Source organism: Ambystoma mexicanum, chromosome 2q (assembly GCF_040938575.1).
Source record: "Ambystoma mexicanum isolate Mex_15411 chromosome 2q, UKY_AmexF1_1, whole genome shotgun sequence".
NCBI classification, from domain to species: domain Eukaryota; kingdom Metazoa; phylum Chordata; class Amphibia; order Caudata; family Ambystomatidae; genus Ambystoma; species Ambystoma mexicanum.
Window position 1 is genome coordinate 914,595,252 of NC_090924.1, and position 72,089 is coordinate 914,667,340.

At 43.2% G+C, this 72,089-nt stretch overlaps 1 long non-coding RNA gene across 1 annotated transcript; it reads right to left on the reverse strand.

Moving 5' to 3' along the window:
• Nucleotides 1–8,023: 8,023 nt before the first annotated feature.
• On the reverse strand, nt 8,024–37,737 carry LOC138569834 (uncharacterized). The gene is made up of 3 exons (XR_011303342.1): nt 37,595–37,737; nt 32,570–32,644; nt 8,024–8,771 (listed from the first exon to the last, which is right to left on the reverse strand). It is a non-coding gene; the product is annotated as an uncharacterized lncRNA (long non-coding RNA).
• Nucleotides 37,738–72,089: the final 34,352 nt, after the last annotated feature.

A 72,089-nucleotide genomic window follows, 5' to 3' on the forward strand; every position in this document is an offset into this window, starting at 1 on the left:
TCTGTCCTTTAGCCATTTTGTCCCTTTGCCTTTCCCAGGTCGAGCAGACCTGGGAAATTCATTATTTGGTCATACAGACTCCCGCACAATCCAAAGCTTTCGCAGGCTTCAGCATGCCCTGTGTGTGTGCGCCCAGGATGTGGACTGGAGCTGTCCAGTTCCAATACACATCCTGGGTGCCAGGATGTCTGGTGTGCTGGGAATGACTGGGACCACCATGGTCTGTGATTGGTCCACATCTGGGATGGCTGAATGTGAGCAGATCTCTCATTGTTATCTCTTTGGTTTGGCACAAAGGAGATTCTGGATAAGACCAGGCACTCTACACCCATTCTAGGTCGATCTTCTGAATGGACACCAACCTTTTTGAAGGAGCCAAGTATCCTGAACTGAAGAAGCAGATCTGTGGAACCACTGGTGACCCACTGGAAGATTTGGCACTCTGACCCCGCTGGTGTCATGTCAGAGCCCCTGTTTCTCACCGATCAAAGAAGGCCTGCAAGGGCGCTTCAACCCATTGGAATAGTGGGACTAACTACTCTCGGCACCTCCTGCCTAACGTGCAAACATGCCTGTTCGGAAGTGTTCCCAGACCACCCAGTGAACTGACCAGCTCGCACGGGACCTTTTCCTGTGAACCACTGCTGTCTCGAGTTCCCACCTGAGACTTGGGAACCTGTAAGCTCTGGGTAGAAAGGGGATGTAGGGGGGCCAAAAGGGAACCCTCTTTTTTGTTGAAGGGGGGCCTGACTCTGAAGGGTAGGTAGATTAGCACAAGGGAGGGAAAGAGAGTCAAAGACGTCCCCTACAGCGATGCATTAAAGCTCGGTACGGAATGCAGCATGAGCTAGGTTTAACAAATACTAGCCAAAGAAAAGGTCCCAAAAGAGGGATGGTGAATCCGTGGAGAAAAGACTTTAATTAATACTAGACAGACATCTAAAAAATGGAGGCCTATAACTCAACATGAGGCCTTAAAAACATAAATATAAACCAAGAAGAAAAGGTACAATTACACAATTAGCTACACATTTTTGTTAGGGTTAGTAGCAGGATTGTTTGTGCATGTTCATGTACTGCTCAGCAGTAGTTGTACGTAATTGTTGTTGACACAATAAACAATGGGTGTTTCTGGTTCGGAACAAGAGTGGCCGACAGATGTTGCTGGATGAAAGGCAGTTGTCTGAAGGGACCGAACTGTCATCAGGACAGGGTTGATGAAAAACAGGTATTGTGATGTACCTATGGAAGAGGGGTGACATGATGTGTGTCAGAGGAGGGTGACCAGGAAATAGACTCAGAGTTAGAGAGAGAAGATACTGCATGTCCAGGACCTACTTTGGTGGTGTTGTCTCATGAAATAGATTGAGTGGAGAAACACAGTCCGTGGTACTGGTAAAATTGATAGGTGATCCTGCTGTAGCTAGGATCTAGAAAGAAGGTGTACATGGTTACCTAGTGATTGATCTAGGAGGGATTGATCATGGTAGCAGTCAAGTGGGTATGGAACATACCTTAAAGGGATGGTTTGTTGGTGCTGGCTTCTGACAATGTAGTGGATTAGATCACTGAGCTATTGACCAATGCGGTGGCTGAGGAAGCATTGTCGGGGCTGCTTGGTACCTGAAAGAAATGGTGGATGTCAGCCAAAAGGGGTATTGTAACTTGATGTATAACTCACTATAGTCGGCGTGATTATTGTGCCAGTGGTAACACCGTGAGCGCTGGTGTGCAAGTCAATTGTAGCCGTAGTGAAAACGTATTTCTGATGGTAACTAGAGAAAATGCCCAATAACGCCACTGTGACCCGAGGCGGGCCACAATGAGGGTGCGTGGAAATGGAGGAGCTGGGACTAAACTGCCCGTGCCTATGCGAGAATTTGCGTAATGATGGCGGTCTCTATGCGGGTTGGGATGCAAATGTTGGCGGAAGGCTGAGACGCAAAATGTGTCAATTGAGTGGAACCTCTTTTTTAGTGATTCCTTTGAATCATCCCATCACCATTACACCATGAGACACCATCAGGCTCCTTGATCTGACTGTAACTGCTACAAGTCCAAACAAATGCTTAATAATACGTTTCCTACTAACTGTATTCAAATAGATGTCATCTTATGTCACGATAATGACTACTAGAGCTAACTTGCCCTGTGAGATGTCACTCAATGGACTTTACAAGAACAAGATAATTATTTTCGCACTTCTGCTGCACTGTACAAGTGTAATGTTACATAGCATTTTACAGTGTCACACTAAAAGCAAGTATTCACCTGTGTCCGTAACCTGTATCTATTGTTAGACGTTACTCAATGAGAAAACTGTTATGCACACCGGGTTTTTTGGACAACAATAGCGAAAATCATTATTAACTTTGGTTGCATAACCTTGCTCTTGAACTATTTCAAATACGGTCACACGACTAGGACCTGGCATTTTATACAATTTAACCTGTCCATGGATCGCCTTTTTCACCTAATACCCATTGCTGTATGTTTCAACAGTGACACAAAGCTCTAATTATCGTTATCCCATGCGTTGTGGCTTTCCTAGCTCAGACCATGACTAAGGGTCCCTTTTGCCACTATTTCTCTTCTGAACACACATAATGTAACACTGCAGCTCGCACCAGCGGCACAATAAAGCTTTTTCATTCAAATGGCCTCCTTCAATACACGAGCACTACAGTTCACTCGCGATACGCATGCGTGCAGACAGAACACTGCCCGCGACCCGACACAACTACAGCTCCAAGCCCCTCTAATCAGGTAAGCCGCAGTCGGTCTATTCTGCACAAGCATGGCCAGCCCTTTTTATCTGCACCCTGGCAGATACCCATTTGGGGTCTCAGCCTCCCGCAAGCATTTGTATCCCAACCCGCATAGAGACCACCACCATTACGTGAGTCCTTGCATAGGCATGGGCAGTTTAGTCCCAGCTCCTCCATTTCCACGCACTCTCATCGTGGCCCGCCTCGGGTCACAGCGGTGTTATTGGGCATTTTTTCTAGTTACCATCAGAAATACGTTTTCACTACGTCTACAATTTATATGCACACCAGCGCTCACAGTGATACCACTGGTACAATAATCACGCCGATTATAGTGAGTTATACATAAAGTTACATCACCCCTTTGGCTGACATCCACCATTTCTTTCAGGTACCAATCAGCACCGACAATGATGCCTCAGCCACCCGCATTGGTCAATAGCGCAGTGTTCTAATCCACTACATTGTCAGAAGCCAGCACTAACCTAGCCTGGTTTTACGAACCATCCCTTTAAGGTATGTTCCATACCCATTTGACCACTACCATGATCAATCCCTCCGAGATCAATCACTAGGTAACCATGTACACTTCTTTCTAGATCCTAGCTACAGCAGGATCACCTATCAAGTTTACCACTACCACGGGCTGTGTTTCTCCACTCAATCTATTTCATGAGACTACACCACCAAGTTAGGTCCCGGACCTGCAGCATTCTCTCTCTCTAACTCTGAGTCTATTTCCTGGTCACCCTCCCCTGACACATATCATGTCATCCCTCTTCCATAGGTACATCACAATACCTGTTTTTCATCAACCCTGTCCTGATGACAGTTCGGTTCCTTCAGACAACTGGCTTTCATCCAGCAACATCTGTCGGCCACTCTTCTTTTGAACCAGAAACACCCATTGTTTATTGTGTCGACAAATATTGCGTACAACTACTGCTGAGTAGTACATGAAAGTGCACAAACAATCCTGCTACTAACCCTCAAAAAATGTGTAGCTAATTGTGTAATTGTACCTTTTCTTCTTGGTTTATGTTAATGTTTTTAAGGCCTCATGTTGAGTTATAGGCCTCCATTTTTAGAAGTCTGTCTAGTATTAATTAAAGTCTTTTCTCCACGGATTCACCATGCCTCTTTTGTGACCTTTTCTTTGGCTAGTATTTGTTAAACCTAGCTCATGCTGCATTCCGTACCTAGCTTCAGTGTGTCTCTGAATAGGGGTAGTCTTTGACTCTCTTTTGATGCCCTTGAGCTCTGGGTAGAAGGCACTCTCCCGCCATGTTTAGTACACCTAGCAGTCATAGGTCTGGAATTAGGAGAGACTGCCCGAACCTGAGCATATGCGGTACCCGTGACACCCCGCTGTGATGATGAGCTTCGTGGGTGCCCTGATGCTGTGATCCCCTGTGCCCTAACACAATCTGCAAAGGAACTGGCCCAATCCCTTCACCAGAAGCGCCGAAATCACCACTGTCCTGCCATGGACTGAGGTCCCAGAATGCAGCCCCTGAAACCTGGAGAGACGTGCAACTGCTAGACACGAACCCGCAAGCAAACAGGACTTTACTGGCGAGGGTCAGTGAGTACTTGCATCATTTACTAATACCCCCTGCCACATCCATAGACTTTTATGCCCCAGTGTCCCCTGAGGGCCACTCTCCCTTTGTTCAGGTAGCCCATGCTACCATCCTATTCCCGATTCCTGGAACCTCTCAGTCCATTTGTAGAGACCCTCCTTGAATAGTGGGAACTTATTCTTCATCACCTCACCCACCTTCCTGAGCCACTACAGCCCCTTGAAGAAAACCCATTTTGGACATAACCACACCATCGAGTGTTCCGGCACTGAAAGTTCTTTTGAGCGCAAGGCTTCACACTTCTTAAGGAATGGACTGCCTATTAGTTAAGATTTGAGTTGTTGTAGGACTGCCTAAAGTATATTCGCTCTGTATGACCTCTTTCTATTGCAGGTTGTGTAACATTGTTGAATGTTACTTTAGGCCAATGGTTACTATATATACGTTTCATAGTTAGTGCTGTATTAGTTGTGTTAATATTGCTGTGGTTTCACATTGTGTTTGACTTAAAAGGCCTTTAATAAATGTTTATGCATTTTTGATATATACACCTTACTGGGAGTAATTTGTGGTTTTGTTTACTGTGTGTGCTCTTTGAGGCTTTCGATCACTCTCACCCCTCCTGAGACCTAGTCTTGACAGTCACCAATGCTACCTTGATTGTTCTAGCTTGTCCAGAAGGTTACCCTTTTCCAAGAAACTTGGCTGGCCTTTTGAACTTCTGCCCACCAGGTCAGAGTTCAGAAATCCATTTTAACAATAGTTTAGAAATGTAATAAGAGAGGTAAGGGAGAGAGTGGCTCAGAGGTCCCATACTTCAGAAAGATAGACATTTGCAAAATCTGTTCTCAGGGTGTGGGCTTTCACGGACACCCACATCATCCCACCAATTAGATCTTCCAGTGCTGCTCTGCGGTGTGGGTCTCAGCAGATCCAAACAGCAGTGCTACGGTGGTCACATCTAGTGTTTAAGGTGTGATCCTAGTGACTCTCCATTTAATTGAAATTTGTGCTACAAGTATATGGGGGCATGCTGGAGACCAGGTGTTGCTAAAGGGCCAACGGTGTAGCTTCGTATACTTCTGCCACAGTGGTGTTCCAGAGAAAAGAACCATGTTTATCAAGTCAGCACTGTCCTACTTGGCCTATTGAAGAGCCTCAAAGGTGTCCTGGAAGAAAAAGTTGAAGTGGTATGGAGGTGATTCGTTAACACAGCTGCATGAATGCCAAAGAGGTTCTCCTCAGAAATTAGCATTGATAGTATTCTAGACTCCGCGTGGGTACCCTGTTCAGAGTGTGACTTTGCCTGCAGGCTTAAACTGTACCAATGTTAGAGGGCCTCTGAGAGGTTTTAGGGTAATCCACTACCTAGGGGCAGGCCAGTTAGGAGAAGGCAGCAGTCAGGCTAACCCTATTTTGGGGCTCTTGCCCATGATACATCTCCACTAATAAATCAAAGACATATTTTGTCAGACAAAAGAAACAACTGTATCAATGTATATATTTTACTGTTCGCAATAATATGTTCCTTGTTTTCACATCCATTGTACTAATAAATGAGCACATTGGTGAAGTGGTGTTCTGCACTGAGTGTGTTACATGTGTAGGAATAATAATGTATCCAGTGACGTTAGGAACCATTCAAATACATACTTGCAAGCAGGAGATGTGTTTTAGATATAATACACCAAGCAAATCATAATTTCACAGCACAGTTGTGTCACCATGCTATATCATTTGATTTAATCAAGTATACCCTCGGGTGTTGTGTGCTCCTTTTTGGTTTGCCATGAAGGTTAGCAGCCAGAAGCACCTCATTCACAGAACATCGTATTTTTAGCACAGTACATACCACAGTAAAAAGGGGTTGAGATTATCCTCAAAATACACCTTTAATATCTGCACATAGATACACCCTGCATCATAGGTCAGTTGTCTCCGAGAAACGTTTAATCAGATATTTTTTCTATTGCCCTTGGTGGATTTGGTACATGCAACCAAAATAACTGGCTCCCACCTAATAGCATAAATTAACAATATTGAAAATAAATAAACCTTGCATAACGATAAAAGTACCCGAATTATTTTATTTTGGTGTTAGTGCATTAAAAAAACACATATTAAAATTACAAAACACACAATATGTACAATACAACAACAAAAACCAATAATCTGATACAAACAAATACCGTGACTTGTCTATCACATTATATTATTGTTTCAGGAAATAAAATACAAAATGGGCAGGCATTTCACACATGTTTGATCTAATATCATTTTAAAAATGTAGGTAAAGCAAGTAAAAATGCAACCTGGTTATAACAAAACAGTCGTAAATATTGGGAGACCAGGTTGGATAAGTCAGTTTCACAAATTCTACAGTCTTCCTGATCTCATGGGAATGAGTTAATTGAATAGATCTACACCTTTTGACTAATGTGTTAACAACACACATTGTCATCGACTGCCAACATAGATTAACCAGGGACTTAAAATTGTATCTCTGTGCTTTTTGGAACTTTGGAATCAGCAACGCCGATGCCTGTTTTAGCAAAATGTGCTGGAAGGCTAAAACCTCAAGTAGGGTGTGATGAAATATGCCTATGAGAGACTGGGAAAGAGATCTTCTGAACATGTGGCTTAGTTGGTTAGTGCAGGGAAGCTCGCATTGCAAGTATAGCGTCATGTGCCATGTGCATTTGAAGAGAGCTCTGGAGATGAGCAGTTGGATTTACTGATAGTTCCATGCCACTCCCATCCATCTTTCAAGCTCTATGTGCAGTTAGGCAACATGTTGTTTTTGAGAGTTTATTTGGTCATACTAGCAAGCGATTTAGATTTCTGACAGCACTGCTGTAGCAGGTTATAGAGTGGCTGCTCCATGATGCAGAAAAAGTGCATCAGTCTTATTCAGAAGTCAAATCATCAGTTTTTGTGATTTGCAGTGCGGAGGCATGATATTCAGTTGGCGGCAATTGCTCCCACTTGGTCTATAGTGGGCCCCAATGGTGTTAGGAATGCCTTGGCACCAATGCCAGCTTTGCTGCATCTGGAGGGTTTTCAGTGCTTTCCTTATCTGGAGGATTGATTGGTGTGAGCTCCCTAGATGGCTCTGTTACCAGTAGAGGTACATTATGCATGCTCTCAACAGACGTGTCTGGGTGTCTTGGCCTTTTGGGGAAATTCCATCTTGTGGCATTGCATGATCTGACATTCATTGGGGCACAGTTTTGGATGGATGTAGGTTGGGCCATGCGCCCCTTGGATTGAGCTGTTCATTTCCATGGATCGTTGCTGGATGTAGTTGGCATCAGCCAGGATGTTCAGGTCACAGGGGAATGTGGTAACTCCTGGGTTTGTGGTACCATAGAAAAGGTTTCATCTGAGCCCATGGTGGCTCATCTTTACCATTATTGGTGCCCAGCTTTGCAGGAGTTCAAAGGTCTGCTGCCAGTGACTCAGGACCTGAAGAACAGTTTTCAATGGTCAACCGCTACCTGATCCTAAACCTGGGGGTGGTATCAGGGGGAGGATCACATTGGAGGAGACGGCTATCAGGGAGAAGTGGGGACACTGCTGGGAGAGATGGGGTATTCATCTTCTTCTGAGGATGACGGTCATATCATTCCCAGATACCTAATCACATGTATCAATGTACAAGTAACTCCCATATAACTACTTAAATGTATTTATTTAAATACTTATAGTGCGCCAAAAGCCTGCAGGCATCAGGGCGCGTCAACAAACAAACATAAATACAGTCCATAGACCATCACAATGATATCACATTACACTTTACATAAAACAAAAAAGGCCATTGGCAGGTGTATATCAACAAATAGGGAGAGCAGCCATAAGAGCAGCAAAGTTAGGATGCAAAGGCCGAGGGGAGGATCATTTAAAGCCTGAAAAAGAAAAAGAGGGCGTATGGAGAGACGTTCCTTTAAGTGAAGTGTGTCAGAGTATCACATTACAATTAGATGACCCTCTGGGAAAGTACTTGCACAGTCTTAGAAAAGCAGGTAGGAAGGTGGCCCAACAGCCCACTAGGACACAGTCACTTTTGGGTTGTGATCACCAGTCTTTTAAGTCCAATCTGCGAAGAATTCTCAAATCGGACAGTCGTACCACGCCCGGCCTGGTTCTCTGTCTAAGCCAGGCTAGGACTTTATGACGCAGGGCTTCTCTGGGCTCCGGACCTTCAACCTTGCGAATATTGGTGATGACAAAATTTTGATGGTAGATAATAAAATCTTCTGTACTTGTATCCTCCATTTTGGGCATTTGCAGCTTTCTACAATGCAATTTCTGCGAGGGTTCCTTCTTAGAATTGGCCTTTACCGCTATGTGTCGTTTCAGCCCTTTTTGACCCAATTTCGGGAAAGTGCTGAAGAAGAAGTAAATGGCTCTTGTGCAGTGTCTGTGGAAAGAATAGGTTATGGAAAATCATTAGGTAAAATAATGTGTGTGCCTTAGGAGTTGGTTGTATATTATAAATGCAAATAAAAACATTTTAAAATAAATGAAAACCTTGAATTGTACTAATTCGGTATTAAGTAGAAGTTCTTGTGCTAATGTTAAGTCACAAACTCATTTCACAACCTCCCCTCACTCTAAGAACTCCCAGTATGTAAAACAGTCAAAACTAACTATGTATAAAAGACCAATAACATTATGGACTTCATTACCCATAATGCTTATGATACTGGCATGAGGAAAACGGCTCAGAGGCAGTGAAGATTCAGAATGCTGTTTACCAAAAGGTGCCATCTAGTTGTTACAGACTGAAGCACCTGAGCAGGATATTTAAATCCCCAAATGAGGCACAGCAGGAAGAAGGAGATGTGGAAGAAGAATGGGAAGGCATTGCGGAAGGCATTGCTGAAGCTTATGTTTTACGAGGTGAAAGAACTGCTCCAGAAATAAGAACACCAGCTGATGCCATTGCAGAGAGAGAAGGTGAGCAGCATTGAAGAGGACGCACAGCAGAAAGCAGTGTGTGGAGAAGGAGCCCAGCTGATGAGGAGACGTGCTCCCTCCAATTCAGCACATGGCATGTCGATGACAACGAAACCTGCAGAAGATCACCTGAGAAGTCAGAGCTCCAGAAGACAGATGTGCAGCTCACCGAAGGCATATGGAAGTAGGAAAGAGAGCATGAAGGATGCCGCAGATCCGTGCAACAGCTGACCATGAGAAGGAGCTGACAAACAAAGCCGGTGAGTTGGTCAGATGCAAAAGCTGACCCCGGGGTGCTCCGCATGAGAAAATTGTTACAACCTCATAATTTTTTAATACCAAAAAAGTTATGAAACAAAGCAGAAGAGGCATCATTTTGAATAGCGAATAATTAAAGAAAGAGAAGTGGTAAGAGCGTAAGTTCCCTTATAGGGGACTACAATAGGGGAAGCTTATAACCAGCACTGCCAACAACCAAGAGGCCGCGAGAAACCCACAATAAAACAGCAAAGGCATAAAACCCCATTTAGTAGATATACATTGGGGCAAGCTTATATCCTGCATTTCCAACAGCCAAGAGACTGTGAAACCATACAAAGTTGGCAAGGGTGCAACTCTCCCTTTCTGGGATACCAACTGGGGAAATCTGTAACTCAAACTGCTAACAGTCAAGAGGTTGCCGAATCACCGTTAAGAGACACTTTAAGATTAATTCTTATATGTCAAGTTCCCAGTTTGGGGAAAACTGGAACACATGTTACTAAGAGTCAAGAGATCATAAGAAAAGGTGTTTATTGGTCAGCCCTCCTTCCAAGAGACTTTGGTGTGGAGAATCTTGGAATCCATATTGCCAACAAGTTGATTGTAGTTGTAGGAGTTTTCTTCATGGCAAGCAGGTATATCAGGAAAGGGATCATAGTAGTAAGTTCTGGCAGGTGAGTATACCAGGAAATACGAAGATGGTTTGAAGAAGTATGTTTGTATCAAAAGGTGTGTTGGAAAGATCTTTGTTGAATCAAAGAATGTATTAACCTTTGTTTGTGTTTTACAAGCTGTGGCATCACCAAGAGTAGTTGCTGTGCTATCCTGGCACAAATAGTTCATTTGAAAAAGGTGTGAATATGCTGACAATTGTTGAAAAGAACAATTGCTTTGGTTTTGAACTTTTGTTACGAAAGAAAGACATTTACCTTTGCAAGAAGGATACTGTGGAAAATGCCAATTGTTTAGAATTGTGAAAAAAAACATTTGTGGAAAAGATGTTTGCTGTGTGAAGGGGATAGGGACAGTGGATGGAAGAGACGTTTTGTGTTACCTTGAACAGAACATTGTTGAATCAGAACTGTGCTCAAAGTATTCCTGAATTGATCGAGGGGAAGGGAACCCTGGTCACAAAAAGCACTTTCAAAAACCTTTAAGTTTGAACTGATAAATAGTTTTGTTGAACTAAAGATTGCCATGCATTCCCTGTGTAATGTTATTGTGTTCATTAGTATGAGGGTCAGAGACTTTTTGGACACTAGGTTATTTTTCTTTAGTCTTAGTTTGCTAGGCGGGGACCTCCTTTCTAGGATAGGGAAAGATGGCAAACCTTGAGAAAAACAGAGCCTTTGTGTCTGTCTTCCATTTCTGACCCCTCACACATCTCATCTTGATACACCAGTCACATCTCACGCACACTAGCAGTTAATTAGTTGAATTGTCAGTTTCACAACTTCAAGCTTTTTGGTGCTTGACTTGAAATGTACAATAAGTCTTCATAATCAGAGCTTGTGTATTGACTATAGCTAGGTACCATGCCACAGTGTTCCTCAATGCAGTGTTGGGCCATCCAACATGTGCCAATGTTAGACTTCTCCTGTAGTCACATACAATAGCCATGAAAGTACTAAGGACAGACTGTACAATGGCAGGGGACAGTTTAGGGATTCTATGGCATCTCCCAGAAGTGGTTCTGGCAGGACTATTTACTTAACTGCGACTACTGTAGTGGATCAGCACTCCTTCTCATGTGGGTTGCAACAAGTAAATAGTCATTCACCATCAGCACTGTTAAAGGTTTGCTCGATGTTCTCTTTACAACCCTCTGCTTAGAGGATCCCAAATTCAGTGAGGACTATAGTCTGCAGGATCTCTGTCTCCAGCCTATGACTATCAATAGTGTTCACATAAGATTGGTAAGATGGTGCACAGTACAAGAGTAATCGACTCCCTGAAAATGAAGAAGACAATGGGGGTCATTACAAGTTTGCAGGTCCGGGAACTACGGTACCGGTAAGCTTGCCAGTACCTTAGTTCCCGGACTGGCAAACTACGAGTTCTGCTCGTGGGTGCCATTATGGCCACCAGATCTGTCCTGGCAGCTGTATCGGCACCCACGAGCAGAGCATGTCCAATGCACCAGCACCATTCTCAATGATGTCGGTGTATCTGACCTCCCCATTCCCATTGAGACCTATTGGGCTCAAATGGGAATGGGGAGTAATGCATTCCGGCGCCCGTGAATGGGCAATTACTGTGTCCAGTTGGGCCATAATGACCCGTTAATTGCCCATTTGTGGGTGCCAGAAAAAAATGCAATGCAAGTTTGGCAGCAGCCTGCCGGTTTTACCGGCAAGGCTTTTGCCAAACTTGTAATGAGGCCCAATGTTCATGAAATATCTGCATCTATGGTGCTGTTGCATAGATCACAGGGATTGTATCCTTTTCGTCCTGACTGTTCTTCACACAATGTCATATACACCTGCTCCATCAGTGCATCTGAACTGTGTTTCTTTCTGTTGAGTTCTCAGAGTTTTCATACAGCTGTAAAGTAGCCAAACGGTCCTTAAGTGTATATCAAGAAAAATTGCCAGGATGTATGCATTGTTATCTTCAATTTAGGCTATGCAAGGGCAGGCAGACCAGTTGAAGTATCCCACTGAGTGGTGCACTGTTCCTGCTAACATGTTTAGTGGAATCGCCAAAACGCTGCACTAATAGAGGTATTAGACAGAAGCTGCTACTCTATTGGCAGAATGAAGGACCCACCTAAGGCTCAACTGTGACGTTTGCAATAATCTGTGATGGTATTGAATTATTCATTTAGCCAAAACAACATGTGCAAATAGGCATTACAGCAGGTGACAATTGCAGTTTTTAAGTGGTGCTGTGGTAACCTGGGGCTCACCTAAAATGTGTACAGCACATTTCTTGTCCTATTGACACTGCTGAATTTTGAGCTGATTGTCCAGCCCATGGAAATCATGTGATTTAGGGGCAGCTGATTGCTGATGTAACTTGTCACCACAAGGTGAAATCCATGTGCTGATCAAAGAAGATGCACCATCTTGCCAATTCTTACATCAGCAAAAATATTCGACTCAATGCCAGCAGTAACAAGGCTAAGCTGTATGTGTTGTAGCCATAACAACTGTGCCACCACCTCCTGCCATATATCAACTCCCATGTGACCTCAGCCTCAGAATGTGTGCATACATCCATCCATCCCTCCATCCACGTGTTCAAACAATCCACCCATCCATAGTCCGTCGTCCTGTCTTCCGCCAACCCTAACATGGCTCCCGGACCTGCCGCCCAGTCGCCCATTCCAAGATGTCACTCTGAGACGCGCACCCACTTTATGTTCGCAGCTAGTAACCTCGGCTATGTCTGCACATCAAAGGAGGACGGCTGTGCTTCTTAATGAATAGGTTGTGCTTTGTGATTCAAGGTCCTGCTATATTGCTGTGTTTCCTTCGCACTCTCTCTGCAATGGTTTTCCCTCCTTCCTTGCTGCTCATTTTCCCCCCTTCCTTTGCCCTCTCTCCTCTTGGTTACTACCAAACCTCTGGACTCATCTCTGGTTCCTTGTCAACTATGTAAAGTTGCTTCCCTTTGCTGGCCTCATCCTAATGAACCTCTCGTCTCCTTCCGACTACATCCTGGACCCATAATCCATCAGGGTCTTTCCTCTTGGGAGGCTTTCCCTGCATTTGGTCCCTGTCTTTGAGGGTCACACCGTCCATGTTGCTTTCAGAGAGCGTGACTTCCTCAGGCGGACAACCGTATTTCCACAAAGACAAGCACCTCGACACCCGGATAAGACCAGCCATTGACAATTTAGTTCTAATTTTTTGGACGGTATCCAAGAGGCTGTTGTGGCCTGGAAAAGCCACCGGCCCAACGTGAGGCCGGAGACTGACAAGGAGAATGAGACGGATATAATCCACACAGGACCCAAGCTGATGGATAAACAGGTTACATATTATGCAAAAGACAACACAGAAAGAATAGATAAGAGTCAGCTGAGGCTTGGAAAGCACGTTATGCCAAGTCACAGAGATTGCCAGAAGAAGCTCTGGTGTCTAAGTTCAGAGAAGCATCATATATAGCCCTATCATTAATACAACATCATATTGCCATGGGCCCAGGTGGCATTTAGCATAAGAGGAACAAACACTTGTCCTTACTGGTACCGAGATCATAGCAAGCCTTGCGGTTACATTGTCAGCATCGTCAGCATATGTTAGGTCGAAAACAAGGTATCACACCATTACATTCTAAAAATGGTATTGGCATAGCCTGACGAAATAGGTGCCAGTGGATGTCACGTTTGTTACTGGGCCTTGTCGGAATCTGCCAGCCCGGTCATGTGTGCCATGTACAGGGTGAAACGAAGGCATAGAATAGGCCTACTGTAATTTAGTTAATAAGGGTCAATAGGCTGCCACATCAGGCTTTGACTGTGAGATTCAGAACTGGTCTGTATACAATGAAATAGTAAAACACACTTGCAAAGGTGAACCATTCCTTTTGAAAGAAACAGGATTATTAGTGCTGAATGTGGATTTTTGGGTAAAAAGTCTTCATGTAATATGAATTTATATTAATATTTGTTATTTCAAAATGGTAAAAGGTTGTGTGCACGGTGAAATAATGTTTTCAAATGGTACTCTTAGACCAAAAGTAAAAGATGCACATTAGCGTGTTGGTTCTGCACATTGTTCATTATGCGGTTGCCCCAGATTTCTGCCGCGGATTTGTTATATCTTGTGATTTGCAGTCATGCTATGTAAGGGGGCCAAGGAAGGGATGTCAGGCATGACTAATAAAAAACTTGATAACTAATCATTTTATAAAAAATCACTACAAGCTTCATCCATTTTATGTCTTTTTAATCAAATGAACACTGTTTATCCTCTCGACAGATGGTACCATCTGGTGGAATACAGAGCATACTCTTTGTGGATTCATGACATAATTGGAATCAAATAGAGTTGAGTGATCACTTTGTGCGTTGTATGTTTTATCCATGCAGAATTCCCAGGTTTCTCTACACTTTTTATGGATTTTTGGAGTATAGAAAATATTGAAAGCAAATGGACAAAATAGCATACACTTTCCAAAGCATATACATGAGACACTTAAAATAAATAAATAAGTGAATGTAAAGGGGACTATTATCATAATTGTAAAAATGGTTATTTAAACATGCTAAATGCCTTCCTATTCTGTCTTGTTATTAATCAATGTTTCTCTATTTAAAATGACACCTACAAATAAAACATGCACAAAGTATGTGGTTGGAAATGGAGGAGCTAATCCGCTAATCTGTTGAAATGTGTGAATGCGATGTGCCATGACGTATACATTCTCATATTATTGGTAACTAGCTGGGGTACCCGGCATTGCCTGTGTCCTGATCGAGTGGTGTCACATGTGCTCTGGAGGATGTTGCTCTTGTCCTCTTGTCAGCACGTCTTGCTTCAGTTTGCTCTGGTGTCTCATGTCTACTGGAGGATGTTGCTCTTGTCCTCATGTCAGCAAGTTGTGCTTCAGTTTGCTCTGGCTTTTCATTTGCCCTGGAGAAAGTTGCTCTTGTCCTCTGGTCAGCAAGTTGTGCTGCTGTTCGTTGTTGTGTTTCAGAATCTCTTGATATAAATTTTCACTTTACATCAGAGTGAACTTTTGCAAGGGTTGTTCATTTTTTGTGTGGTATGTTTCTGTCACTTAATGGCTTCAGCACATTTGAGAAAAGGTCCAAGAAAGATTGATTGTGCTCTCCTCTTGTGAATGAACTTAAGTAAACTGTAACCTTGTCCTTTCCCATATTTGGAGTGGCAAAAAAATATTAAAAAACATGTTCTTATTCCCTTTGAAAATGCCTTAATAAACACTATCAAACTGTATACAGTAGTAATACATTTTAAAGGAATAACCAACATATCGAACATTTTGCTTTAGACACTTTTCCAAATGTTGACTCCTTCTAGTACCTACTGTAGTGAATTGGGATGAGCATCAGTAAATTATGGTGTCTATGGAATGCAACATTTGGTGGACGTGGTTTCAACAGTGTGGATTTGTAAAGCCAGACAAACATGCACACATACACACACACACACACACACACACACACACACACATACATACATTCAGCTTTATACATAAAGACTACCAGCTCCACAGTGATTTTACATATAACATTGTCTCCCACTATCTCAAAAAGGTTTACATACTCTAGCAAGATGTTGCACCACTTTATTCATTGTTCTCCTACCACCCGGCACCCACGAAAGGGCAATTACTGGGTCCGGTTGGGCCGGAATAGCCCAGTAATTGCCCATTCGCAGGTGCCGGACCCTGATGCGAGTGAGGAGGTAGCCTTGTCGGTAAAACCGGCAAGGCTACCTCCAACCTCGTAATGAGGCCCGTTGTGTGATGTTTTGTGTGTGGTTCTATGAGGGTGTTTCATGTGCATGTTGGGTGCTGTGGAGGGTTGATAGAGTGCCTGTAGGTATTTTTTGGTGAATGTGTGTGTTGGGTGGCAGGTATACAGTGTGTTAGAGACTTATTAGCAGAGCTATTCAGGGATTGTGGAGGTTGTTTTGCGTTGGTTTAACCTTTCGGCTTAGTTTGTGCCTTTTCGGTTTAGCGTCGAATATTTCTTTGGGTGGTCCAGTTTCATAGTTTCTTTTTGCATTGTAGTGGTGGGGTTTCTCTCTCTTGTGATTTCTTCAGCTTTGTGTGTTAAAGAGCCATGGTTTTAATAGTTTCCTGAATTGTAGGTGATCTTCTGCTGTTCGTATTTCCTTTGGGAGTGAGTTCCATAGCTTCACTGCTAGGCAGGAGAATTCTGATCCCCCGAATTTTTGCTTTGCGCATTGTTTTGGTTCGAGGCCGATGTCAGTACTGGATCTTAGTGTTCAAGTTGGTTTGTAGATGGTGATATTTTGCTCTATGAATTCCGCTCCATGGCTGTGAATCGTTTTGTGTGATAGGCAGAGAGGTTTGTAGAAGATTCATGTTTTGATGGTAGCCAAGGCAGTTTTCTTAGTGCTGTTGATGTTTTGTCTCCTAGTAAGTTTAAGGAGTAGTCTTGGGGCTGTGTTCCTAATTTGCTGTAGCTTCTTCATGAGGTATTCTGGCATCCTGAGGTAGATGCAGTTCTGGCATGCGGGAACAGCTATAATATTTGTACACATTCGAACACCTCATATCAAATTAAAAAAAAAAGATTTCTGCAAAAAATAAATGTAAGCAACCATTATAAATATGTGAAGTTGTTGAGGTTGCACATAATGCTATGTGGTAAGAAAAATGCATGTGGTGTCAGCAGCTCAATATGCAGAACAATCCAGCATGTAATAACCCAATTAAGAACAAATGATATTCCACAGCACGTGCAATAGTGAAATATACAGGATATCTTTTTGGGTCAAGATACAAGTATTAGAAGAGGGTACAACAGTCCTCTTTTCACCATCAAGTTGCCCATCAAAAGTATAAAGCTTCAAAGACATGTCTCAGTCTATCTGCCCACCCACAGCCTTAGACATCTGCATAGATTGTGTATCGAGCTTGGAAAAGCCAGACAATTAAAATGCACCAAAACCAATGGACAACCCCTCCTGGCTCTGCCTACATGTTGCATAACTACATCAAGAGACCACTGTATACAATAGCACTTGCAAATTGAATTGATCAGAATGCCCAACTAGAGTAAGGTACCACTATGGTTTTCAAGTCGGCACATCACTACTTCTGTCAACATCTTATCTTGATCACGTTATGTACCTTTTTCATGCCATTCCGCACTTGGATCAGTTTATTTTTTATCAAAAAGTATAATACCATCAATTACATTACATAAGCCACCTTCCCACAGCTGAAGACATCTATACACATTGTGTGTCTTGCAGGTCAAACACAGAGGAGCCAAATAGAGAAAAAACAAAAGACTGCAGAAACAGGGTGCACTCATATATACCATAACTATGCCAAGAGCAGAGGGTATACAATTCTATCCTTACTGCAGATTCAATTGGTCACACACTGCTAGCCATGCCAACAGAGTAAGCAACTATTTTTCCCATGTATTTATGTTTTGAACTTGGGTCCATGGACAATGAGTCCTTCTAATCGATACTCGTTGTAGGTTCAAAAACTTATGAACAAATACATTTCAAGCATCAAGTATGATGTATTTACAATTATGGTAATGCTCTTTCAGACCATGCAAATATGTATGAATGCTAGTACAATTGTTATATTTTATGGTCTTATTTTGAAACACTTGTGTATAGGTGCGTTATAAATGCCATATCATATCATATCATATCATATCATATCAATTGCATTATGTATTCTAAAATATAAGCCTTTTTTATATTCCAGAATTTGCTTTGTCTGTTCAATGCCATCTTTTATCTTCATTGGCAATACGCATTTTTCCAAAAGATATTATGCTGATACGACAGTGGCTACTCAATTGTGACGTTCAGCTAGATGACATCGATAGATGGAGCAATGACGTATTGGATGAAAAAAGAAGAAACTGAGTCTGCTTATGCAATCAACATTTCAGCACAGAGTTGTCAGAGGAATTTACAAAGAAGGTCCATTCTAGTATGATTACTTGCTGCTGCTATACCAACACTCTTTCAACATCAGTGTAGGCCAGAGAGTATAATATAGATCAATGTCGTAAAGTCATAAATATTGCTCCACTGCATGTGTACTTTGAATGTCTCAATTTCCCCTTTTCAACTTGGACCATTCAATTTTTCAGCCACAGGACTAGACGGAGGCAGCCAGTACTGTTCAGTGCCCTCCAACACATTGCAGTCCATGCAGGTATACCAGTCACAGTTGCTTTGTGCAGCAATGTTCCTCTAGGCTGTGCATGTGTGCACTTGCCCAGCTAGAGTCTGGGTGCCACTCTGAAGATTATTAGCATCACACACAGACAATTCTCACGTATTCTAAAAGATTTAATAAGGTACAAGCCACAACAATTATCTGACATGTGCGTGCTCTTCAGATAATATACTAATCTTGATATTCTGGTATAGCTCATTTGCATTACCCTACTATGCAAGTGTGACCTTAAAACCCCAACAACAGAATAGATGCACAACAGTTTAAAAACGAATATGAAAATGTGGCTCCATGAACATTAGAAACTAACCAAGATTTGCCTGGACATATTCACCAAATAATGTACCCTCCCCACCCATGACTCTGATACTTGACTCTACCATGCTTTGACCTTATAACACTAACTTCTTCACCAGAACACATTTAGATATCAACCTTGGCTCTTCCTCAATTGTATATATTAAAGGTTACCCAATGTGTACCTACATCCAAGTGTTTTATATTTGTTGTAATATGAATAACGTTCAAGCGCCAGCATTTCTGTTGCTTATGATGCCATACACAAAGCAACACCCACACTATGTATACCAACTATCAGACAAATAGTGTCCTCGGAGGATAGCTCAGCGGCAAAGTGCTTGCCTTGGAAGCAAGACGGCACGAAGCAACAGAGGTTCGATCCCCGGGTCCACGCTTACAAACCTCTGTGTATTAAGTGTGTTATAAATAACCTATCATATAATATCATATATTGGATACTGACTGTAAGTAAGCTATCTACCTGGATGTGTAGTCTCATCCGATAATTCCTCTTCTCTGTACATATGTCATGCAAGTGCTTTGCAGCAGTCCCCTTGCAAGTTAACACATTATGAAACTAAAATATTAATTTGCAGTCTAAGGATTTTGAGTAGACAAATGTCATGTTCAGCGTATTCTACTTTAACATTACCCTATAAGTGGAGAGCAACATTGAAATATCGCTTATTTGGCCTGCAAGGGATAATGAGTACAGACTATGCCTGCCATTACTCCTCTATAATATTAAGGTGATGGATATTCAGATAGTAGAACACTTTTCACACAATCTGCATCCCTTCCGAGTGTCTCGAGTTCCATTGGGCAGAAAGCTTAACAAATTATATGCTAACTCGCTGCTATACAAAAACGGCTTCACTGAGCACTTGTATAATATTATAGGGTTGTAGGGTTATGTTGCAAGAAATCTTCTATACACTGCAAAATAATTGTGTACAAGCAGATTCATGACATTGGGCCTCATTAAATGTTGGTCATTGGGGAATTAATGTGCAGGTATTAACGTATACCGGCACTTGTCTACACCAGACAACTACAGGTTTTCCAGTGAGGTGCCTGAATTACCTCCAGCTAAGAGAGAGCTGGAGGTAATTCTGGCACCTTCCCAGTAAAGATTCCCAGTATTTCTATTACCGTTGCCGGTAATACCTGCAACATCCCCCACGGAGTCCAATGGGACTCCATGGAGTGGGGATTTACACCTGACACAGGCACTCATTATCCACTGATAATACTTCCAAATGAGTACCGATATCGGTATTTCCATTTGTTGGTACCCTGGTGGATTTACTGCCAGGATACCGGCAAACTTGTAATGAGCCTCACTGTCTTAAAATGCACATAATATCATAATGAGACATTAAATGTGTTTTGCTTGAAAAGTATTGTTGGTATGCAAATATCCCAGTGAGTGTTTACTGCTACAATCCGTCACTTTTTACAGTGCTCCGTCTACTGGTATTGAAGGCTACCACAGGAACCGGGAGAAGTGGGGTACAGGTGGAAGGGCACAGGAGAACACTCCTTGGTGATGAACAAATCAGCAAAGTTCAAAAAACCAGGTCAAACATTTATGCAGTACAATACAGGGAAGGAATTGTTTTGTTTGTTTGCTATGGGGTAGAAAACGGTGCCTTCTGTTTCTATCTATGCTGCGCTGCTGAGGGCTTTTCTATGTAAGCATGTGTTCTTCATTAATTGACTTAATGATCCCCCTACAACTTATTGAAGTGATAACAATGAATTACAGAAGAGGGGTGCGTGGTTACTGAAGAAGGCACTCAATATGTTGTACCACCAGACATTGCTGCTATTAATTTACAAAGCATATAGATGTGATATTCTTCAACGGGGCTCCAGAAGAAACCTCAGTAAGGCTGTTGTTGAATTTCATCTAGGCTGTATTGAGGAAGGGAGGGCAAACCTAGGCTGTATTATGATCCCTGACATTTCACTTCCTATGTCAGGGTTGTAAGTAGGTTTCAGGATTGTGCCCGGCTCTGATAACCCCAGTCATTTAGGACGATCAGGGTCCCCTTTCACAGGAAGACTTTCCCTCCAAGAGCACAGCCTGCAGAAAACAATAAGTACCTGTCAGGTTAGGGGTTCAGGCGAAAAGGCAGAAGCAACTAGCACAGCTAAAGAAGGGAAAGTAAACAAACCCCACAATATAGGTAATCCTTTTCAACAACCCTGAACGAAATAAATCACGCCTCCCTCAGACAATATCCATCTCCTACCTGCTGTGGTGAAGATGGAGGTGATGCACATACTTGCAAGCACCTGCCAGGCAGTCCAGAGAGTCCAGGAATTCCAGAAAGAATAGTGCCACGGAGCGTCTCAACAAAGTCCTCTTTGCAAAAGATACCTGACCCATATGGCACAAGGGCGCAATCTAAGGAAAAGCACCTGACCCATACAGTACGAGGGAGAAATCTAGGGGGGTTTAAATCATCCAGTTCTGTAGGCAAGATGTTCACAACAAAAGTCTCTGAGCCGATGACCAAAACAATGGGAAAAAAGTACCAGAAAAACCAAGTAAATCCAAGTTCAGTTCAGACGTGCAAAAAGAAACCAAAAAGCAATCTACAGTGTGGAGACAAAAATTCAATTAAGTAACTGCCGACAGGGATTACGAGTGAGCAATCCCAGGATGGAAGCTGATTTAAGGGGGAGCCGGGAGATCAGTCAAAAGGAATCAAGCACCAGAACAGAGAAGTGTAGAGCAGAAGTTAGGGTCCAAACAAAGGCCAAGAAGGACGGAAGCCAGGAGGAATAAAAAAGAACAGGAAACACAAAATGCTGCTTTCCTGGCAACACGCAAGGGTTAAGGAGCGCTGCCTGGCAAATACCCAAAGCTTAAATACAAGAATCTTCCAGGCTGCGTCGGAGAATAGAACACATGAGGAGCCATGTGCAGAGATTCCCAGGTTTCCTGGGAAATGTAGTTCATGGCGATTGGCGTGGTATGAACTGCCCCAAACGCCACAGCAGCCACCACCGTTAGTGCTGCCTGATAGGAAGGGTGCGGGAGACCGGGAGACTACTTGGCTATTTGGATTCAAATGATTTTTCAAGGAGTAAATAAGTTATTACCTTGGCAATAGGGATATGTTATGCTTATTAAAATATGCTCTTGCCTCTTAAAATTCATCTTGAGATCGGGCAGCAATCGTATTACAGTTCTTTCCTATGCCACTGCTGAGCTGGTAACTACCTTGAAAGAATATCAGTGCAGCTTTGTCGGTAGAAGCATGTGATAGGCTCCCATGTGCTCATTGTTTCCCATATTTGTTGGGCGCATTTTCCTGTTTTCAGAGAGTACACATTGATGGTGCACTTGTCTCTTAGCTTTAAGGCTTGTTTTGAGTAAGTGTTGTTACAACTCACAGGACAACTTGATATGGATAGTAAGCAGAGGTCCAGGAATTTTGACTATCATATTCTGAGGCATAGTTATTCTGATGCAATAATCATTATTACACATTGCACATCCTTACACAAACTATTCATGTTCTCCTGGCCCTTGTATTACTTCATTAAAGTGGCACATGAACTCTTATTGGCATTTTTTCTGACACATTCCTTTTAGTTGCCAATATTCTGCCTGCAAATATTATATTCTGTGCGATTTTTTTACAGCCACATTAATTATAAGTGATATTTGTTTTTTGTACTACACATGAGTGTTTTTCCAGTGGCATAAAACACACATTTTAGTCGTCAAAATGGCTGCAAATGGCTAGGAATAGGAGCCAGACGACTGTCCGTGCAGCATCTCTCCCTAACGTGTAGCTGTGTGTCCTGCGTGAGATATGACCACAGGTTCAGAGGGGATCTCATATGGGGCCGCAAGTTGGTGGCGCTGGGTGTGGGTGAAGACAGGGCTGTCTCTGTGGCCCCTCTCAGGCAAAGGTGAGTATGGGAAAGGAAGAGGTGGGGCTAGTGAGAGAGCCATTAACAGGTATCATTGATTAGGTCAGAGGAGGGGGTGACTATAGAACCTTTTCGTCTCACACATCAAACCAAGCAAAGAACCCCTCTCGGGGAGGGTTGTGAGGACAGACACATTTCTGATCCATCTCCAAAAAGGTGCAGAGCTTGCTTGGATAGCATCAGTCATGCTAGCTTTTCCTCTAGGAACCCAGAAAAACCGGAGCCACCTCAATCCTGTCAGGCATTGTAATTGTAATTGTTTATTTGTACTGTGCTTATACACACGTGAAGTGCTTCAATGTGCTTCAAGGCAGGAAGGGAACAATTGAATACAGTGGTCATTCTTAGGCCTTGAGGTTTCCGAATGATCTAAAACAAAAGTAACAAGCGTACTAGGCCTGATGGCATTTCTCCTAGTGATATGATTTGATCATTTATTTATGTGCAAGTGCATGAAGTGTATCAGGTGTAACCAGATTAGGGAGGGGAGAGAAAGGGGGGACAAGACTGAATTTACTAGGCCTAGTGAATTCAGGTCATGCAAGTGTACATACGTAAGTGCAAGAGTAGGGGAACAAGCATGCCCAGTCCAGCAGGGCCCTGGGTTAAGTGCAGAGAGGTAACCCCTCTCAATGGACGTATGCTGAAATTGCAGTAGTGCTGAGCATAGTGCAGGGGCTGGCGGGGGAGCCTGGGACATGGAGGTGAGCCTTGCGACCAGTCAGCAAAAGCTGAACAGAGTTAGGGGAAAGATGGAGGAGGGAGGCTGGAGAAAAAGAGAGAGGGTTATCAAGGGTGAGGGATAGAGAAAGAGGAAGAGAAGAGGCTGAAACAGGCCATAGCGCTGGTGAGGGGGGGGATAAATCACAGACATGGTTTGCATTTCAGGCCAATGTGGCCTGGAACCCACCTAGAGGTAGAGGAGAGTCTTCACTGAAAAGGGGGATGGGTGAGTGGCAGAGTGGTCACAGGCAATCGTCAACTTTAAAAGGCAGGACAGCTTTAAAAGGAAGGTAGTTATAGGAAAGTAAGTGTCATACTTGGGTCAAGTTGGCCTCTGAAAGGTCTGTGGACCTGGGGCACAGTTAGACCCTTTCAAGACCCGAGACTGAGCGTGACTAGCTTGACCTCTTACCGAGTCTTACACAGCCTTTCAGATAGGAGCTTCAAAGCTCAAGGTTCCTCACACCTACCTGCCTTACAGAAAGGAGAGCTACTCTAACAAGCTAGGGGGGTTGGAAAGAGTCAGCCCCGACTCTAGGGTTGGTACAAGGAAGGTGAATCGTAATGCCAATGACCTTGCCTGTTGATTAAGTATGCAGTCAGTGTATCAGAAGAACAGTGAATAGCAGCGTCCTAGGTGTATGCCGCGTGTCCACTACGTGAACGCCTGTGTTCAACACTGGCTTGTTCAATTTAATTACCCTCGCCTGTGCTTTTCGTGATATACGGGTAAAGACATGAAAATGCAACATCCTAATGTTGTGTTGGGGCTGGAATTGGCCTCTGTAATACCGTCAGTTGATGATTAACCTCCATGATTCCTGCATAACACATTGAACATTTCAGCACCTTATGAAAACACCCTCTTGCACAAAACGTGCTTCGACTCCAACATCTTCATAGAGATTAACAACAACCTCATAGAGGGTTAAAAAATTAATATTTAACCTGTACGGTATGGGGAGACACTTTAAAATGTACCCGACCGGGCCAACCCGTAGTCATGCAAACAGATACTTGCATGAAGAAAGCAATCGAGCAGTGACCGTTTAGCTGTATGCATCCACACAAACTTAAATGCGTTACTTAACAATAAACTAGAATTGCAACACATGTCATTGCATCCCCACATAAACATACTGCATGTTACTGAAAACCACTTACATATACAGCCTTTGAAATGGCCACAATGAAAATCTAAATACCTAAACCTACTTCTATCTAAATCTAAATGTAAATGCCACAAAATAATGTCTTTCTTTGAGAAAGCTGAAATGCAGCTGATCTGTTAACCATGGCCCGGGTGGGATGGTTGCCTTGCACACGGCACATAGAAAATCGATTAACCTGCACTCCTGGCACACGAGGCAGCAGTACGTCTCCAGACTTATGTTCAATATTTATGCGGTACACATCACTAAAGGCTGAATTATCCCTTTGGTCCCTCATGGAACATTCAGTTACAGACAGGAAAGAGCTGCTCGCGCTGAGCATGTAGTGACTGGTTCATTTTCACTTACCAAGTAACAGCAAGTAAGGCCATACCCATACACACAGGTCCGCTCTGTTTCTTCTATCTCAGGATTCTCGCTCAGCTAGGCCAACGGCAACCACACCCTGGTTCACAGGGCCAATGCTGTTAATCTGCACTGTTTATTTGTACATGTTTCAAACGTTCATTCATCAGCAAATGTGGTGCAGTGGTGAACCTGGCGACCGCGGTGCGGTTCCAGTCCTGAGAATGGCATGAATTCAAAAATGACAGCTGATATTTTGCATTAAACACAAAGCCTTTAAAATACCCAGGGGGACAGCGTCCACCCCCTGAAAAAAGTGGGTGGACGCCGTCCACCCGCGTGTTCCCTCGACTTGAGCCCTGATTCAGAGACAGTAGCTCACTAACTACGCATGCTTACAAAGTGGCTTAGCTCATCAGTCAGATGCGCCCACGTAAAAATAATGAGCACACGATGGACAACCCATTCCGCATACAGAGAAAAATAATTATAAAGGGAACTTTGCTTAGACTCCTCAGTTCTTAATCCAGTTCTTAAAAGGCCCTAGTGGTCTGGGCAGGTAGGGTGCTTAGCATTTTAGAGTTCAAAAGGAGGGCAAATGTACACCTTCCAAAATGGCATATTGCATCATACAGGATGCCATTCGCATTGGCTTCCCCCAAAAATAAATCACTCTGTAACACTGGAAAGAATGTGAGGCTTTTTTGTGGTGCTAATCCACAGTGCACTAACACCACTATGCACAGATACACTGTGCATTACAGCATATGTTCATATGCACATACCTATACATGCTGTAAAATATATACTGCAACCAAATTAAATAATATAGGGCATTTAAAGGAATATAATTTATGAATTCAGGTTGCACGTCACGTTTTCTGCAGCAGAATTGCAGTAATATTTATGCAAGTTCTGAACTTGGAACTGTAAGCGATATTCAATCAACACTACAGCCAAGTCAATGCCTAGTCTGGAATGCTGAAGAAAACCCTTATTAATGTATTTTTATGTCTAGTTCAGTACCCTGGATGACCACCCTTGTATAACACCCCCCTCTTAGAATCCCCCTGACCCCACTGAGCCAAGAAGTAGGTTTGTTTTGCAAATTAAAAGGTTTATTTGAGAATTTAAACAATATATATATATCACACTTTATAATAAATTAATATCTGATAGTACACTTAGACATATGATGTTGATCAACAATGGGTAATCTGGCACTAGCACACTTCTTTACAATCAATGAGGAGTTAGTGTAGGATGGATAAAGTAGCAAAAATAGTTTTATGATTTCAAGGGAAAAGTAATGAGGAATAAAATGCAGTACAGAAATACTTGATATGATTTTAGCAAAAGATAAGATAATCACTTTTTCTCTGGCAATTCACCCCTCTCCCCTATGCAATGTAAGTAATGGAAGGAGATGAAAAGAGGAGTACACAGTTCTCAGGAATGCAATCAAATACAATACGAAATTCAGTTCCCCCCCAGCAAGCTTAGAGGAAACAGGTAGGAGTTTGAAACACAGGCCCAAAATGCTTTTTAAATGTGATGGCAATGGATGGGAAAATGTGCCAATGATTTTAATTCCCTCTAGAGATTCAGGGTGAGTGGGAGATGCGTGTTGGTATTAGTTCAGGCTCACTTTAGCAATGGTCTATGAGTTATTACCACGTTGCAAACTGATTTTAACAAAGGAAAGAATGGAGCTGCTATTTTGACAAGTGGAGAAATTGAGCCAAAATCGCAAATCGCTGTAAATTCACGAGTGCGTGAATCGTGATTGCGGCAGAAGTATAAGGAGTAGGTTCTAGGCTAGTTGGAAAGCTTAGATCCTAAGCTTTTAGAGGAAAGTTAAATCTCGTTCCTAGCCCAAACGGTTCCAGAGATACAGACGATTAAATAAAGGTCGTTTTTCGGATTTAAAGTAAAACTCAAAATGACAGGTGACAGCTTGCAGCTTCAGAATTGACAGGTGACAGTTGTGCAGCTTTACAAATGACAGATGACACGATTTCTAGGAGGCTGTTCTACTTAGGTTAAAATAGTTTGGATTAGATTATTTTAACTAAGAGATTGGTTCTGCACAGTTCGGCTAGGTACTCACAATATAAATTTGAACTAGGCCTCGTCAGAGATCTGGTCAACACGTCCGGCTGCGGTTCTGTCTGCTCGGCGGGTCAATCAGGCACCGGTTCTGCTCACAGCAATCTGGGTCAGCTCTGCTCTGCTGGTCTAGCCTCTCTGGATTCAGCAGCCTCTGGTTCTGGATACTGCTCTGCTTTCCGGTCCGGATCAAGTGGATTCTGGATGTAACACTGCTTTCTGGGTACTGGCAAGAGTTCTTGGCAAAAGAATTCAGACAGCTCGCCCGGCTGTGGAATGGTTTGCAAATGATTTGAGGCCTGCTGACAAATACTTTTGCTTGCAGTGGGCCTTCTTGGTTCAAAGTTCTGTAGTCTCTGTTTAGCTTGGAAGTCTAACTGTTGGATCTCTGGATGTGAAGTCGTCAGTCAGCATGCTCCGCAGCAAATAGAATTGAATCCCTCTACGTGTCCCAGCAGTCTCTTTTTATGTGTTTTGAAAATGGGTGTGTGCCTGGGCCTACCTAAGCCTGCCCCTCTCTACTTGTCATTGGCCCAATTCTCCCCTCTCCCATGATTGGGGGAAGGAAACGGATTGTCATCATGATGAGGTCTGTTTATGGGTCAGAGGATCCTCCCCTGGTCAGTTTGCCCACACATCTATATTTGATTCAAATACATCTTTCCCAGATATACAATTTGTTGAAATTACATGTGCACATTATATATTCCTTATGGTCCATGCTTGTCCGCCTCTGATCTTCCTGGGGGCTTGCATTCAAAAATGACAACATTTTGCGCTTTTTAACTGGTTTTGCAATATCAGACATTTACCCAAAATTACACACATGTGCGCAAGGAGTATGGACATTAATTGATGAAGTGTCAGATTTTTAACATGCAGACATTTGGAGTGAGACCCTATTTTCCGCTAGCAACCCCCCAGAATACACCACAGGGTCCTAACACCTCTCAAAATGTTCACAGAAAAATCACAAAAATAATGATATTACTTATATAATTCTGACAAGTCCGCACTATGAGTTATCTATATTTTTAAAATTATCCCCTGGTCAAAAAGGGGTGTGGCTTCCCACATCACAGGGTGGAATAACTGGTTTATCCACTTCCTCCAAGCTCAGCTGCTAGCAGAGGCACTGCCCCTCCCAGTTTCCCCTAAGAGGAAGCCACTTTACAACGCCCCCAATATAACATTTGCCTGAGTCAAGGGAGTTGCATTGTTCTGTTCCTTCCAGTTCCCAGGTGCTCCACCCCTAATCTAATCAGAGAGGTGACAACTCCTTTTGGCAAGGGGCAGCAGGATGCAGCTAGGCCTGGGAAGAGTGGCTGAACAGGTTTCTCCTGTCGGGGTAGTTGTCAGGCAGAATCCAGTTTCACTAAGCCAGGTTTCAGCTAAATGTCACTTTTTGTTCCCAGTTTTCTACATTCAAATCAAACTGACAATTTGTACATATACATTAAATAATTACTTCCTTCAAGTCATTTCAGAATATGGTTTTACATTCTTCCACCTCTTAGCAAGTCTTTCCTTGGTCTGGTTTTGTTTCATTTGTGCAGTTTTACACAAAAGTCTGGTGGTTTTAAAACGCCGGCTTTCTGATAGTGGTGAGTACTGGTAATGCAACCATTTTGGGATTAAGAAAATGAATTCCCCACAGTTCTGGGTTGCTTTTGGCAATCAGCATTGCCATTCCCAATGGTTTCAGGCTACTGTGTGTGTAGCCCAATGGTGGTTTTAGGCAGTGCCCTCCTGTGCTCACAACATAGGCTAAAATGGGTGGCAGCCTATTCTTCATGTTTTCCCTGTGCACTCTCTGGGGATTTCTGGCCATCATGATGTTTTCCATGCCAGTACTGCACAGTTTTATGGTAGGGCTTGTATGCATGGGTAAAAACATCCCACAGAACAGTACATTTTAAATGTAGGACATTGCTACTATTATTTTTTATGGCATAAAGAATATACATTTTGGGAAAAGTAGAGTACGCTTTGAGTGATTGAAAAACCAGCTTGCGTTGCTGTTCCCCTTTCAAAGCTGAGTGTCAAACCATCAACACTACCAATGTTTTAGTGCCAATTAACCTATAAGCATATATGAACTAAAAGTAGAGCAAAATATATCACTCACGCCAGAAGTCAACTTGGGGGGTGTCTTGCTCTGCCTACATTGCAGGTCATTAGAAAACCTGACATTTTGGTTAACAGCTAATCTTCCACACATCAATACTTGTGACACACCATGGAGACAGACGAGCTGTGCAGTTAGTTTCACTTAAGGCTTATCCATGAAAAAGAAAAATCTGTAACAGGTGGCTCACTGAGATGAAGGGTATTGTATTGCGGCAAAGAGCACACTGTGGGCAAGATTTACAAAAATGTTTTCAAAGGCACTTTCCCATTTTAAAACATTTATGTAAATCAGGCCCTATGTGCCACCCGTGATTACAAATGTCCTCGATGAATAGCATAACATAATATAACAGAACAAGTAATGATGCTTACACATTTTTGTTTCTTGGGAGAAGCACAAACCTCAACTGCACTTGCACGATCCGAATGTCACAAGGCCTAGTAGGTCAGTTTTTTTGTTCCTTCATCCCTGTCCCCAACCCCTGTCTTGTTGTGCCTTGAAACACATTGGGGCCGATTCATGGAATTATTTGGGTGTACAATCGGGGATTTCCATGCCATTCTGCTTGGAAGGGGGAGGAACACAGGAAATGGGGAAGAACATGCGAGAAAGTGGCCGTTCCGAAGGGACGACCCTCAGGCAATCCCTTGCATGGCCACAATGGCACCAAACGACACGTATTCATGCAATCACCCGTGCAGCCTCTTGGCATAGAAATGGCCACACATATCCCTCGATCTCTACACCACCCGAAGGCAGGCGCAAGTACACTTGCGTGTAGGAATCACAACACAGAGATGGGTTTGCATGACGGATATAGGGGTGCGTGTACACAACCGGATTTCCGATCTAATTTAGGGGTGCGCGTACGCAGTGTAGCGCAGTGCACGAATGGTTTATGGGGTTTGCACACATATTTTTTGAGTTTTTACAGAGCTACCTTTTTCATATGCATGTTGTCGGGGTTCCGGCAACAGTTACGGAAGACCTGCGCAGGGTCCCTGAGATGCAGGCCTGCTTGCGGGGGACCCCACGCCGTTTGAAGGGTGCATGTATTCACGCCCGGGAGCATGCAAAGGTAGCTGTTCTGGCTGTTTATGCTTTGCGTGCGGCGTGTATTTTTTATTCTGCACGCAGGTTCACGTAGTGTCCTTCTCGTTGTGCGGCCTTTGCACGATTGTGCGCACATTTCCATGAATCAGGCCCATTGTGTATAGGCGCATTATAAATCCCCAAAAAAACATTTATAAAATAAAGTGCTGCTCAAATACACTGGTGAGAGGTTGGGAGAAAAAGGAAGATGTTTCAAAGCACTGTAGATATTGCAGCTTAGTGCTGAAGCATCCCTAATGTCCTTGCATCTTTACAGAGGGCAACCTGTAAACACTGCCACCAAATATTCACCGGCATTCTTTTTCTGCTCTCATGAGTGCTCTCATGAGTGCTATGGCTGCCAGAGCCAGCATAATGCACGTTCCTGTCTATCTGGGAACAGGCCGTCTCTGGGAGCTGAAGTCTGAGTAATTGGAGACTCTAATCAGCTAAGTAATGCTTTCATGAGTGCTCGAGGTCTGCGGGACTGTAGCATTGCACAGACCACCTAGTAAATATGTGAACTGTCAAAGATAATACAAGCAAGGACATGAGTTAGGCCTGGGTGGGCCTTGGGGATTTCACTTTTTTCCGTGTGTTATTAGCGGGAAGTGAAACTGTTTTGCTTCTCCCGGCTGCCCTTGCTATTGGCTCTGTCAAGCTCAACATATATAAAAAATGTTTCGGCTATAAATCTTCCCTCGGCTCCATGATTCTTTTCAAAATAATCTACTGATACGCCTAAATAAACGGCAACTGAGAAATACCTCAGCTTTGCGTCGGCTGAGGTGAGAGGTGCGCGCGATTACAAATGGCGACAGCGCGGAATGAGCCCGGAGGCAGCTGTAGATCAATACACGCGAACGCGGCAGTACATCACATCGTGGTTCTTGCAAGCGACGCTCCCCTCTGTCAATAATTTAAAAATAAATCAAAAAAAGTTTTCAGACAGCGTCTTGGAAGATTGTTTAATATTTGGATATTGATGTTATCGCTCTTTTATTTTAAATTGTAATACAGCAAATCATGCCTAATGACACTGGAGGATGGGAGGAACGGGGACCGTGCAGTGCTCAAGGCGCTGCCAGTGCTTAAAGTGGGATGAAAAGTCTGGAGTCTGCTGAGGCACATTTAGAGACTATTTGGGGAATGGCCTAAAATGCACAATTAACGATCCTTTTTCAGATGTGTTGCATATGGTACCAATAGGGATGATAAACCCATGTTTTAGTTTGCTTCCTGAATACAAATATTTGGGGAATTACCCAAAATGCGCCATTAAAAACCGTTCCAGATGTGTGGCGTATGGAACTCAGGGAGAGGCCTTTCCAAAAGCATTTATTTTTTTAAAAGGAGACCCATGTGATCGTCCTTGCTATCCTAGGATCTCCCTCATTGGTGGTTCAGCAACATTGGGAGGGTGTTGCTCACTAGGATATTAGACTGGGTAAAGGAGAGGAAATCTCTTTTGCATTTCCAATATGGTTTTTGCAAAGGGGGGCTTGCGGGAGGGGGGGTGTGTGGACCGAGTACTTAATCCCACACTGATCCTCGACAAGTATGTAAACGGGTATCACTCAGGGATATACTTAGGTTTCATGGACCTGTCCGCTGTATTTTATTGCATTAACCCTGATGAACTTTGGCTTTCTCTGAATGATGCTGGAATGCAGTGGTGGCTGGAGAGCTTTTTTTTAAAGTGGTGGTGCGCTAATGTATGCTTGATGAAGGCGGTAGTCAGCGAGCGAAGCAAGCAAGCCCAACTCACGCGGTGGGGTGGGGGGGTTTGGGTGGGTTCTCCCGCCAGGAGACATTTATTTTAAATGAGGAGTGGGCATGGTTCATTTCCCAGCACAATATTCATAACAAGTTGTAGAAAAATATATAGAATACAAGCAGTTCTCAGAGAACCCACACAATTTTCTACTACCAGAGATTCCAGGTTACCGACAGTACACAGGGCCATTTTGCACAGAAAGTCATGTATGTGCCCATACCCTACAAGTGCACACATGTGCTTCCATCATTAAGGCAAGTGCTGGGAAAAATGTTCTACTGCCATCCCATAAAAATGTTCCTACTTATATAATTTTCCTGCAGGAATTATACCCGTCTCAAATATTGTGGCAGGCGATTTCATAATGCGCATGAATCTTCCTGGGTTTGGTAGTTAAACAGAGAATCAGAATGTGCTTAAATACTCAGTGAGTTGCTAATTGGATATGTAATGTGCCCAACAAACATCAATTTCGCCCCCTTGTGCCAAAGCATTACCATCCACTTATGTCTTACCTTGAGTTGATTCAATTCTGTTAAGGGCATCAAGTATGCCCAGATGTAAACAGGGATTCATTCAAGTGCAGCGCTCTGTGGAGCCAAATACAGAAGAACATTAATGTGTATATAACGGAAACAACTTCAAACAAGCAAAAAGCCTATTGGCATTCAGAGCAGTCCTATTGCTACTCCTATATAAGAATTTGCAGAGTTGATGATGTCACATACGTATAGTTGTTTGTCACTAGGAGCCAAATATAATTGTTAGTAGCAGTTCTGGTTAAGGCCAACATGCCTTTCTAGACTACAATGAAGAGCTAAGTGGCTCTGAGCAATTTAAAACCCAGATACTTGGTTCCATTGAAGTGGACATTCAGAAAGCAGGTCATTTCAATGCCTTGTGCAATAGGTTTTCTGTCAGTATGCAACTGCGTCTGTAATCAACAAATGAGCCAAGTGCAGCCGCTGTGTTTGCCTTGTAAGGACCGGAGATCTAGGGTTGCCAACTTTACAAAACGGTTTCGCAGGACACTTTAGACACAGTAGCTTATTAGGAGCGGCCTGCAGTGTATGTGTATGCTTCCATACGGTATCATTAGCGCCCCATATATATCAGCTTTTTATGGCAACATTAGGGGCAGATGGCATTTTAAAAAATGCACATAGCAAAATGAAAAAAAAAACTATTGGACCAGAGGAACCGACAAAGCACTTTGGGCCTTATTTCATGTTGGGCAGTAAACATAAAACAAGTAGCATTTATGAGTTATTTACCCCTTGTGGTTTTCTAAAAATTCCATATGCGGTAAATACTGCATACAAAAAGATACTGTGAGTTAAAATACCTAATAAAACACTTCCAATGTTTACCTCCACCCAATAGATGGAGGTCAAAAATGTAAAAACATCCCAGATCTAAGCACTGGAAGTAGACAGGACTCTTGGGGGTTAGTTTCATTTACCCCCACTAATGGAAGCTTGAACCTAGTGGCCCTTGTACTCCCCTCCCTGCTTCACACCCACAGGTTAGGATCCAGTAGCACTCACGCAGACATACTTATTGCTCCAGGGAGCACACATATCTGCTCTTCTGTAAGAAACACCTTCACATTCACACAGGAATCCTGCAAAGAAAGCAGACCTTTTGTTAGCACCTGTACCCACTCTGAAATTACAGGCAGAACCTATAGTGAATCCTATACCCAAACAGTACAGGCTGCCAATGTGTATGTCCAACAAGTTACAGAGTCTTAAATGCCCACAGAGGAGAGTCTTGCAAGTTCAGACTTCAGCGTACTGAGCCCCAGAGGCTCACAGTTCACAGCCTTGCACAAACAGTGACTGAGTTCAGAGCCTAATGTGCATTTAATGTATTATATTGCATTGTTTATTTATATAACGCCTATCCACACAATGGTGTTTCAAAGTGCTCAAGGAGGGTTGGGAGCAATGGGAAAGAAACAACATTCATTCAGAGCCCTTGAAATTCTGAGATGATAATAGTCTGCACAGGCAGAGTAAGTGCGTAGAACACATTAAACAGTTGAGACACAGCAAATAGGCCTGACAGCGATTCAGCAGTTTTACCAGTGCAAATTATGGGGAGAGGACTGGGGAGAAAAGAACAGACAGGTGATCTTCAGGCAGGTGTTTCATGAGGGGTTTTTCTCAATCCTAAAGGCCATAATAACAATAGGTGTTAAACTGTAACTCAACAATACAAAATGTAGCACTCTCTAAAAGAATGAGTGACCCTGGCGATGATTGCCATACTTGTCTACAAGTTGCACACAGATCTCTGAAGCAAGTGCTTAACCTGCTGAGCTATGAGAAACTTCTATACAAAAGGAAAGCTGATCCCCCAGTGCATGCTGCAACCAAATCTGTGGGAACAAGAACTACATGGATGAGGAATACACCACAGTGACCCGTGACTCACGGGCGACCCTACACTGCTCAAGATGCTTTTGGCTGGAGATTACTCTGTTGTGTTCCTCATCCATTTAGTTAATTTTCATGAGTAGTCAGAGGTTCACTCATCAGCAGGCCCGGCTAAACATGTGTGGAGGCCCATTTCAACATGATGGTGGTTGCCCCCTTACTTAGAGTGGAAAGCAGTCTGAGACACCCCTGGAGGGCAGACATTATAAAGGAGATAATCTATTTAATACAGAGAAGGTTAAATGGCTGCCAATTATCACAATACGGTGAGCCAGCAGGCAGCTCATGAAACACGATGTGTGTTTCATCTGCTCCCTGCACTCCCGCTTTCTTGTGATAATTGACAGCTATTTAATCTTCTCTTTGTTAACTTATGCAGCAGTGAATGAAGAATTCATAACTATTCAGTCATTGAATGGCTGCTGAATAGTTATGAATCCTTCTTTCACTGCAGCTATCTCCTCAGCACAGACACGGAACAAAGAACTTTGTTATTTGTGACATGGATGTGCAAAGCAGCCTGCACTCTGGTAGGGCTGTCTGTAAGCAGCTCCTCACTGTCTCTGCCCATGAATACTGTTCTGGGTGCATTTCAATGCAGTGCCCAGGTCAGTGAGAGAAGGGTGCATAATGCTGTATGCTTTATGAAATAATGACTTTGGACCTCATTACAACCCAGGCGTTAAGGGTTTAACGGCGCAGTCGGCGCCGTTAACCCTTAACGCCTGATTACCATTTTAACGCCTTCTTTTAGCAGCCGTTAAAATGCAAGGCGCTAACCCGCCTTGGTGCTAATTACGGCACCGTAATTTACGGTGCCGTAATTAGCGCCTTCCCCACTCCCATTATGCCCTATGGGGCAAAAATGGGAATGGGGAAGGGTAAATGGGGAATGGGGATTTACCGCCCCACTCACCTTGGAATGGGGCGGTAAATCCGCCATCCACCATGGTGTAAACGGAGTTTACACCATGGTGGTAAAGTAGGGAACTTACCGCCTGGGTTGTGATGAGGCCCTTTGGTTTTAAAACCCAAGGGGGATTTGTTAGGCTCACAATAATCTGCATGATGATATGGGGAGAATAAAACTAAAACCATACTCTTATTGTTCAACATTTGTCCATGTTGACGTATACAGTGTATAATTAGTTTACTATGAAAGGCTAGTTCATGTGCTTTGCTTCCAAGGAATTATAATAAATAAAGTATTATTTAAGCACATGAAATGCAAAGCAAAACCTTAATAAATATGTATGTCAACTAAACCTGGGAAGATGTACTTAGTTGCTTAAATTGCCCACATCCCAGTTTGACCATTTGCCCAAATGTGTGATACTGGGCAAATTATTTAATCACACTGTGTCTCATCTGCAGCTCCATAAGGGATTCACTTCATAGCTTGTGCTTGAATGCTGCATGATATATTAACATAAGCTATGAAGTGAATATTATGCTACTATAGATTATTTTTTAACGCATAATGGTGATTATAGCGTTGCGTGATATATATTATTAGTGCAATTCCGTTGTGCACCACAAAGTTATTTGCCACTTGACTTATTTCTGGCAACTTATTCTAATGTCTCTTCCATGTTGCCTCCAACCCATTCTAAGGAGCATCAACAGGTTTGCATGTATTCTGCCCCACAGAGTCTGGACACAGCTCTAATAGATACGTTTTCTGCATCTGTAAAAAAAAGAATTGTATATGTTAAATGTTGCAAGCAGTTAACTCTCTACTTTAAGTCTGAAAACACCCACTTCTTGCAGATCCTTAAGGTCCTATAAAGTGTGAAATTGGCAGATGGCGTGCAATGAAAGGCTCAATATCATAGCATAACAGGACATAGCAGAGGCCTGTACTCTGGACAGCCCAAGCAACTTGAGCGGCAGGGATGAACAGGGGCGAAAATGTAATGTTGGTTCTACCACAGTTAGTCTGGTATACTAGAATCTCTGCTGCACTGACTGGCTCGTGAGTCTGTCTGTCTGTCAAATCAAGCGATACAAGACAAGCGGATTGTCAGTGCAGCAATAATGCAATTCTATGCGTCAGTATTGAAGACACAAGCAGAGGAGCACCGGGGTACATCAATTTGTCCCTACACTTATTAAAACTGTTGTATTGTAAGGGTATAAACGTAATCACTTATAAGCACTTATAAGCACTCCAATTTTTGCAGTTGAAGTCACAGTGAGATTACATTATTTGCCCGGGATCACACACTTAAACAGCGAAGCAGGGATTTTAACCCATTCTCCAATTTGGGCACACCCACCTTCTTCCACGCTTTACTTGGAACAAATATGTAGGTTTTCGGTGTCAAGGCCTACAATAATCCTTTCCTATAGAGTTTACTTGCAAAATACACAAATTGCATAGTAAAGCATCACAACAACATATACATCCTCATAGTAGCATGTGGAGCCAAAATAATATCAGTCTACCTTTATTTTCCACATCCTGAATGGAAAACTATAAGATGCAAAAGGCAAAATATCTATTTACCCACTTTAATTTCAGCGCTTTAAGACACACAATAAAAGAAGTTGTGTAATAAACTCACTTAGGTTTGGAGATTCGTCACAAACCTCCAGCCTGGTGTTATGTATGGTTTTAAGAACATTCAACTAAGGACATCAAAGCAAACTTTACTTTTTAGCATAACTAGCTATTAGATGTTATGTGTGTAAGGGTGCATTATTGTGTTGCTCGCTTTAACTGTCACAGATTTGCAAGCTGACTGGTGGTCTTTCAGTTGGAAATTCACCATTATGCATAAGAAAGGCTATGCTGCTAATGACAAAAGAAAAGTGTTGTCGAGTTCATTACGGCAATGACTGCAGAGCCAGGGACGACGCAGCCTGGGTGTCTCAGGGGGGCTGTGACTCAGGGAAACTGGCAATTCTTTCATATCAAAATGCACAATTTAATTTGCATCGCATTTTATCAGACAACTCGCCCTTCTCTTATTAAGAGGAAACACCTCGAGGGGGTTATCATAAGTTATTTTCTCTTTTCTTTGGTCGAGTGTCACTCGACCAAAAAAAAGAAAAAATGACTTAATAAGAGCTGAGAAATGAGGGAAAAAGTAATACCTGGCTGAAGTCTGACGACTGATGCTCCTCCCTCCTGGTGCATCGCCAGGCCCAGATGGGATCCTCCAGCTCCTGCAACATCTGGCACACTGTGGACTACTGAAAGAGCCCCACCTCAAATGCTGGAACTGAAACCAAACACATCCCAGGCTCTGTTTGGTTTCGTTTCCCAAAGGGGGTCCAACAACGACCCCTTTTGGGAAACGAAACCAAACAGAGCCTGGGCTCTGTTTGGTTTCGTTTCTTTCTGTAAAGTTCCAGCATGTGGATGGGGCTCAGTGACATCAGTGGCTCGTATCCCTAAACTCCCAGACTCTTAGCATAGACCCTCCTCCTCCTTCAAGGAGGAGGAGGGTCTATGCTAAGAGACTGGATCCACTCTCCACCCCGTGTCCTATCTCTTGCCCAGACTGGGCTGGGGTCTGCATGTCTGACCCCACCCAGGTCCGTTTGAGGGACAGGACAGGGGGCTGGGTGAAGAAAAGGATGCCTTGGGGGCATTCCTTTATTAATGCCCCAGGCATCCTTTTCAGCCGTGTTTATCAGCTCTCACTGCTGAGCCGGGAGGGCCTGCTGTGCGCATATGTGGCGGGGATCGCTGATTTCAGTGCTACACGCTGCACATTCACTGCAGCCCCCACCATGCACATGGGTAACAGGATTTTGCTGTTATTCGTGGACATGGTGGTGGGTGTCATTATTGGTGGGGCTCCACCCCTCCGCTCCTATGGGCCAGCGCCACTGCTGGAATGCCCCCCTCATGTTTATCTCCTTTAACTATAATGCGCAGAGGTTTATCGGCTAAAGTTCGTTTTGGCAATCAGGGAGACCATTTGTCTTAATTTCCCTTACTCATCGGGGTGAGACAGGGCTATGTGTTGGCCCTATAATTCTTTAATAGTAATGTTAGTTCTTTATTTGCAAATTTAAGTAATCTGACGTCAGATATTGCAAGAATGCGGGGTCAAAGGGTTTGTGCCATGTTTTGCACCGATGATGTGGTCCTAATTGCTAGGACCCACAAAGCATTGCACATTTTTGGTGAATGGATATGAATTCCATCGAACTAAAGTGATTTCAAGCAGAATGTATAAAATCAAAGGTTATGTGTGGGTGTGTGTGGACACAGAAATGCCTACTGTGCCCTGAACTGGTTAATGATGGACAACTAGAGTGTGTAAACTGTTGTTGTCACCTGGGTGTAATTATAACCTCAGACCTAAATGTGTCCATGCATATTGCACCTCAGGCTACAAAAATAGCTAGGACGAATTGAGCCCTTAAGTATGGGAGGAAAATTGTTGGAATGTCTGTGAAATGTGCAATTTAAATCCACCCGGCTAAATCAGTTTTGATTGGCACGTAGGGAGCGCTCTTTGGGGTCATTATAACCGCGTTTTGTTACAGAACTGGATTTTCCATCCCTCAATGCGTTCATTGAGCAAATGCTGAAGTAAAACCGTATGAGATACAGAACCAATTCCAAAAGGGGCAAGGAGAGTGATGAGGTGCAACTTGGGAAATCAACAGTCAAATTGTATCTTTCTCATTCAAGATATTTGCAATTAAAATTTAACACGGTTAAATCAGGGGAAATTGAAGGTGCTTGCAATCGGCCCTCTGGAGCTACCAGGGACTGTCGCTTATGTGGGAAAAGTGCATTTGAAAGGGTTCGACATGTGAATGTAGCTCTATGATTGACCAACGCGTGGGTGCCATGCATTCCGCAGTGTTAACGGGTGATCCATCTGAAAACAAACTGTGGTGGGAATTTATGAGTGGTAACAACCACGCCTGCATCATTTATCTGACTCTGCTGTGCAAAGACGTGGAGAAGATTTTTTTGTTTTTTTAAATCAGAATGTGTTTGTTAATTTAGTTTGTTGCGGAACTGTATTTGGATTGCTTTTGTGAAAAGTTGAATAAACTGTATCACACAAAAAAATTAATAATTATAATAATAACTACCTGGATTGGTTGCCTAAATCAAAGTACAGGGCACTCCTTATGAAACTTAAAATGAATACCCTGCCACTAGCTGTGTCTAACTGCCGATGGGGTAAAAGTTTTGGGAGTGACAGTAAATGCCTCTTTGATGGTTACTCAATTGAATATTTGCCCCATTTCTTGTGCTATTTGGTCCATTCTACGCTGCAGTGAGCAGAAAGCACGTATTTCCTTCCTTTAGAAATATGGGGTTTAATCAGGTATAACTGACCATGGGCCTCATTACGACCCTGGAGGTAGCCATGCGCTATTTGCGGCATGGCTACCCCCATTCCGGCTACCGGTTCCGGGTTCCTGGAATGGGGAAATACTGGGCCATTCCGACCTTGGAGGGCCCGGTATTTCCCCATTCCAGGAACCCAGACCCTGTATATTCCCATTCCCATTCGAGCCCCCAAAGGGCTCAATGGGAATGGGGAGGATGCAAACAACGGGCCCGTTAATGACGGGCCCGTTGTTTGCATCCTGGTCTGCTCGCAGGACCCACTAAGGATGCCTGGTTTTACCAGCCATCCTTACCGGGTCCCGCGAGCAAACCTCATAATGAGGCGGTAGGGGTTTAACGGGGCCGGCAGCTCCACCGGCCCCGTTAAACCCCTATCGCCAGGGTCGTAATGAGGCCCCATATGTTTTATTTTTCAACCACAGGAAAAATACCCTGCCTATGTAATCGACAATTTTACTGAACATGCACTTTACAGCAGACACCAGATGCTGATCACTGCAATTTTATGAATATGTAATCTGCACTTTATGTTAGGAATAAGATGCTGATCACTTCAATTTCATGAATACGCAATTTAACTTTGATGATTTATTGGGAATTGATTTGATCGATAATATTTTTATTGTGAAGGATATTATTATTATTATTATTATTATTATTTTATTTGTATTTTTCGTTATGTACTTTTCAGGGAACTTGGTTAAATGCCCAAAATACAGTTTATACATATACAATATGTATTATAATTCCATGTTGTAGTTTGGTACATTCCTAAATAGTGCTTCCTCTTTAAGACGGTACTACAAATCAGCAAAGAAACACGTTTTGCATATCACTGGCAGAATACATTTTGTCAGGTACAGTGCAGGTAACATGCAAAATCTAAGCAGAATTCCACCACATGGAAAACAAGAACTCAGGAACTCTGAATATTCAGTGTGTCCAAGATCACAAGGCTAAAGTACAATCAACTAATCATCCACTTACAGTACTAATGCCATTAATTTCCTCCATCTGGAGCCTGAAGCACAACAGTTTATGCACTATCTTCAGCCCAGGATCACATTACTGGAATGCAAAGCATCTCTCCAGCCTCTGTGCTCCATCCCAAGTGACCACTGACTCCTCCATTTGGAACATAAAAGTTAAAACTATGCTATTTTCCCGACATCAAAATGTTACAGTACAATTAACCCCACCAACTGCCTTTTAATTTCTTTTATGTGGAATGTAAGCACTTACAACATACTATTTTCTGAAGATCCCAAGGCCTAAAAACAACAAACTCTTCAGTGTGCAAGACCATTCTCTTTACCATAGTTGCTCCCTGGGGCATTGAATTCCTTCCAAAGGAACACAAAAAATATAAATATTCAGGTTGTCCAACATACACTGAATTCAAATAGGAAGCACATACAGATGGTAATAAAAATAAATCATAGGAAATCAATTGTTCATGAAGTCAATGAAATATTGAAAGAATGCATGTCATTTTTAGCAAGGGATTAAGTCTTGAGACTGGGGCCCTGATTTACAAAGCGGTTTTCAACAGGATTCTCCCATTGTGAAACGCTTTTGTAACTCATACCCCAGATCCATTTAAAACATTATCAGTGAACAAAGGCAAGCTTTTGGGCTACCACTGCCCCACTGTTTAGTGTTTCTTGTAAGCTCTATTCTGCATAGTATTATCCTGTAAGTCAACAAAGGTAAGTACAAATAAGTATATTCCAGCCTTCCTGGTTGGAATTGTCTCAAAGCACGGCTAAACAAATAACAAATAAATTGTCACAAAACATAAAAGAACAGCACTCACTTACTCCTCAAATGGTGCATTATTTATATTATTCACAAGTATTAATATGGTAAATGTTCAAATATTAAAGTAACATGCAATGATAATGACTAAAAAGGAAAAAATACATCTCACACTTTACTTAGCAGATCGGGCCTCACTGTTGCAGGGTACTCCCCTTACTTTATGAAGTTATAAGTGAGGAGTTCAATAGTAATTTACTTTGACATGATTTGTCTGTAGATAGAAAGTGACACTGCTAAGCTCCCTTTCATCACCATATTTTGTTTTTAATTATCTACGGTTTTCACAGGTTACACATTATCAATATATCCTGGGGATGTGAAAATGTGTGGCCTTCCAAAAATCTGCTGTCAGACTACACTTGTGTAATTGGTCATGTCTTTCTATTGCCTTTGTTAATAGGCAGGCACTCCTTGAGAATATGCCCCTTAATTTTATAATTTGTAAACATTTGACAGGCAGGGGACATTATGCTCTGAAAACCTCTGAATTTTAAATCATATAGTTTATTCCATATCTTGCTGTAGCAACATGATACATCAATGAAATATGGATTTTTGTGTTCTCAAGACCCTCACAAATAAGGGATAAGTGTTTGAAGTTGTGAGCTTAATTTTGATGGAATTATTCATATTCATACATCTATCAATTATTAATAAACAGTTGTATGTCCCATTTTGATCTCATATTGTAGAGGTGACTCCTGCAGTTTCAAACACATTTTCTTTTGATTCCGTTAAATTGTTATTAAGTTATGCTGATAATTGTGTTTTTCAACTGAAAATGTCATTTTAAAAGAAAATGTTCCTGAAATGGCTTCATGTGATTGGGAGTCATCTCATCAATAGGGCCCTTGAAAAGATGATGTTTGTTATAGGGAGTTTAATGGGTCCTATGACGTAAGATCAATAGGTCTTATTTGGCTTTAGATGGCCACAGTAATCTCTTTGACTTTTGTCCCACCCCCTATACAACAATGTATGCAGTGCTAAACAGAAATACATAAGCTTGTTGTCAGGTTTCCTGGAAAATCAGGATTGGCAAGGCTACATAAGAATGGCATATTTGGCCACGTAGATTTAAACAGTCACATATTCCCAATGTTAAAGTCTAACATATATCATAACACCCATTGTATTCACAATAAGCTTCAATTATTTGCAATTACAAGTGTATCCCAGTGTTAATTTGACATATATTCTTAGTAGGATAGTCCATCCAATTTTGCTTACTGTTAGAAAAGGAAACATATCACATTTATGTTCATCAAATTAAAGATGAATGCATTATCCTCTGTTTACAAGTTTAATGATGCTTTCCTTGTAACGTAGAAACCAGCACCAGCATCCTTGGATTTCTTGCACTCCACTCTCCACCATTTGTAGGCAGTAATATTATTAATGATTAGGTATAATGCTGTCTTACATTGTGTTGACTCCACATTCCTTCATTTTTGTGCATTCTTTACAGTTCTCTCAAAAAAATGCAGCAAAGTACAATTTTTCAGTTGAAAATATAAAGTTTTATTTTGAAACAGGGGCTTTAATCATTAGAAGCCAAAGACCAAGTGGGATGCAAGGTCACACAGCCGCTCTCTTAGAAGACCCAATCTGGGTATATAAGTAATGTAAACTCTCCAAAGCTTGATGAATTCCAAAGTAAAATGTTTACATATTCAAAAATGATGATAATCATAGAAGTTCAGGGATTTTTCAAAAAGCCTTTTAACAACAAATGATTTTGTGAAAAAATAATGCGTCTCTTGATATGAGGCGTCACTAATATCTTCTTAGTGAGGAAGAAAAAAGCCACTAGCATTTTACATCAGACCAGAACATTTTTTGCCAATGCATTTCGGATTTACAAATCCTTCGTCAGGGCAAGTCTGCAATTAACATGTACGATTTCATAACATCCAAAAGACAGTGTATCACAATGCACATTTGCATAAAAAATGTAAATAACATACCAATCATTGTAGTGGTAGAAGAAGTCGAGATTGATTGATACATAGAAAATAAAACAGAAAGAGAAAGAGCAATGAGAGGTCTGTTTATAATGAGGTTGGCGGTGACAAGAGATGCAGAAAGCATTTACCTGAGAAAATGGTAGAATGCTTGCATGGAAAGTGGCTTGGTGGACGGGAACCGTGAGGTAGGCAGAAAACTGCCCCGAGAAAATCAGCGCTGAGGCGCAGCCTTCAGTAAATAGGCTGAAATGTAAGAAAGGCATTGTAAGAAACACGGGTGGAATCCGTGTGAAAAATGCGTGTCATAGCATCAAGGGGGCTTACCATAAGACCAGCGAGGAGTCGGACTGATCCTCTCGCTTGCTGGCGTGTAACTGCGTTGTTCGCATTGGAGCGTTGCCGAGACAACGCTCCTTTAATACACTACGTGACCGCGACCTGGAGGGGCACGCGGTCTGGGACAAAAGGCTGCATAAGGGTCTCTGAGCAACAATTCAGAGATAAAAACTAATAATCAGCCTTGATGGGAATATGTCAAGAATTGTGGTAACAAAATTATGTAAAAAACAAGGAATGTGAAAAACATAGAGATTAAAGAAATACTCCAATGCGAACCCTGATGCAAAAATCAGGGAAAAAATTCTATGGAAAATCACAGGTGGGCAAATATAACAGGAGTGAAAAAAGTCATGAAAAAGAAGTAGCGAATACAACACATGGTAATAAAATCTACATCAACATTAATATGTATTTGCCCCAACTGGGTAAGCTTACCGGTACCGTAGTTCCCATACCGGCAAACTTGTAATGAGGCCCAAAGATTTGCCAGCATTTGCAAATAACCCGCAATTGTCTATAGTTCAGTTTCTGAACCAGTATAAATTGGCAGCAGTGCTGTGACAAATTCCTCAGGAGACCTGTTCCTCACTTTTAAAAACCCTTTTCTTCAGTTTCATCCCCCACATTGTCCTGTTGGGTTAAGCGTGTCTTGAGGGAGGTATAAAGAGTTTTTTGGAGCCCATTTAATTCGTGGGTGGATGTGGCATCCAGGGCCTTTTAGCCAGGGGCTTACTTAGCAGATATTCTCAGGGCAGCTGAAAGTGTCAATGCATCCACCTTTTATGCATTTTATTGCAAGCCTATTGTGCACTATGGTAGGTCAGAAGAAAGAGACAGAGCAGGATTTGTCATTTCAAGTGGTGTTTATTATAAATAAGAACATTCCTGACTTTCCCTACTGTAAGGGTCTCCCTACTTAATGCAACTAAACTAGGGTGCTCATCATCCGTTCTGAAGTCCAAACTAAAAACCTGTCTCCATCCAAAACTAAGCTTCACTGACCCTACCACTTATCCTAACTAAATACCAGGAGAATGACTGCCTTCTCTTGGGATTGCATTCCAGCAGGTACTTCTCAGTACTGGATCTTCAAATAGCTTTTAGCTATTTCTTGCACCAATTCAATCAGTTCTGTTAGGGCGCTTCACCATGTCCTTTTGTTTATTCCTCCTCAGCTTCTCAAGTTCCTCTCTCTGGGCACTCTGCCACCTGATTATTCTTTAACTCTTTTCCTCCCAATTGTAGTTGACCGTTTCTATTTTTTTGACAGCAGTTTCACCAGTTCTATGCCTTCTCTTTTACTGCTTATTACAACCTGCTGCCTTCTTGTCTCCTCACTGTGATCTGTGTGATGTACCCAGCGACCAGTCTCCCGCCTTTTATGATTTTTTCATTCACTGGGAAAGTAAGCTGAGTCCCTAAATGATTCTCACTCTTCTTAGGATTTAACCATACACTGGGATGAGTAAGTTGAGTCTCTGAATGTCTTAGTAAGAAAAACAAATCTAACTATTGGAGCCAGTCTACTTGTCCCAGTGAATGGTAGTATACTATGACAAATATGATTGTACCACTCATTATCAGTGCCTTGTTCTGAGTTCTCCCGATTTCCACATTACATGCAATGCAATAGGGCTGCGGCACTCACTTTTGGAGTTTCTCCGTGGTTTGTCAGGACTGCTGTCATGATTGCTCACTCTTCTTCTGACATGCTTTGGTGTCATTCTCTAATTGTGGTTATGGCATTTGGAGAGGTTTCCACTCCTTTTCCCAACCATCCACCACTTCTCTCTTGCAGTTCCCTCCTGGGATCTCCGTCAGGGAGGTAGACTCTCACGGCTACTTGCTCGAGCTCGAGCACTTCCCAGCCATGGCCTTTCTTCAGCTTTCCTTGAGCGTCCCTCCTGGGACTGTTGTCCGACTGGCAGACTCCCCTGTGTCTGCTCTGTGAATAGTGCAACTTGGGCACGTCCTCCTTCAAAGAAATAAATGCATAGGGAGAGAAGCCAACACAAACCTCTGAAGAGATCATCATTTGGTGGATGTCACCATTGTCGGACTCATTTTACCCTGCCAACATACCTGATACCTCCCATGGACTTCAATGAGATCACCACCCAAGCAAACCTCATCCCCATTGGTTTCTGAGAGATCACCCTCACAAAACCTTTGAGTTCACCCTCCTTGAGGAAGTTGCAGTTAACAAAACAATAGGCTGCGTGATATGGCAGATCGATTCAAGTCTGTGTGGCATGGTACCGCTGCTTACTGAATCCCAGTCCCTGAATTCATTCTAGGTGAAGAGATTACAGCAGCTTCAGCTTGTCTTTCTTCCCTGCACATGAAATGTTATAATACTAGAGTTTGATATTGCACACTTACCAGTGGCTGACTGACATAGTTCCAGAGCTGTAGGAACACCAATCTCACATTTCTGCCCGGGGCTTCAAAGACACATCTGGCATTCATGCATCACAAATGACCAGAATGTGGTGCGATGAAGGACATATCCTTCAATGTAACTGAGTCAGTTGGAAAAAGCTCAATATTTCTTTTCATTAAAAACTTTACAAATTATCCAGGAAACAAGGGGCACAGTTTGATAAATTAAATACCATTTTAAGAATATGAATCAATGTGGACATTGTCACAATAATGTATGAAATAAAGGTGCACCGAGTGATATTTTAGACGGGTTCTGAAAGTTAAGTAATAATCATCAGATGTTAGCTGAATATTTACTTGATAGAAAATGAGTGTCGTGTGGTTATCGTTAAAAGAAATACTGCTCAGGAAACACATGTTTCCATTCTTGTACATGCATCATCATTGCTAATTATTTTTCCTTTTTCTTTGAAGTGCACTGTAGTGCAGGTGTTTCTCTCTATAAGTATGCTCCATAATACGATTTTGATTTATGCATGTTATTATTCTTGGAAGTGCTCACCTTAGGTCTTAGACTCAATAGATCTATGGTTGACAATGGGGATGCAAGAGATACAGAGTAAATCCATTAAAAATGTGCTATACTTCCTATTAAATGCCTTTCAGTTTACCTTTTAAATTGTAACAGGCATGATTTCTTTTTTATTTTATTTTATTTTATTTATTGTGCATTTGTAAGGCGGTTATACTTCAAGAAATTGTGTTTCAAAGCGCCCACAGGGCAAAGGGGAGGGAACAATGGAACAAAACAAGAGAATGGAATAAAATAACAATGATGAGCAAGAGGCCGAGGCGGTCCTACTATACCTTGTGAACATTTGGAACATGCAAGTGCAGAGGGAGGGAAGGGGCAGGGGAGTTGGATAAGTGCTAGAGCTTCCACACAGGGGGGAAGTGCCAGAGAGCCAGTTGCAGGGAAACTGGTTAAGTGCCAGGCAGTGACCACGTGGTATGAGAGTGGTGACTTGCAAGTACAATAAGTGTGGGCCTGTGAGACAACAGAGGCCAGTGGGTGCCAAAAGGCAAGTACAGGGGAGGGCACAGGCTGCAAGCACTTGGGTGGAAGGCCAGGGCCCAGACACCAATCTCAGCAACTGGGGGATAGCACGGGAGAGAAAGGGGGAAGGAGGAGGAGAAGAGGAAAGTCTTGAGGAGCTTGCAGAATTTGAGGAGATCGGGCTCAAGATGAAAAGGAAGTCAGAGGATGTTATAGAGGAGGGACCCAGCCGAGGAAAGAGATTGGCCACCCGCTTTCTGCTTAGAGAAGCGCTTGACAAGCAGACAATTGGAGCTAGATGATCGGAGAGATCTCGGGGAAGAGTATTTGGTGAGAGCAAGTTGTAGATAGCATGGTCCCCGGCCCCAGACAACCTTATGGATGATGCAGAGGGATTTGAATTTGATCCTTCCAGTAACTGGGAGCCAGTGGAGAGATCTTAGAGCAGGGGAGATGTGGTCCCTGGGCTTGAGGCCAAGTATAAGTCTTGCAGCCCTATTCTGGATTAGCTGGAGGGGGCAGAGAGAGAGGAAGTGGGTAGATTAAGGAGGAGGCTGTTGCAATAGCCCCGCCTAGAGAGTACCAGAGCTCTAGAGACATTGGGCCTCATTCTAAGTCTGGCGGTCTGGAAATAAGCGTGTTGGCAGCAACGTACCGGCACCCTTTCCTGACCACCAGACTGACAATGGCTGCAGGGGCTGGATCTCCCGGCATGTCTGTCCTGCCAGGAGTACCGGATGCTGCAGGCATGTTTCACATGGAAGCACCAGCACCGTTCGCAACGGTGCCAGTGCTTCAATGTCCCCATTCCCGTAGCATCATATAGGACTCCACAGGAATTCAGACATACTGTTTCCGCCACCTGACATCCCAGGCCGCCGCAACTTGTAATGTCCCAGTGGCACCACGATATCAGGCAGCGGGAACGGTGTTAAGAGGTTCGCGGCAATCCGCCGATAGATCCAGTGGGTTACCGACGACCTCGTAATGAGGCACATTACATTTCTGGGGATATGTGAGGAAAGGGAGGTACCTCTTTTGTTATTAAAAGTCTCAACGACTGTGTCCTTAACATCATTGTAACCCTGCATTTTTCACATTGGTCTTTTCGCTTTTTTTCGTGAAAAATAATTAATGTTGTCTGAGTGGGTCTGTAATAAAAATGCACGAATCGAGAATTGTAAATAATACACGGAATACTCTTATAGTAAAGCGAAGAACGATAGGTAGATAATTTAACAAAAGTTACATAGGACCTAATTCACAGAAGTGTTTTGTAATGGCAAATCCCCATTGTAAAATGCTTAGCGAATAAGAGAAAGAGGGCCGCATTCATCGAACTGGTGCAAAATGACTAAGCACTCCCAAAACACCTTGGTTTGTAGAGCGAAGCAAAGTGTATTTTTGCAATGCAAAATGACTTTGCACTAGTGCAAAGTCACTTTGCACTACAAAAATACACGTTGCACCGCTCTGTGAATCAGGGTGTTTGTTGGCAGTGCAAAGTCACTTTGCACCAGTGCTCAAAATTCCATGAATCAGGCCCTTAGTCTCTAATGTCGTCAAATCCGAAGGTGCCAAACACACACTTATTATCCATGAAAACAATCATTTGTAAAAATGTTTACAAATCTCTCTATTTGTGTAAAATACCAACTTAAAGCTATATTGTGGCTGATAATTGTAAAACAGAGAATCACTAAATTGTATATGCACCGTGTGTGCACATTTGTGGAAGTATGAACATGCAAAGAAAAAGATCAGAAAGCCCTTCCTTCTGGGTTCTCCATGGCCGTGGTCACTGATCATGCTCAGGAAAAGGGCATGATGTACTGTGTCTGTACGATTTGGAAGCACTTACGCCAAACAATGCTATTCAAAAAGCCAAGTAGTGATACCAGGCGTAACTTATTCCAGGTGAAATTTCCACAGTAACTACCGCATGATTGAGAAGGAAAGCGCACTTCAGCCTCATTTCGACCTGAAATGCGGATATAGGTGGAACTCCCACCTCCGACCATCTGGGTGGAAGTTACATTGCACTCCAAAACCCACGAAGATCGGCTTTCGCATCAAAAATACCCACACACCTTCTCACACCTTCTCCACCCACCCCAACCACATGCGACCTCAATTTTTCATGTTCACAATTTTCACAGTAAAATTACATCGTAGATCTATTGCTAAACCAAAAACTGCACACATTTATTTTGCTTGGGGTGTTTTTTTGGACTCACATTTTACCACCAAAATGTAGATGGTCGGTTGGGGTCAGCCAATATTGATGGGGTGGGGTTGGTGGTGGGCAGGAGTAGTAGGGAGGTTGCGGCAGGGTCTCCCCCACATTATGTGATGAATAATTTGCAGAAAAAAACAAGCAAAACAAATGTGAGCATCTTTTATCGAGCAATACCTATAGATCCAACATTACACCATCACATACCATTGTGACTTAAGACACAGGATATAGGTGTTTTGGCCCCCAAATGCAACTTTTGTGAATCCCATCGTTAATTAAGCCCTCCGGGTGTGTCCAACATTGGTATGCATACACACAACCACACCCACAAAAATCAAGACACATACATTGGGGGTCATTACGACCCTGGCGCTAAGGGGTTAACGGTGCCGTAAAAGGCTGCAGCACCATTAACCCATTAGCACCTAATTACGAGGTCCCTTTGCGGGACCCAACCTTAACGGCTAGTCTAGACCAACCGTTAAAGTAGGGACCCGCAAAGGGACTTCCGAGGTAATTACGGTACTGCAATTTGCGGTACCGTACTTACGGCCTTCCCCATTCCCATTGTGCCCTATGAGGCGAAAATGGGAATGGGGAAGGGCCATTTTGAAATGGGGAAGTACCGCCCCGCCAACCTTGGAATGGGGTGGTACTCCCCATTTCACCATGGCGGACTCGTTACAATACTGGCACCAACCATGGTGCTAATAGCGCCATGGTTTAGCGCCGGTGTTGTAATGAGGGCCATTGACTAACCTATTCTCGATGAGTGATAACACCAGTTGAGCAGCAGATGTTCCAGCACACACAGTGGTTTTTCTGCCACATTTGGTGGAAGTGATGTCATCACAAAGAACAGAACGAAGAACAGCCTAAAAGCCTAATACAAATTTCCAATTCTTGACACACCCAAAAGGTCTCCCTTCTCTGCTTCAAGCCACCATTGAATTGAGACCCCTCACATGTTGCATGCTCTTACAACCCTGCAATACAAACCAACTAAATTCATCAATCAACACCTGTCACACAATCATTGCAACACTACTTCACCCACCCAAGGTAGGGCTACTGATTCATATGATCCCATGATGGCCAGCCACCAGACTACCCAAAAGCTCTCCCAGATGAGATGGACGTCCTGGTGCAGTTCTACATCAGGAATCTCAGAGCCCTTTAGGCACATCAGGCCATAACAAACTAAGGAGCTGATGGGTGGGAGCTGTAGACAAATGTCATTGACACCAGAATCCTACATATAAAGTGCTGTGGCAACTCAAGCAGTGAAAAGGTAACAAAAACCGAACATCCCAGCATGTTAGTGGGCAGACGTAGTGGCCATGTTGGGGGGCATGGCAAACAAGGACTGCACAACCAGGTCTCTCGTATTAGGCGTGGATAAGGTATAAAAGTACAGCAAGCCCCTCTGCTTGTTATTCTAAGATTCAGCAGAGTCAAGAGTTCAGGAGATGAAGCTGAAGGAACACCCGTGTGCAGGAGCTCAGTCAGAGGAAGCACGGGTGGAAAAAGAGGGAAGTAAAGTGATGCTCTTCAACACCAGCAAAGTAAGAACAGCATCTGAATTGCTCGAAGTGTGGTGTTGTGGTGTATCTTTGCACCTTTCCTCTCTGCCACGCTGTTTTACTGTTTCCCGCGAGGATGCTGAGGCTGTATGGACAAGAGGAAGTGATTATCAGCCGTCTCTGCGAAACAGAGCGCTACTACGGACTCATTATACCAAAATCCAATGGGAGTATAGCCCCGCCCCCGACCTCACTGAGCTCCTGGCATCCTTAAAAGCACCAGTGCATGCGCATCTGAAGTGCTCGAAGTGTGGTGTTGTGGTGTATCTTTGCACCTTTCCACCTTTCCTCTCGGCCACGCTGTTTTACTGTTGCCTGCGAGGACGCCAATGCTGTATGGACAAGTGGAAGTGATTATCAGCCGTCTCAGCGAAACGCGGAGCTACTACTGACTCATTATACCAAAGTAAATATTTGCCGAACATTAAGCTGCAGCTGCAACCGTCCACTGAATAGGGGCTGGTCTATTACTGTGGGCTGGTCTAATTGGATTGGCTGATACTAAGAAATGTGGGCTGGGCTAGTGACGCGATTGTGAAACGTGATCCAATGCGAGTATAGCCCCGCCCCTGACCTCACTGAGCTCCCGGCATCCTTAAAAGCAACAGTGCACGCGCATCTGCGCGCAAAACTGAAGTGCTCAAAGTGTGTTGTTGTGGTGTCTGGGTGCGAGAGGGGGAGGTGAGTGTATAAATTACTTGTGATTAAGAAGGATTTGCTAGTTTATCCCCATAACCTACCCCTTTAATCTTGATGTGAAATCTGAAATCTCTTGTTGGTGAATGGCGAGTGGACTGAGGAGTTGAAGGTGCACAGGTAACGCCCTCATTCAACCAGCCTTCTTTAATTTTTCGCTGGGTAACAAGAAGTCTCAGGAGGTAGACATTGTTGATTATGTCATGGATATTGTAAAAGAGACAGATGGCACCGATTTGAATGGTAAAAAATCAGAAAGAGCAGCTGCTGACTTGTGTGACCTAAAAGAGTTGAAGAGCCCTAATAATGTGCAGCCGAATCAAACAATGATGGGAAAATTGGTTGATTCACAATTAGACACAGCCGTTAGTGTAATGTCAGTCACAGAGCAGCAGGCTAATTCGCCTGCGGAAATCCCTTCTGGTAGATGTATAAATGTAAGTATGGGACTGGCTCCAAATGCTAACTGTGATTTCTCCAATGTATCCCGTGAATTTGGAGTGAATGAGATGGCTGACTTGGACAATAGGGTTCGATTATCAATCGGATTGCTAACCCTAAGATTCCAAGAACGAATCATGCCCCCCATTCCAAGGACGAGCAGGGATGTTCTCATCCTTGAAAACATGCTATAATGCTTTGGAGGGGATAAAAGATCCCTTTATTGAAAATCTGGACCCCTCGGGGAAGGGCATGGCTAACCCAGGACATAATGCAACGGGTGCTATTCATAATTTATCACAAGCAAGTGGTATTAATGTCATCACTCTCTCCTGACACCCAGGAACAAAAACACATTTCCTGTCATTATTCTCATTCTTGACCTATTTGATAAAGGTCACGATCTAACACATCTAGAACTACGAGATATTAAACATAATATACAGGAAATTATGACAAAAATGAACAGATTAGATGGATATCTTATGGCGAGAGAAACTTGTACGAGGGAGTGTTCCTTTCCAGGACAGAATAAACCAAAAATTACCCATGAGCAAGGGACGCAGTGGAGTCCAGAACCAACTGCAACCCATGGGCACGACTTGCTCATAGAGGTCTGAGCTAAATGACATACTGGAAACTGTACTAAATGCCATTAGTTTAACCAACGCTAATATAGACGACTTACATTTTTTTGCAGGCATTGCCAAATCCAATGATGCACTGATACAGGTGCCAACTAGTGAAGAGTTGCTTGATAGTCCAACCGCTTTGACAAATATAATTGAGCAAAAAATAGTGTGGAACTTTTGGCGGACACTCCTTTGGCAAATCCAGGCTTTTTATCTAGGCGCCACCATAAACTACAGCAACGTGCAGTTAAATGAGTTGAAAAAAAGAGATGAGCCGCCAACGAAAAATAAAAATAAATAAAAAATAATAACCCCAACATTGTGAATGGGTAATCATCAAATCCGGACCCCCTTATGAACGGGGATGAAGATGTAATATATGTTGATCAACTTTCTAAAGAAAGTCAGTTACATCTCCGTACTGAAGGGGGAGGTATTAAAGATGATGATGAGGAACAGAAGCTGGAGGTTGTGGCAACTGAGCCACTGATAGCATTGGGGCGAAATGCAGTATCCCAGAAATGTTGTGGTCAGAAGCTTGACCCAATGAATAAAACCATTCTATTAGCCGATATTGGGGAAGGGAACATAAAAACTCAGAAACTACTATCAAAATACTTTCCTAGTGATGCTAGGAAATGTACTACAACTACTACTACTGATGATATGAGTGTAAATAATTTCAATGCCAACTGCAATACCTACCCAGTTATAAACTCTCAAATACACCTGTACTCAGAAATATGTAGTAAGTAGTTGAACAAATCTAATTGCATGAGCGTTCCTAAAAGTGACTTACCCATTATTAAGATTGGTGTGGGGAAATGCAAGAAATTAATGCCATCTGAGGAAAGGTATAAGCATGCTTTAAATTCTGAACAAGAATTAAATCTAGGGAAGAACTTGATTGCCCCTGTTGAGGAAGGATGGATTATAAATTCAAACAAAAATAAGGCCAGTAATGATAATAGAAGTAGTTCCATGAAGCTACACAACGGTACCACCAGAGGGGTGTTGAGGCCGCAAGTGGATCAAAAGGAGTGTGGCGAACTAGAAAAGCATAAAAAGATTGTATATTGACGTTAGAAATGGTAACAAACTTACTAAAACCTTCGCTACACATCAAGACACCCCCTGAAATATTGACCACGGGGAAATGTTGAGTAATCACAACGTGGAATGAACCACGGAACAAGGGACATTGAATCTTTTAAGCTGTTCTCCAAATGTGATATATCAAACAAATACTAGTAATCCAAACACTAAAGGGACTGCTGAAAATCAAGTATACGTGAATAATCAAGAGAGCCTGGTAGGTGGTGTCCCAAAACAGGGAATCAATATTATGTGTCTAGAGGGTCGAAAAGATATCTTAGGGCATGTTAGAATAAACAGGAGGTATCTGCTGGATCTAATTTATAGGATTCCATCCCTAAGAGTACTAACCTCCAATGACTTTGATAAGATTGCATTAGCATCACACAATAATTATCGGATGACGTGTCATCTATTTTCAGACCATGCTTTGAAATGTATTTGGTCATATAGAAAGGAATTAGCTGATATGCGGTTTGTTCTCCCCACATTTGAGGATGTAAATATTGCCAAAGAATTTCTATATTATAACCAAAAGCAACAAACTGAGAATACAAATGGAGAGAATGGTAATTCTCAAGGTGAAAAGTTATGCATTTCCCAACTTCTTGCTATAGCTCACAATAACAGCGATTTAGCGTGGATTGAACCATTACTAAAAAACATTTTTGCGGCGAATCCAGGGCTAACTACAACATAGAGCAAGGTGATATTGAAACTTAAGGTTCTTATGGGTTTCTTCTTTTCCATCGAATGAGTCACCTACTATTATACTTTTTCAAGAAACTATGAAATTAGATGCATTAGTGATCCCCGACTACTGTACTTATTGTTCCTTTTCCCGTAAAGGTCTGGAGGGGTGCCCCTCAGGAGGGGTGCCCCTCATGAGGGCTGGCACTTAGTATAAACTATTCAATTGATTGTTATTCTAAGATGGTATATCCATCTGTTCACATTTTGGCAGTTTCTATGGACCTAAAGAAATTGAAGTGTAACCCGTTATTGCTGATTTGTCTTTATTGGAACCCATTAAAATATACTATTGGTGAGATATTCGATGAAATTGATGGATGCCTAGAACATGCACTCACTCTTAATCTTAATTTCGAAGTAATTGTGGGTGGCAATTTCAACTCCTTTTGTAGTGAGCACTCTAAAGGTGCGAACAAAAATGATTCCCTAAGATCGAAAAAAAATGCGTCAAAGAGGAGATAAATATCAAGCATACTTTAACGATTGGGAAATGTCATTTGTCCAATATAATGAATTAACATCTGAACATACTTGGAAAAGAGGAACATCCTGTTCCATGATTGATTATTTCTGCATATCTGATTCGCTTTTACCAATGACTGAAAGTGCCGTTATAAACAGATTTATGGGCCCATGAGTTGAATGATTTTCTGCGGGTTTGAAAACCAAGCATACTCAAATTTCAATAAGATGGAATTCTACCGTATGTTGGAAACTCATGGAAAGGATATCTAATGAGTTACATCGTAGGGATGACTTCAATATTCCAGAATTGAAAGATCCGCAATTTTGGGATAACATTGTGGTTGAAGCTACAGCAAATGCGTTAACCTATATGCTAAGCAAACAATCAGCTTGTAGGACTGATGCTCGGCACCCATTTGATTTTGATATCAAATGTTTAAAACGAAAGAAAAACAGAGATTTAAGAAATGTAAATAGAGAAAACATTAGTGTGACTCAATTTGGGTATCTTAAAAAAAGAATTTTACTCTCAGGGGCATAAGAATGGCCAGTGTTCTCCAATCCATATCACTATATGCGGACGACATGCTACTGTACATATGAGAACCAGAGAAAAACCCGGCCCCCATACTAGCAGTAATAGAAGAATTCACTGCACATTCAGGCTACAAAATAAACACTGCAAAGTCTGAAATCTTCCCATTAACACCAGCCACCGCCTGCCCTACACACACGCATGGTCTTGAATGGTCCCCCAACCATATTAGATATTTAGGAATCCTTGTCTCTAGAGACAAAATGTCCTTGTATATGGACAACTACGAATCCCTGCTGCAGACGCTCCACACTAAACTCCAAATCTGGGCTAGACTTCCCATATCACTCATCTGCCTTGTCGCAGTACTCAAAATGGTGGTGTTCCCCAAGCTCCTCTATGTATTCAGCAATGTTCCAATATGGCCAGGCAGGCCTTTCTTCGAAAACGTGTGATCCAATGGCGACAATATTCATATGGAACTGAGGAGCTAACAGAATGAAGTTGGACAAACTAGTAGAACCCTAAGAAATGGGTGGCATTGCCGCACCCGATTTCGAGTTATATTACCAGGTGGCGTAGACACAATATGTTAAATATTGGCAAGATCCCACAGACAGAACACCACATGTCCCCATCGAGCGACACTCGGTTCGTCCAACCGACCTACGCTCCATAATATTCACAAAAACCCACAAAGACGATTGTAAATTTGACCTGGCATCCTGCATGATTGCAGCATGGGCCACAATCAGTAAGAGCCTCCACATAGACACGCCCTATGGAACTTCCCAGGCATCAAACCCACATACGACATCAGCATACATAAAACCTGGATCCCGGAATATGAGATTAAAATGAGAAACATGTTCCCAAATGGTAGATTTGTGACTCCAGAAGACTTTGCAGACACAGTGGGGAGAAACCAATTGGTTACTCCCCACAAAAAAAAGAATTTTACAAATTTACAAGAATAAGATCAAAGAATTACCTCTACTTAATTATAATAATCAAAATTGTGAAATGATTAGAGCTCTTTGTAACAACAATAGTAGATATGTGTGGTCCACCATCAAGAACAATCAAGCTACCATTTGTATCAATTCAAAAAATAATATTCCAGCTGATACATGGAGGGCCTTTTTTGGTTCAAAGTATGAATTACCAGTACGTTTTACCCATAAAAAATGTAGTATGCCATCTAGTGTTACATCCTTAACGTTCAAGTGACGATTGCAGATATTGAATGGGGCATTAAGAAATTATCCAACTCAAGAGCTGCTGGCCCTGATCACATTCCATCGTGTGTATATAAGGCAGACACAACATTTTGGGCTACTATATAGAAAATTAAGTTCGATAAGATTCTGATTACAGGAGCTGTTCCAGAATCTTGGGTGTCTGCCATTCTTATTCCCACCTTTAAAAAAAGCGACCCATTAAGTCCAGCAAACTATAGGCCTATTTTGCTATCAGACGCTGCAGCAAAAGAAAATTCTATTTTTGTTCTTTTGGAATTGGACAAGCAGCTGGAAATTCTTAACACATATTCTAAGTCTCAAAGCGTCTTTAGAAAAGCCATGAGTACAACCTTGAACGCAACGATCATGGCCCATCTACTTGCAGGCACAAAATCAAAAGAACTTAGCACTCTTCATATTGCATCAATTGATATGACGGCCGCTTTTGATACAGTGGTACGTGATTTGTTATGGACAAAGATGCATAAAATCGGTATACCAGTTTACATAATTAACTGGATCGCCAAATTCCATCAGAACACATTGAATAGGATTCAAACTACAAAGGAGGGTGCACTAACTGAACCGGTTAATTCATACTTGGGATTAAAACAGGGATGTAATTATGCTGTGACATTGTTTAACTTATATGTTAGTGACTTAGATGAGATATGGAAATCTAATGAAATATTTCCTGCATGTCTATGTTCCCTAAGATTGAATTGGATAGCGTTCGCAGATGATATTGTTTTGTTTGATTTGACTCCAGCTGGTTTACAAAGAAAATTACAAATGTTTTCTGAATATGCATTTGAAAACAATTTGAAACCTAATTCATCCAAAACGAATATCATGATTTTCAACGCAGGGAAAAACCAGAAAAGGTGTATATGGATTATAGATGGAAAGGTGATTAATCACCCTGAGGAATTTATTTATCTAGGTTATCGGCTGAGTAATTCCTCTACTATGAAAGTTTGGGTTGAACATCTGCATTCTAAGGCAAAGCCGCTTTTGAGCCAGATGAAAATCACATTCACAAAGTATTTTAATTTTCTTTGATTCCGCTATTGGACTTTTTTCTTTAAAAGTGGAATCTGTTCTACTGTATTCTTTGGATATTTGTCTATATAATGTGAAATCTCAACTCAATTCCTTACAGGGTAAAATGTTAAAAGCAGCACTTCACCTGTCTGCCTCCATCCTCAATTGTATCATCCGACATGAGTGTGGACTGATATGATATATGATATGATATGATATGATAGGTTATTTATAACGTGCTTAATACCCAGGGGTTTCTAAGCGCGGATCCGGGGATCAAACCTGTGTTGTTCTGTGTCATCTTGCTTCCAAGGCGAGCGCGTTGTCCCTCAGCTATCCTCTCTTGCATGTAGATGGGAATGGAGAGCTCTAGCAAATTATGGTAAGATTACAAATCCACCAATCAATTCACTCTATCAGGATTTTAACCTTATGATCAAGGGTTGTAGCTCTAGATCACTTATGTCATATGGTGTAAGAATAAAAGAAATTCTAGATGAATTGGGGGTAGACCAAATTGATTTACATATGCGTCCTGGCTATGTAAAAGAAAAGCTCTTTGAGCACGATTGGATAGTTACTATTGAAGAGCTACCAAAGCTGAAGACTTATAAGGGATACGCGAAGTATTCACGGAAAAGGGAAGAATATTGTTTAAATCTTACTATCTTTCACTGTAGTACTGCATATAGGCGCTATATGAGATTTAAATTGAATCAGCTTCACACTCTTGAAAGGACTAAGAATTGGGTCAGAAAAGAGATACCATCTTTAGAATGAATTGTCGATTTCCCAATTGTAACAAACCTGAACAAACTCTAAAACATCTACTATTGGAGTGTCTGTATTTTAAAAATATTTGAACCATTCTTTTGATGTGATTTGTTAATAATGAATATGTTGATTGTATGGAGAATGTGTGGGATCGAATGATGCTGGAGCAACGGAAAGCACTAATCTTTGTTGTGGTAGCATTTATAAAGGCGATTGATGATGAATTACTACTATTGTAAGGTATTGGTATTAAATTAATGCCAGTAATTGAATTGGATGTGTTTTAGTATCCTCAAGTTTTGTTATACCCGGCCAAAAAAAAAAAACATTTAAACGGTTAGTTTTAATGATTTTTATTTCAAACCTTAAACTGACTTGAAAAGATCTGGATTATTTGTATAGCTTTGAAATGCACTTTTGTAAAGGTTTATATTTTGTAACCATATACAAATGAATACAAAAAACAAGTAAGAAGCAACCCTGTCAGCCAGAGATAGATAGCACCCATCATTTGGCCTGTTAGCCCCACTCTCATTTCTTTGTGCACAGTGTGGCCCTTCATTTCAGTTTTGCCTCAATGGGAGCAGATTATTTAAGGAAGATCTCTTTGAGGGGGCATATTGCTGCCCATTTTATAGAAGGAAATATTTTTGGCCATTAGAGTATTTGAAGGCACTAGGTACCATTTGGGGAGAACATAAGGGGGGGAGGGTGTGTGTGTGTAGATAACATTCAGTATCATAACGAAAACAAAGCTCGAGCGACACTAACAAGCTAAGAACCTCTGCCAATTAACCTGTCTGCAGGTTGTGTATTAACCATTGTGCATTTGAGACTGAAGTGTAATAACATGTGATTATGATGGAGTCATGTCTATAGCTGTACATGATTGGATAAAAATAATATTGTACATATAAAGATCATATGCCAATAATCGGTTCTGAACACATAGGGCATGACTTGCAAAACGTTTTCCAATGCAATTGCGCCTTTTCAAAAGACTTTTGTAAAACACTCCCATAATGTGTTAGTTCTGCGTTTAATTGTTTTTGCAGAAAAGTGCATTTAAGCCCAAATGTGTTGTGTATTTTCTGTTTTTCGTGTTAATTTGCCATCTGTTGTGTGGACAAAAGACGAGGAGCCAAACAATAATGTTTCCTCAATCCGCTTTCCTGCTCTATTCTCTCCTCCTATTGCACTCTGGTGTTCCTAACGTTCCTGTAATTGTCAAAGGGTCCACGAGACTCAGCACATTCCAAATGAGGCAACACAAGGGTCACTGGGACAATTAGTAGCTTTCAGAGAAGCTAGAATGTTCAGTATTGAGAGCAGAAACGGGCTGAAGGCTGAATAGCATAGGATTATTACCAGAAGGTAATCTGTGATCAGTGTGTAATCAGTAGCTGTGATAACAGTAGAAGAGCAAACAAGGTTACCATGGATCGAGGCAAGAGACACCTTGCATCGACCTCGTATCATCAACAGTGTCCCTTTAAAAAGAATGCAGCTGGTCAGACCAAGAAGGTTTATGATTACTAGGGGACTGAGCAGCGCCTGCATTGTTTATGTTGATAAGAATTTTAAAAAGTTCTTTACAAGAGTTAGAAGCTATTTCTATGGGGTGAGCATACAAACATTGTTTTTCCTTTATAATTGCCAATGTACAATCTAGGCTGACCTAGCTAGTTTAAGATTCAAGCTAAGACAATTGGGGTGTATCCTCCATCTTAGTTCCTGGCGTCTGATGGCGATTTTAAAGGCAGTAAGTGCAGGCCAATGCCATTTAACACCAAGATGATTGGATTTAACACGTTTCTTCTTTAGTGGTGCAGTTACCTCTATAGCTTGTGTGATTTTAGAAATATATACTACTGCAAATATATGTTACTATTAGCCAATCAACAATGTCCTCATTATCTCGCTCATGGAGCATATTGTGAAACACTGGGCCCAGAGAATTTGTCGGGAAATGAAATGGGCACACATTCAGCATTAGGAGAAGAGTTGGCTTGAAGTTGCGAATGGCCACAGGATCTGACCAGCCAACGGGAATAACAAAAGGTTTAACTGGGTAAATGTTCCAAGTCATTACCCAGTCCAATTTTTGTCCATGATTAAACGTGGGATATGTATGCACAAAGTTGAATCCAAAGGATACAAGAGTATTGCAAAGAATAAAACCGTTGTATCCTTGTTATCCATAAAATCGAGATTAAAATCGCACAATATAAGCAAAGAAACAGAACATCGCATGGATGAAAAGACCAATTCTAAAACATTCTGAAGAAAGCGTGGGCCACAAGAAGGGGGCAATAAATAACAATTATTTGTATAGGCACTGGAGTAATGTTCATAGATGCACACTTTAATTCACAACCAGGGAGGTCCTGGAACGTGAGTGTGTATAGCTGTCTTAAAAGAAATAATAATAATACTATCACACCCCTTCTGCCAGGATTCCTGTTATGGACCAGGGTGGCATCCTTCTCAGGTAAAGCTGCAATAATGGCAGGGCCTGAGAAATCTCGGAGACAGCTCTTGTAGACGACCAATAAATCAATGCCATGAAGGGACTGTCCATTAATAACTGCTCCTTGATTACCTCGTGGCTAGGCACCTTTGAGGTATTTATCTTAAAAGGAGGAACATCTCTTCAGCAGCGCCTTAAGACCACATTGTACTATGAGACCAAACTGGGCCGTGAGACAGTGCCCGAAGAAGAGGTAGAAAATAGGTTCCACGAACCAACAGGATCGGGTAGATTGGAATGAATGAGTTAATGCAGAGTATGGGCAAAGGGCAGCAAAGGTAGAATGCAGAGTGTAATAGCCATTTTATAGTTGTGGGTCTGCAAGCTCCTACGCATCATAGGTATGACCATGGATTAAGCCATGTTAAGACTGACTGCTTCTTTCTTTGCTTACAATTCCGCTTAAAAATAAAAACAAGACACGTACACACAGTCATTTGGGTCATGGCTTTCCCATTGGGCCTCATTCCGAGTATGGCGTTAAGGGATAGCGGCCACCGGTAACGAGACCGGTGGCGGTGATCCCTTACCGCCATACTCCGAGTTCCCTTTGCCCCCTCGCCCTTAACGCCTGCTTTGAGCAGGTGTTAAAGTCGAGGGCGCAAAGGGGCCTCCAAGCCAATAACGGTGACCGTAATGAACGGTCACCGTTATTTGCATCTTCCCCATTCCCATTGAGCCCTATGGGGGCTCATTTGGGAATGGGGAAGGGCCTTGGGGAATTACCGCCCTGCCAACCTTGGAATGGGGCGGTAATTCCGCCATCCACCAAGGCGCTGCCGGTCCGGGTACGGCGTCAACCAAGGCGTTAATAGCGCCATTGGTTAGCGCCGTACTCGGAATGAGGCCCATTGTGCCTCACTCTCTCTTTCAACCTCATTTTTAATTTTTGTTATCACCAGTGACACCCAACTTTTTCCCACACAATAAACATAAAGACAATATTTTAGGGTGCTACAGCAGCTGCCCCAGTCACCCACACGTATCCTGTTACAGAAATCAACCATAGGCTACACACATCATTCCTACATAAGCCACCAGCCCCGCTTTTGCTGAGACCTTGAGCCTCATTACATGGAAGGCGGTAAGGGTTAACAGTCACCTGTAAGGTTACCGGTGACCGTTAACCCTTACTGCCTTACTATGAGGTCCCTTTGCGGGACCCGACCTTAACGCCTGGTGTAGACCAGCCGTTAAAGTTGGGACCCACAAAGGGACCTTGGTGCTAATTACAGTACCGCAATTTGCGGTACCGTAATTACCACCTTTCCCATTATGCCCTATGGGGAAAAAATGGGAATGGGGAAGGGCCATGGAGAAAGGGGGAATTACCACCCCGCCAACCTTGGAATGGGGTGGTAATTCCCCTTTTCTCCATGGTAGTACCGGTATGGTCCTGGCGGCAACCATGGTGCTTATAGCACCATGGTTTACTGCCTTCCGTGTAATGAGGACCCTTCACTCTGTGGTATTGCAGGAGCATGCACCTCCTGGTTTGGATATCCTTGAGAAAGCCAAAGCAAAGTAGAGTTACCTCCATGCCACTACAGAGGTTTGCCCACAAAGGGATTTTGTAGATGACGCCCGCCCTACAATTATTTGCTTTGATTTTCAGGGGCATCAAATAATGAATATCAAAGAGCATTGACCTAATAGCGTCCTGTGTTACAAAAAGGTCATATTCATCATAGGAAGAGCTTTAATAACAGCAATGTTGTCCTTTAATTACAATGCTGATTCGCTTTTCTGTTGTTGCCTTTGCACACACTGGAATCTTCGAGTTACCCAGTGATAACCGAAATGCCTCTCAAGCTGAGACATATTAGGGAGCTGTTTCCAAATGAGAAAAGACACATCACAAAACGAAAAGGAAATGTTTTGTACCGAAAGCCCCTTGAAAGATGTGTTATTGTTGCCTATTATAAATGCGTTTAGATATTCATATGCAAATGATCTGTGTATAACAATAACATGTGCAATTTTAGAAAGAGTGAGATAGCACAATGTTGTGATTGGTCACTGAGAACATGGGAAAGAAAACACAGTGATTTCGTTCTGAAATTGGTATTCGCCGTTGACAACGTTCTCCATGTAAAATAGCTGAGATTTTTGTTAAGTTTAGAATACACTGTAAGTCCCTATTGTTATTCAAAGTTCTGGGTGCCTCCCATGTTTTTTTTGTATCTGGTGAATTGTGTAGCCATAAACAGAACTCGAAGAGGGAAGCCTCATTATACTAGAGTGGGCATACTACAATGACCTTGCACAAGAAACCCTGTCAGCCAGTGTGCAATCGCTAAAAGAAAAAAGTAAACTAAACCTGTGACCTCCTGCTTGAAAAGGTCTTACCCTACAAGAAAGCGCAACTAGTTGGTGAAATAAGTTTTCTAGCCAAACCAATGTCTAAGTGTCTTCAGTGCGCATGTTCGATGCTTCTTGTTGCTCTATGCCCTCATGTGTACGCTGAATAGGCCAGAGAGGGCCTTTAAAAAAAAAAAAAAATGTTTAGAAGTAGGGAAGTGGAGTGTGCTGTGAATCATGAGATAAATATGCCCACTATGATGTCGGCCATGTTGGTAGTAATCTGGTGGCTAGTGTGGGTAGTGTCAATTCTGCTTAGCAGTCTGCCAAGATGGACACTTAAGAGGGAATGAAGAGGATTGACAATACGGAGCAGCAGTGGCAAGACTCTGATTATGACTGGTGATGTAGGATGATGGCTAAGCCATCCCCACAAGCTGCAAGCAAGTTGTGTTGAAGTCAAGTTGCACAGGCGTAGCCATTGACTATTAGCAGGGGGCCGCCAATGCCTGCCTTCAATGTCATTGCAGCCGCAGCAGTCAGCTAGCTCAGTTGATAGGCCGTTCAGAGTAGAATCTCATGTGTAGCACATTCCTTTGGAGTCATGCCCTGCACATGTGACGCCCATTTCATCTCATGGGGACCAGAGATGTACACGTGTGTGCAGAAATGTTGTGATGGGTATGTTCACATGGCACTGATTAAGTCAAAGGAAAGTGATAGCACGGTATGCCAGTTAAGATTTCAAGGTGCATGTACAAATGTTGTTTGCCATTATTGGTTTTTGCAAAGCTATTATGGACGAGGTCAGCACTGCTTGAATGCCTCCCCTGTCAGGGAACACATGCATCCTGATTTCTGGGGGCCTCTCCATTGTGCTGGTGTAAGCTCTGTACATCAGTCAGTTCCACTCATGCTGGGATAGTAGGAGAACATATCACATTGTAATGCCACAGTAAAACCCACGTAGTAAGGATCTGCACCATGAACGTGCTTGGTTAGCATGCATTGACATGAATCCACAGAAACCCTGCCTGTTTTTCACAGGTCACATTCGCTGATGGAGAATTTGTATTTGTATTTGGTTTATTTATAAAGCGCAACCAGGCCCAGGGGCATACGGGCGGGTAAGTATTTTGATCATGTTACATAAGAGTACAGTTACATTAGCAAGCAGTAGGCAACAGTTACAATAGTTGCGGTTACAAATAAATACATACTTTGGTATTACAGGTACAGGCATACATGTTGCAATTAAGGCGGTGGGCCGAAGGTGAGACAGATAGTAATATTATTTACAATATGTACAGTGGGTAGGCAGTAAATCTAAGCTCTAAGATGTTAAGCTGTCAATGTGTCCAGGTCATGAAGCCAACGTTGGTATTGCGTTTAAATAGGTTGAAGGAGGTTACAGACCTGATTGGAACAGGTAGAGTGTTCCATAGCTCCCGAGTTATGGAGTTTGAATCTTGGTATAGACATAGTGTTAACTTGAGCTGCTCTAAGTGGTCTTGTAGATGTGTGTGGGGTAAGTTGGTTAGAGATGTAGGATGGTGCAAGGTTAGCCCTGGCTTTGTGGGTAAGGGCAAGAGCTTTGAGGGATATTCTGTGCTCTATAGGGAGCCAATGCAGGGTGCATATGGATGCACCCTGTGCCCACTCCCCTCAAGAGGAGGGGTAGAACCGTGTCTCTCCCATACCCAGCTGCCGACAACCAGCACTAATGTGCAGCGTGCTTTTGCCTGGAGTACGTATGTAGAATGCATTCGGATGTGAAAATGTGCTGTGATATCCACCAAGCATGTCTGTGGCTTGCATGTTCTGATGCAGTTGTTTGGTTCAAGCATGTCAAATGTGCAGTATGATGGTTTCAACTCTAACACCTGCACACAGAATTTAATTCACGCAGTGTCCTGAGAATAATTTTTATAGATACATTTTGTCCAAAGAAGAGAACAATGAAAGTTATTTAAATCCTTGTAGTAGAAAAGTTTATTTCGGGAATAAAGAACGTTCCCATAAAAACAACAGCAATTAACAACATAATTACACATCACACTTTTAAAAATCAAAATCATTCCACCATCATTGAAACCTTGCAACATTTTTAAAATACAAAAACATTCACTACAAACAAGTTTCATAAAAAAATTCCTTAGAAATAATAAACCCCTACCCACCCATAACAAGTACCACGTGCAAACTGAAGGAATCCCTGGCCCGCAAACGTGCGCTCTCTGATAAACAAGAAAGCTGGGCAAAATAATAAAACATGGGCCAAGTCTTACATAGATGCATCGCAAAAAGTGCATGATTGATTGTCATTGCCATTGGACCAGGCCGAGACCATTGCTCTTAAAAGAATATAATTAAAACGTGCCTTGGTATTAACAATGTGCTAAGAAGTGTTCTGTGCCCATCACAAATAGTTCTGGAGCCCTTGCTCGCAATTATCACATCCTAATCATATTAGCGGGCCTCAGGATCTCAGATGACTACCTCTTATCCAGAATACGCTGGAGTACCCTTACTTTTATAGATTTCAGAATAATGCAAGGGATAAAAGCTCTCATATAAAAAACATTGATCTGACAACATTGCTTTTACATACCTTAGTCAGGGGCTCCTCAAATGGGAGTCCCTAGGAACCAAATATTTAATTGGCTCATGGGTTAAACTAGCTTTGCTGTCCCCCCAGGCTCTGAACCAATGATTTACAGGCTGAGTTGAGATAAAGGCCCTCATTACAACCCTGGCGGTAAGTATTCTACATTACCGGCATGGCGCAACTAACGTGTCCGTGCTGGAGCGAAGCCGTAAAAAGCGGCACATTATGACCCATCGGGCACGAGCATTGGCGTTAATGCCCCCAAAACGGCACCTACCGGCATCGTATGCCGCACAAAGTGCACTACCGCCACCCCGACCACCGATCTGAGCGGTGACCGTAATTAGCGGTCACCGCAATTAGCGGTGACCGTAAATAAGCAGAACCGGAAGTAGCGTCATCGCGGCGGAACGGGAAAGAGCACAGCGGCCATCTTTAAAAACACAATCCATTGGCATCCTCCGCAACCAGTGGACATCTGACCCTGAGAACCGGCAAAAAGCATCAGCTACATATTTCCTGCAAGAAAATGCCTAAAGTTGTGAAGAAAACTTGTGACCGCCAGCGGCAGGACCGTTTCACCAGGGAAGAGCTGAACATGTTGGCGGAGACCCTCCAGGAGAACTCCGCAGTAGTGTTTTCAACCCAAATGACCAGACCGGCAATTGCAAAGAAGAAGGCCATATGTGCCCTAGTTACACAGCGGGTCAGTGCTGTGGGAACAGTACCCCGCAACGCGAGACAGTGCCGTAAGCGGTGGGATGATCACCGGCTCCGCGTTAGGAGCATCCTATCTGCAAACAGGAACATGGGCATGGCAACTGGGGGAGGATCAGAGTCCCCAATAAAATTGCAGCCCTGGGAGGAATTATGTGCCACTACAATCGGCATCGAGAGCATTGAAGGGGTAGGAGGAATGGAGAGAGGAGCGCCGACATCAGGCGATGCAGGTAGGTGCCTCAAATCAAGCCATGCAAAAGTCACTGAAGTCCATTCATGTGAAGCACAATGTTGCCCTATAGTGTAAATGCAACACATCGGCAGGAGACTGCCTACAGCCACATCCGACCTCAACCCTGTACACATGCAGTATGCACACCCTAACTGTAGGCACCCACATACCTCCATGCTACTTCCAGACAAAAGGGAGACAATCTGTATGCCCCTGCCTCAAATGTGCCGCATCTAGTAACCAAAATGATGGCAGTCATCACAATGCCCGCTCAATGTCCGCAGACCCATCAATAACACTTTCCCTCCTTTGCTCCACCACAGGCTCAAATTCCGACCTCGACGATGAAGACACTACTGCCACCACACCTGCCAAGAAGGCCAGGACCACAGTGCCAGCAAACCAACCCTCCACAGACAGCAAAGCCAGCAAACCAACCCTGTACAGACCAAAACCCCACAGCAGCCAAAATCCGTGGCAAAAACACAGGACAGGGCACTGACAGGCACCCCAGCAGGCAGCACAGTACCAGCAGCAGCAGCAGACATACCCCAAATGGTGGCCACAGAAGGGACTGGTTGTGCAGGAAGCAGCACAATCGGGGAAACTGCTGCCATTGCACCTTCCTCTGACAGTGATGGAGGGAATGATGAGGAGATTGATGTAGGACCCCCCACTGCCCACCCTCATTCCCCCTACCTGTCCCAAAGCAGCCCGCATGAAGATGCCACACAGGGGCAATTAGATGATGAGGATTGGCCAGGCTCTCCATGCTCAGTGCATGATGTGCAGGAGGTGAGCAGCCCAATGGAAATACCACTGGCAATATCCATGGGCCAGAAAAATCAACAGTCGTTGGAGGAGATCATCACCCGGCAGCACCAACTCTCCTCCCTCCTAACTGAGCATGTGGCAGAATGTGGGGGTGCAAGGGCAGCAATGGAGCAATGCGCAGAGACAGTGAAGGCTGCAATACAGTCCTCCACAAAGGACATCTGTGCTGAACTTGCCGCGGTTCGGCACGTGATCTCCGAACTTGTTCAGACAATGAGCAGCCAGGTACCTCCTCGGGTGCCAGTTCAACACCAAGCAGCCCCATCCGCCGATCGGGCAGGAACCTGCGTAGCACAGGCAGGGGTGCCCCGGGGGCCGGGGGAGGGGGCTGCCAATAGTGGCCGCCCAGTGGAGAAATCCAACATCAGCCACTGCATCACAGACTTCCTCACACCTTTGTAGGGAGTTCAGGGGTGAGGGGGGAGTGGGTGTGTTGGGGAGTTCAGGGGGGAGCGGGGAGTGGGTGTGTTGGGGAGTTCAGAGGGGAGGGGGGAGGGGGGAGTGGGTGTGTTGGGGAGTTCAGGGGGAGGGGGAAGGGGGAATGGGTGTGTTAAACAAAATCACATTTACAATACACTTTTCCTTTTTGCACAATTCACATGTGTGGACATTGCTCATTGTGTATGTGTGATTTATTGGTGAACAGTCCCCAGTGTCCATATAACAGACACACACAGTGCCCCAATTGTCATTTCATGTGACACCCCCCATCCGCGTGTGCTAGAAACATTGGTTGATCAGAGTACGATGCATTTCACGCCCTCCTGTGCATCGCCGCCTCCCTGAGGTGCTGCCCCATCCCCACCCTCCTCATCCTCATCGTCAGGTGGTTGCAGTTCTCCGTCAGGGGGCAGGGGCACATTTCGTCTGATGCACATATTGTGTAGCATGACACATGCCATGACGATCTTTGCCACCTTCTCATGGCGGTACAGGAGTGCCCCACCAGACCTGCTGATGCAGCGAAACCGTGCCTTCAGTAGGCTGAATGCCTGCTCAATCACCACACGGGTATGTGTATGTGCACGGTTGAAGTCCTCCTCGTGCTGGTTCTGTGGGTTCCGGACTGGTGTAAGGAGCCACCTCTTCAGGGGATAGCCTGCATCACCTGTATGTGGGCAACAATGTATGTGTCAGTCATGAGATCTAATTCAAAACATGACGTGCCACCATGGCATGCATTCAACTGTTACTTAGTACCACTTTTAAATGCACTAATGGATTCACACTATGTGGCCTGTATATGTTCATGGCTCGCATGGACTGTTTTGCATGCCATCAACCAATGTATGCAGGGGGGTCAAGTGCCTTGTGAGTGCCCATCCACTGTGTTCGTTCATGGCGTTTGTTTTGGTGACCTGGCACGTGTCCTGTGATATCAATGCTCACATCATTGCAACATTGCTCTCAGCCTCATAATGACCCCAATGAGCACTACTGATGTTGATAGGGACATTTTGTGGGCCTTGGTGTCTGTGTAATGGTGTATTGATGTTTCTGTCCGTCATGTGCCTCCTTTGTGCGCAGTTATGGGGGACAGGGCTTTCAGTTGATGGTGTTTGGTGCCGTGCATGTAGGTGCATTTCGTTGAAGTCAATGTGGCCCGAATCAGTACAATGCACTTGCAGATGGTTGTGTCATGGTTGGGACACACCTTCATTCACATGGTAGGGCTGCTTACATCAGGCATTATGTTTACAGGTGTCAGCTGACGTTTGTGCTGCTTTAGGGTATGAGCTGGCTCCATTGCCTCTGCTACTCCTTTCAGCCCCCCCTTTCAGCCAGGTGAAGTATGCATCACCCCCCCCCCCCTTTCAGCCAGGTGAAGTATGCATCATTCCCCCCCTCCTTTCAGCCAGGTGAAGTATGCATCAGCCAGGTGAAGTATGCATCACTCCCCCCCCTTTCAGCCAGGTGATGTATGCAACATCCCCCCCCCTTTCAGCCAGGTGAAGTATGCATCATTCCCCCCCTCCTTTCAGCCAGGTGAAGTATGCATCATTCCCCCCCCCCTTTCAGCCAGGTAAAGTATGCATTGGTACGTCGATTACCTACCCACTTCACATTTCCATGGTCATGACATGAGACTCACCGAGTAGCCAGGATCTTGTCCCTGCATGTCGCTCCATGTAGCGTGGTATTGTGGAGTTCCTCAGGACCATTGAATCATGGGTTGATCCGGGGAATCGGGCACAACAATTTGTGAGGATCCTGTTGGAGTCACAGACCATTTGCACGTTGATTGAGTGAAATAGTTTACGGTTGCGGTACGGTACCTCCATGGCATGTGGGACCACCAATTCCACATGGGTGCAGTCGATGGCACCAATGCAACCAGGCATGCTGGCTAGTGCATGGAAACCCACTTTGGTGTTTGCAATCTCCTGGTCAGACCGTGGTAATGAGATGTGGTCGTCTGTGTGCTTGAGGAGGGCACACAGACGACTTGGATCAGTGTACGTGAGAATAATGGTTGTGAAATGCCATGCAAGTGCCCCACTGTGTGCTGGTAGGTGCCTGTGGCCAGGAAGTGGAGCACGGACACTACCTTCAGTAGGGGTGGGATGGCGGTGGGTGTTTCTATCATGCTGACGATGTCATTGTGTGTCATGTCTACGATGGTGGTGATGGTGTCCCGGTCCAAACGGCACAGGGTGTGGATCTGCTCAGCGGTGAGGTTGAATGGATTGGCTCTGATGCGTGGGATTGTGGGCTGCCTGCGTGGTGGCATTGGCTGTGCTGGTGGGGCGTGCTGGCCCTGCCTTGCCCTCCTTCTCCTCCTGCGTCTCCTCTGTGCTGCCTGTTGTTGTTGTTGTTGTTGTAGTTGTAGCACTTGCATTGCTATCAGGTTCTCCAGCCCCAACATTGCTAGTCCTATTGGAATCATTGTGGAGTGTGACTGGGTGTGGGAAGGGGTGGGGTGTGCTCGTTTTGTACTTGCTGAGTCTGTATTGCCTCCACCTGTGCTGATTCTGTGCACCAGTGGCAGCTGGATACACTGCACATGGCCATTTACGGTTGGTTCGCGATGGCATAATTAGCACCATGGCGGTAAGGTACTTAACGGGCTTTGTGATGGCGTTAGGAGCATGTCCGCTTGGTTCGTGATTTGCGTAGCTTTGCGCCATGCCGGTATTTACGGCGTGGCAGGTCGCGTGTGCGCGACCTTGGTGCAGTTAGTGGCAGCGTTAAGTACGATGCCGCTAATGGCATCGTAGTTAACGGTCACGGGTCATGATCGGACCTAGCGGAAAACGATGCCGGTAATCATTTACTGGCATCGTTTTCACTTACCGCCAGGGTTGTAATGAGGGCCACAGTCACTAATAAACCTGCAACCCAATTTTTGGTGCACTGCAAAATTTGGGGCCGACTGAGGTAGCCCCAATACTTGTTTAAAAATGTATTCTGCAACACTTGGATGGACTCAACATTGCTATATCCCCACAGCTCCATGCCATACCAAGCGATAGAGGTAGCTTTCCCATTATAAACCTTGAGCACCAACTCGACCGGTTTAGCTTTGAACATGCCCATAGCTCGTGCCACTCCCTTATAGCCTGTTTGAATCTTGCAGTCTGCTTGATAACATGGGTTTCAGCACTAAAGAATGAAGGATATCTAATCCCCTGTTAGTCAAAACGAGAGACTCTAGGGATCAGAATCCCCTTGCTGAACAAGGCCTGAGATTTTGGTGGATGCCTACCCCTACTACAGACCATGACTGACGATTTTCTGGGCATTAACCTTTAGATCCAATGAATCCATTAATAAAGAATAGTCATTAGGCACTGCATGGCTCGGGAGTGTAGGCCAGCAAAACTATGTCATCTACATAAGCCAGTAATGGCACAAGGCAACTACCCACCCTGGGGACATCCAGGGTAGAATTAAGTAAGTGGTCATAATGACCATTAATATAAAAACAAAAGATCAGGGGGTCAAGCAAGCAGCCCTGGCGCACCCCTCG